The sequence below is a fragment of the Lucilia sericata genome, unplaced genomic scaffold, assembly GCF_015586225.1.
Source record: "Lucilia sericata isolate MDLA Ls3-8-SP2 unplaced genomic scaffold, ASM1558622v1 Contig001563F_arrow, whole genome shotgun sequence".
Lineage (NCBI taxonomy): Eukaryota > Metazoa > Arthropoda > Insecta > Diptera > Calliphoridae > Lucilia > Lucilia sericata.
In genome coordinates, this window is record NW_023995485.1 from 15,296 (window position 1) to 87,384 (window position 72,089).

The window sequence follows — 72,089 nt, forward strand, 5'->3', positions numbered from 1 at the left end:
AATTGGGAACAAGTGAAATTAAGAATTCATTTTAAAGTTTATAAATTTTAAATTAAAAACTGAATAGTTGCTTAAAAAAAAATGTTGCAAATTAATATTTTGCGAAATTTTTTAAACGGAAATTTCTATACTTTTTATCTTAAATCGTTTCCTATCAATTTCATTTCGTTTAGAAATCTCATTAAATCTATAAGATTTTGAAAGTATTTTTTAATAGATTCCATATAATTTCATAAGTTTATTAATAAAAACACATGATTATTTTCACTAATTTCCTTTTCATCTTAAAATTGTATTAATTAATGTTGTTATAGTGAATGAAGTTTTTTTTTTCTTCTTTAAAAGACAAAAATCATGTTTTTAAACACGTTAACACGCAAGCCCTTAAGATACAAATACATCCGAAAAATTAACACACCAAATATAAATATATACATTTATACTCAATCCATTAGACTACTCCTAAATGTTTAAGGGGAAAACTTTACAAGAAATTCCAATAAACAGTTTCTAGTTCAGTTCTAGTTCTGTTCTAGTTCAGTTTCTAGTTCAGTTCTAGATCAGTTCTAGTAGTCAGTTCTAGTTCAGTTCTAGTTCAGTTCTAGTTCAGTTCTAGTGTGCAGTTCTAGTTCAGTTCTAGTTTCAGTTCTAGTTCAGTTCTAGTTCAGTTCTAGTTCAGTTCTAGTTCTAGTTCAGTTCTAGTTCAGTTCTAGTTCAGTTTCTAGTTCAGTTCTAGTTCTAGTTCAGTTCTAGTTCTAGTTCAGTTCTAGTTCAGTTCTAGTTCAGTTCTAGTTCAGTTCTAGTTCAGTTCTAGTTCAGTTCTAGTTCAGTTCTAGTTCAGTTCTAGTTCAGTTCTAGTTCAGTTCTAGTTCAGTTCTAGTTCAGTTCTAGTTCAGTTCTAGTTCAGTTCTAGTTCAGTTCTAGTTCAGTTCTAGTTCAGTTCTAGTTCAGTTCTAGTTCAGTTCTAGTTCAGTTCTAGTTCAGTTCTAGTTCAGTTCTAGTTCAGTTCTAGTTCAGTTCTAGTTCAGTTCTAGTTCAGTTCTAGTTCAGTTCTAGTTCAGTTCTAGTTCAGTTCTAGTTCAGTTCTAGTTCAGTTCTAGTTCAGTTCTAGTTCAGTTCTAGTTTAGTTCTAGTTTAGTTCTAGTTCAGTTCTAGTTCAGTTCTAGTTCAGTTCTAGTTCAGTTCTAGTTCAGTTCTAGTTCAGTTCTAGTTCAATTCTAGTTCAGTTCTAGTTCAGTTCTGGTTCAGTTCTAGTTCAGTTCTAGTTAGTTCAGTTCTAGTTCAGTTCTAGTTCAGTTCTAGTTCAGTTCTAGTTCAGTTCTAGTTCAGTTCTAGTTCAGTTCTAGTTCAGTTCTAGTTCAGTTCTAGTTCAGTTCTAGTTCAGTTCTAGTTCATGTTCTAGTTCAGTTCTAGTTCAGTTCTAGTCAGTTCTAGTTCAGTTCTAGTTCAGTTCTAGTTCAGTTCTATTCTAGGCATTCAGTTCTAGTTCAGTCTAGTTCAGTTCTAGTTCAGTTTCTAGTTCAGTTCTAGTTTAGTTCTAGTTTAGTCTAGTTTCTAGTTCTGTTCAGTTCTAGTTCAGTTCTAGTTCAGTTCTAGTTCAGTTCTAGTTCAGTTCTAGTTCAGTTCTAGTTCAGTTCTAGTTCAGTTCTAGTTCAGTTCTAGTTCAGTTCTAGTTCAGTTCTAGTTCAGTTCTAGTTCAGTTCTAGTTCAGTTCAAGTTCAGTCTAGTTCTAGTTCAGTTCTAGTTCAGTTCTAGTTAGTTTCAGTTCTAGTTCAGTTCAGTTCTAGTTCAGTTCTAGTTCAGTTAGTTCAGTTAGTTTAGTTCTATATCAGACTATAGACCCTTTCATAATCCAGACAACAGACCCTTCTATATTCCAGACTCTATAGTCAATACTACATACTCTTTATAGTCTAGGCTATAGCTTTTAATAGTCCAAACTATATCCCCCTATAAAGGCCAAACTATAAAACTATTCTGTAGTCCAGGCTATAGCCAATTCTATATTCAGCAAAATTGCTTAATTTATATGCAATTTTCTCACTCATAGAAAATTTTCTAAAAATTTTCTTCTATATATAAATTTTTCAAAATTTTCTATTCTTTATAAAAAGTTTTCGAATTTTTCCCTTTTGCATAAATTATCGAAATTTTCTCTTTAGATACAAGTTTTATAGTATCAGTCTAATATTTACACTTTTCTGTACTATATGTGTATAATTATATATTTGCCATTCGTTTCGTTTTTAATACCAATTATTAATGAAACTGTGTGAGACATTTAAAAATTCCCTGCTTTACGTTTCATTTAATTTGTGATTTCTTCTCTTTGTGATCTTTCTTCTTCCTTTCTTTTATTTTAGGGCTTTTATAAATACAAACAAACTCATACATTTATAAATAAATGTATCTGTGTTGTTGCTTTTATTTAATTTTTTCTTTCCGCTGAATCCGCCAATGAATCTCTGTTGATGTTGCTTGATTGGTTGTTTGTTTGAATGCTGTTGATTACTTTTGAACGTAGCAATTTAATTGTAATTAATTTTTTGAAAAACTCAAAAATCTCTATATTTCAAGAGAAAATGCCGCTATTTTAAAGATCTCGGTAAATTTTGTTTAAAATTTCCAAAGTTTAGCTACTGTGTTTTATTTTTTTACGGTAGCGTTTTTGTAATAATTGTATTATATTTCTGCTTTTTTTTCTTTTATTTTCTTGTTGGAAATACGATAAATTTAAGACACCCCCTGAGGCGCGGATAACGTTTCAGATGTCTGTGTTATTTTTATTTATATTTTGATTGCTTTTAAATGTGAGAGTTTTATTGACTGTAAAATAAAGAATATTAAGAAATAATATTATAGTTATAAAACATAATTTTAAATCTGAAAATTTTAGAAAAATCTCATTATTTTGTTTTTCTTTTTCTTACAGATTCCTCAACATGAAAATGGTAAGTCATTCTTATATAATTAGAACACGACCCTTTAATCTATATTTCCCCCCAAAGTACACAAATAGCGTTTAATACAATTGTCAATTTTAACAAATTAAAATATTGATTTGCAAAAAATTACTATAAAATCATATAAACTACATAAACATGCAACATGTGGCAAATATATTACTTACGAACCAACAAAAATAAGCTAATAACAAACATCCATAAACAACAGCAACAAACCAGAGCAAAAAAGGCTAAAAACCAAAGTACAAAAACTTGTTAAAATCAAAAACCAAACTGCAAAAAACTCGACAAACGAACGAACGCAACACCCAACCAACCGACCGACCAGCTGAGTAAATTGAACAACAAAAATACATTTAATTTGTATTTATTGGTGATTTTTAAACATAAAAGAGCAACTAAATGTTGTAAAAATCAAATGCAACAAAGAAAACGGACAACAACAACGATGACGAAAACCAAATCAGAATAGGACGAAAATTGTAAGAGCTAGTTGCGCTAAAATATCAGTACTTTTTCGGTTATATTTACTTCTCCCTGTAATTTTTTCGAAATTTTAATTTCTTATAAAATTTTTTCGAAATTTTCTCGTTTTAAAGAAAAATTTCGGAAAGTTCTCTTTTTATAGAACATTTACGGAAAACTTCTCTTTTTGCAGATTTCTATTTTTATAGAACATTTTTAGAAAATAGAAAATTTTTTAATAAATTTTCGATAATTTCTCTTTTTATAGGCAATTTTCGAAAAACCACTCTTTTTATAGACAATTTTCGAAAATTGCTCTTTTATAGAAATTTCTCTTTTTATATAGAAAATTTTCGGAAATTTCCCTTTTTATAGAAAATTTTCGGAAATTTCTCTTTTTTATAGAAAATTTTGGAATTTTTTTTTTTTTATAGAAAATTTTCAGAAATTACTCTTCTTATAGAACATTTTCGGAAATTTCTCTTTTTATAGAACATTTTCGGAAATTTCGCTTTTTATAGAAAACTTTCAGAAGTTTCTCTTTTTTAAAGAAAATTTTCGGAAATTTCTCTTTTTTATAGAAAATTTTCTGAAATTTCTCTTTTCATTGAAAATTTTCTGAAATTTCTTATTTTATTGAAAATTTTCTGAAATTTCTCATTTTATAGAAAATTTTCGGAAAATTTCTCTTTTTACAGAATATTTTCTGAAATTTCTATTTTTATAGAAAACTTTCGGAAATTTCTCTTTTTATAGAAAATTTTCAAAAATTTCTCTTTTTATATAAAATTTTCGTAAATTTCTCTTTTTATATAAAATTTTCGGAAATTTCTCTTTTTATAGAAAATTTTCTCTTTTTTATAGACAATTTTCGGAAATTTCTCTTTTTATATAGAAAATTTTGGAAATTTCTCTTTTTATATAGAAAATTTTCGGAAATTTCTCTTTTTATATAGAAAATTTTTGGAAATTTCTCTTTTTATGTAGAAAATTTCTCTTTTTATATTGAAAATGTTCGGAAATTTCTCTTTTTATATAGAACATTTTCGGAAATTTCTCATTTCATATAGAACATTTTCGGAAATTTCTCGCTTTATATAGAAAATTTACGAAAATTTCTCTTTATATAAAAAACTTTCGAATATTTCTCTTTATATAGAAAACTTTCGGAAATTTCTCTTTTTATATAGAAAATTTTCGGAAATTTCCCTTTTTATAGAAAATTTTCGGAAATTTCTCTTTTTTATAGAAAATTTTGGAAAATTCTCTTTTTTATAGAAAATTTTCAGAAATTTCTCTTCTTATAGAACATTTTCGGAAATTTCTCTTTTTATAGAACATTTTCGGAAATTTCTCTTTTTATAGAAAACTTCCAGAAGTTTCTCTTTTTTAAAGAAAATTTTCGGAAATTTCTCTTTTTTATAGAAAATTTTCTGAAATTTCTCTTTTCATTGAAAATTTTCTGAAATTTCTTATTTTATTGAAAATTTTCTGAAATTTCTTATTTTATTGAAAATTTTCTGAAATTTCTCATTTTATAGAAAATTTTCGGAAAATTTCTCTTTTTACAGAAAATTTTCTGAAATTTCTATTTTTATAGAAAACTTTCGGAAATTTCTCTTTTTATAGAAAATTTTTGTAAATTTCTCTTTTTATATAAAATTTTCGAAAATTTCTCTTTTTATATAAAATTTTCGGAAATTTCTCTTTTTATAGAAAATTTTCGAAAATTTCTCTTTTTATAGAAAATTTTCGGAAAATTTCTCTTTTTTATAGACAATTTTCGGAAATTTCTCTTTTTATATAGAAAATTTTGGAAATTTCTCTTTTTATATAGAAAATTTTCGGAAACTTCTCTTTTTATGTAGAAAATTTATCTTTTTATATTGAAAATGTTCGGAAATTTCTCTTTTTATATAGAACATTTTCGGAAATTTCTCATTTCATATAGAACATTTTCGGAAATTTCTCTCTTTATATAGAAAATTTACGAAAATTTCTCTTTATATAAAAAACTTTCGAATATTTCTCTTTATATAGAAAACTTTCGGAAATTTCTCTCTTCTTATAGAAAATTTTCGTTAAATTTCTTTTTCTATTAAAAGTGTTCGAAATAATTTCTCTTTTTATAGAAAATTTCTCTTTTTATATAGAACATTTTCGGAAATTTCTCATTTTATATAGAACATTTTCGGAAATTTCTGTTTTTATATAGAATAGTTTCGGAAATTTTTCTTTTTATATAGAACATTTTCGGAAATTTCTCTTTTCATATAGAACATTTTCGGAAATTTCTCTCTTTATATAGAAAATTTTCGAAAATTTCTCTTTATATAGAAAACTTTCGAATATTTCTCTTTATATTGAAAACGTTCGGAAATTTCTCTCTTCTTATAGAAAATTTTCGTTAAATTTCTTTTTCTATTAAAAATTTTCCAAATAATTTTTCTGTTTATAGAAAAAAATTTCTCTTTTTATTAAAATTTTTTTTAAAAAATTTAACTTTTTATTAAAAATTTTCTAAAAAAATTCACTTTTTATAGATATTTTTCGGGAAATTCTCTGGTTTTATGCAAAACTTTCAGAAATTATAGAAAGTTTCTCTTTTTATAGAAAATTTGTATTTTTCATAGACATTTCTTAGAAAAAATCTCTATTGTTAAGAAAAATTTCAGAAAGTTCCAATTTGTTTTTATTAAATTTAAAATAATTTTTTTTATAAAGAGTTTTATATTTTTGATAGAAAATTTTCGAAAATTTTCTATTTTTTAAATAATTATAAAAAAATTCTCTTTATTTTCGAAAAAAAAAAAATTGTAATACAAAAGTACTATTTATATATCTTCCATTTCTAAATGTACCAAGTGCCTTTGTGTTACTCTTCCCTAGTAGAGGAAAAACATTTGTGGGTAAGCATGGGTGTTAAAAATTGCAACACACTCAACTCACATGTTTTAACTGGTGGAGAGCGGGAGACTAGAGACTGTAGGTAAAAAAATATCAAACAATTCTTATCAGAACATTAAATCGAGTTTACGATGCAATTTTGTAGCGAATTAAATGCAATTTGTGAAATTAATTTACGAACATTTGCACTTAAATACCACAACTAATAGATAGGAAATGTAGATAAATGTTTTCCTTTCATGATTGTTGTAGAGCAGCTTGCAAGGACTGATATAACAGGCGCAAACACATTTTCAATATAAACTAGTACTTAAGTTAGGAAAACCTGGTGGTGGTCTTCACACATTTTGGCAGCTTTGTTGTATTGCATAATTGTACCTGACTGCTCGCTTGTCTGCCTTTATTTCATGTCTTTTGGGTCTTATCAATTTACACACATGATTATAGTTTTTGTTGTGGGTTCATATAAAAATAACCCACTAATCTGTTTTATATACATTTTTTTAGATTTGATTTCGTAATTAGAAAAATATTCATAATAAGAATTTCATAGCTCGCGCCTTGTCCGATAATAAGACGATTTATTTTTGTTAACAAGAAAAAAGGTTGCCTTTTTTATATTTAGGATTTGTGGTGTGGACAGCATACAATATTTTCATAATATGTTGCATTAAAATATTTGATTGTCACTTAAGATAATATGAAAATCCATAAAGATGTAGTGAATTAAAGCATATTTTCAACACAATAAAAGTTTACACACATTTACAAATACATGAGATTTTGTTACACTTTAAGAAATAAGTTCGGACTGATCTATATTCCAGACTATAGAGCGATCTTTATTCTGGACTATAACAATCTATAGTCTAGACTGTGTAACGGTCTATAGACCAGATTATAGACTGATATATTGTCCAGCTATAGACGGATCTATAGTTCATAGACTATAGACTGATCTATAGTCCACACTATAGACTGATCTATAGTCCAGACTATAGACTGATCTATAGTCCAGACTATAGACTGATCTATAGTCCAGACTATAGACTGATCTATAGTCCAGACTATAGACTGATCTATAGTCCAGACTATAGACTGATCTATAGTCCAGACTATAGACTGATCTATAGAACAAACAATAGACTGATCTATAGTCCAGATTATAGACTGATCTATAGTCTAGACTATAGACTGATCTATAGTCCAGAATATAAGCTGATCTATAGTCCAGACTACAGATTGATCTATAGTCCAGACTATAGACTGATCTATAATTCTGACAATGGACTGATCTATAGTCCAGACTATAGACTGATCTATAATCCAGACTATAGACTGATCTATACTCCAGACTATAGACTGATCTTTAGTCCAGAAGATAGACTAATCTATAGTGCAGTCTATAGTCCAGACTATAGACTGATCTATAGTCTAGACTATAGACTGATCTATAGCCTAGACTATAGACTGATCTAAAGTCTAGACTATAGACTGATCTATAGTCCAGCCTATAGACTGATCTATAGTCCAGCCTATAGACTGATCTATAGTCCAGACTATAGATTGGTCTATAGTCCAGACTATAGATTGATCTATAGTCCAGACTATAGATTGATCTATAGTCCAGACCATAGACTGATCTATAATCCAGACAATAGACTGATCTATAATCCAGACTATAGACTGATCTATAATCCAGACTAAAGACTGATCTATAGTCCAGACTATAGATTGATCTATAGTCCAGACTATAGACTGATCTATAGTTCAGAATATAGACCAGACTATAGACTGATCTATAGTCCACACTATAGACTGATCTATAATCTAGACTATAGACTGATCTATAGTCCAAACTATAGACTAATCTATAGGCCAAACTATAGACTGATCTACATTCCAGATTATAGACTGACCTTTATTCCAGACTATAGACTGGTCTATTGTCCAGACTATAGCATGGTCTATAATCCAGACTCTAGACAGATCTATAGTCCAGACTATAGAAAGTTCTATGGTCCAGATTACACACTATTTTATAGTTTAAATTTCGTTAAGTGTAATGTCCACATATGTCACATATTTTTGTTGTCAAAAAAACACACCACAAGTATGTATGTTTAATTCTGTATTCTTATACTCATACATATACATATGTACATATGCTCGTAGTTTGTTATAAATCTGATCTTATCGTAAGGTAATATTAAGCCGCCCATCATCCATACATTTGCAGTCAGGCTGGAAAGCAGGCAGGCAAGCAGACCATTCAATATGATCGTTATGTGTTGGTGTCTAAATGCATTAAATAAAAGCCCTGTTATAACGAGCAGATCGATGGATCGATCGACAGACAAACATACTTACATACACGCCAACAACAAACAGACAGAAAATCAACTGGACAGACAGTTAGACTGATATGGATTTTATTTTAACAAATTCAAAAAAAGGTGACAATATCGGTTCTTTTTCTTTACAGTTTCTGTACAATTTCTTAATATGTGTTGTTGTAAATGTTATAAAGTGTGTAATATTTGTGGCACAAGCCTCGAGTATATATTTTATATACATAAGTATGTTTGTTTGTAGAAATTTCCAATTGATTGGCGCTTTTTAGTGATATAGGGTTTTGGTACTCCTCTTAAGTTATATTTTTTTTGTTTCTGTGTTCTTTACAAAAAGACGTCATTCTGTCTGTGCTCGTCTCTGGGTCTCTTTGTGTTAAAATATTTAAATATCTTTTGTTGTTACCTGTATCTTAAAAAGTAAAAAAACAGATGCGTTGCATTACTCTCAGTTATATAACCTGCTTTTTACTTGTTGTTGTTGTTAATGCTGTTCTTTCTTCTCTGTGCATATCTTCACTAATTTCCATATTGTTCCATTTAAAATCTTATAAATAACACAAGTTAATTTCAGATTCAGTCTCTCCATACGAGTAACAATAACAATTTTTTTAAGAGCTGCTTTTAGCCATTTGTTCCTTTGATCTTATACTTTGTGTTGTTGTTTTATATTTTAAGAATAAAATTTATAGCAACAACAAGAAATACATTATTGTTATTATCGTTTAAATATGTATAAATTTGATAAATTTGTTATGATGGCTCATTGTTGTGGAAATGTTATTTGAAATTAATTAAAAGACCCCACACATTTATCACAGATTTTGAATCGAAAACAGCTCGTTTTTGGTCTTTAGTTTGTTGTGTGTCTTAAGTTGTGGTTATTTTTTGATTTGGAAAATTTGTGAAGGAGACAAACAATTATAAAAGGCGACAAATGTCTGATAACCTTAATATTATTTAGACATGAGCTAAATTGATTTGAAAATTATATAAAAAAGAACATTATAAATTTATCAAAAGAACTATTGTCATTATAGTCTGGACTATAGAACAGTCTATAGTCCGGACTATAGAACAGTCTATAGTCTGGACTATATAACAGTCAATAGTCTGGACTATAGAACAGTCTATAGTCTGGACTATAGAACAGTCTATAGTCTGGAATATAGAACAGTCTATAGTCTGGACTATAGAACAGTCTATAGTCTGGACTATAGAACAGTCTATAGTCTGGACTATAGAACAGTCTATAGTCTGGACTATAGAACAGTCTATAGTCTGGACTATAGAACAGTCTATAGTCTGGACTATAGAACAGTCTATAGTCTGGACTATAGAACAGTCTATAGTCAGGACTATAGAACAGCCTATAGTCTGGACTATAGAACAATCTATAGTCTGGAGTATAGAACAGTCTATAGTCTGGAATATAGAACAGTCTATAGTCTGGAATATAGAACAGTCTATAGTCTGGACTATAGAACAGTCTATAGTCTGGACTAAAGAACAATCTATAGTCTGGACTATAGAAAAATCTATAGTCTGGACTATAGAACAGTCTATAGTCTGGACTACAGAACAGTCTATTGTCTGGAATATAGAACAATCTATATTCTGGAATATAGAACAATCTATAGTTTGGACTATAGAACAGTCTACAGTCTGGACTATAGAACAGTCTACAGTCTGGACTATAGAACAGTCTACAGTCTGGACTAAAGAACGATCTATAGTATGGACTAAAGAACAATCTATAGTCTGGACTATAGAACAATCTATAGTCTGGACTATAGAACAATCTATAGTCTGGACTATAGAACAGTCTATAGTCTGGACTATAGAACAGTCTATAGTCTGGACCATAGAACAGTCTATAGTCTGGACTATAGAACAGTCTATAGTCTGGACTATAGAACAGTCTATAGTCTGGACTATAGAACAGTCTATAGTCTGGACTATAGAACAGTCTATAGTCTGGACTATAGAACAGTCTATAGTCTGGACTATAGAACAGTCTATAGTCTGGAATATAGAACAGTCTATAGTCTGGACTATAGAACAGTCTATAGTCTGGACTATAGAACAGTCTGTAGTCTGGACTATAGAACAGTCTATAGTCTGAACTATAGAACTGTCTATAGTCTGGACTATAGAACAGTCTACAGTCTGGACTATAGAACAGTCTACAGTCTGGACTAAAGAACGATCTATAGTATGGACTAAAGAACAATCTATAGTCTGGACTATAGAACAATCTATAGTCTGGACTATAGAACAATCTATAGTCTGGACTATAGAACAGTCTATAGTCTGGACTATAGAACAGTCTATAGTCTGGACCATAGAACAGTCTATAGTCTGGACCATAGAACAGTCTATAGTCTGGACTATAGAACAGTCTATAGTCTGGACTATAGAACAGTCTATAGTCTGGACTATAGAACAGTCTATAGTCTGGACTATAGAACAGTCTATAGTCTGGACTATAGAACAGTCTATAGTCTGGACTATAGAACAGTCTATAGTCTGGACTATAGAACAGTCTATAGTCTGGACTATAGAACAGTCTATAGTCTGGACTATAGAACAGTCTATAGTCTGGAATATAGAACAGTCTATAGTCTGGACTATAGAACAGTCTATAGTCTGGACTATAGAACAGTCTGTAGTCTGGACTATAGAACAGTCTATAGTCTGAACTATAGAACAGTCTATAGTCTGGACTATAGAACAGTCTATAGTCTGGACTAAAGAACAATCTATAGTCTGGACTATAGAAAAATCTATAGTCTGGACTATAGAACAGTCTATAGTCTGGACTACAGAACAGTCTATTGTCTGGAATATAGAACAATCTATATTCCGGATTATAGAACAATCTATAGTTTGGACTATAGAACAGTCTACAGTCTGGACTATAGAACAGTCTACAGTCTGGACTAAAGAACGATCTATAGTATGGACTAAAGAACAATCTATAGTCTGGACTATAGAACAATCTATAGTCTGGACTATAGAACAATCTATAGTCTGGACTATAGAACAATCTATAGTCTGGACTATAGAACAATCTATAGTCTGGACTATAGAACAATCTATAGTCTGGACTATAGAACAGTCTATAGTCTGGACCATAGAACAGTCTATAGTCTGGACTATAGAACAGTCTAGTCTGGACTATAGAACAGTCTATAGTCTGGACTATAGAACAGTCTATAGTCTGGACTATAGAACAGTCTATAGTCTGGACTATAGAACAGTCTATAGTCTGGACTATAGAACAGTCTATAGTCTGGACTATAGAACAGTCTATAGTCTGGACTATAGAACAGTCTATAGTCTGGACTATAGAACAGTCTATAGTCTGGACTATAGAACAGTCTATAGTCTGGACTATAGAACAGTCTATAGTCTGGACTATAGAACAGTCTATAGTCTGGACTATAGAACAGTCTATAGTCTGGACTATAGAACAGTCTATAGTCTGGACTATAGAACAGTCTATAGTCTGGACTATAGAACAGTCTATAGTCTGGACTATAGAACAGTCTATAGTCTGGACTATAGAACAGTCTATAGTCTGGACTATAGAACAGTCTATAGTCTGGACTATAGAACAGTCTATAGTCTGGACTATAGAACAGTCTATAGTCTGGACTCTAGAACAGTCTATAGTCTGGACTATAGAACAGTCTATAGTCTGGACTATAGAACAGTCTATAGTCTGGACTATAGAACAGTCTATAGTCTGGACTATAGAACAGTCTATAGTCTGGACTATAGAACAGTCTATAGTCTGGACTATAGAACAGTCTATAGTCTGGACTATAGACTATATAGTCCTAACTATAGACTGATCTATAGTCCAAACTATAGACTGATCTATAGTCCAAACTAGAACTGATCTATAGTCCTGAACTAGAACAGTCTATAGTCTGGACTATAGAACAGTCTATAGTCTGGACTATAGAACAGTCTATAGTCTGGATTATAGAACAGTCTATAGTCTGGACTATAGAACAGTCTATAGTCTGGACTATAGAACAGTCTATAGTCTGGACTATAGAACAGTCTATAGTCTGGACTATAGAACAGTCTATAGTCTGGACTATAGAACAGTCTATAGTCTGGACTATAGAACAGTCTATAGTCTGGACTATAGAACAGTCTATAGTCTGGACTATAGAACAGTCTATAGTCTGGACTATAGAACAGTCTATAGTCTGGACTATAGAACAGTCTATAGTCTGGACTATAGAACAGTCTATAGTCTGGACTATAGAACAGTCTATAGTCTGGACTATAGAACAGTCTATAGTCTGGACTATAGAACAGTCTATAGTCTGGAGAGTATAAAACGGCTTATAGTTTGGACTTATCTTAGGATTCCAATCAATTTATTTTATAAAATTTCTGTAAACAGTTTCTCTTTATATCGCTTTTATAACGGTAAACAAATTAAACATTTAGTTGAACCATTTCTTTTTTTGAATTAAAAAAAAAAACAAAATCCAATCAGTTTTAAAAAATGGAAGAATACATCATAATATAAAAAATAATGAAAATTCAAATAACAAATAATGAATATTATTGTAATGTAATGGACTTGTAAATTACACAATATTCCATTTAATAACATTCATACAACAAAACATAAATTTACACAGAAGAACATGGAGTAGTAGGATTCAGATAAAGAACATGATTCCATTTGCATATCATTATCCTAGACTAAAATAAATGTAAAAGTGTGTGTGTGTGTGCTTGTGTAGGTGCAGACAGACAGATATGCAGAACCTGGTATATAAGGCAGTATAATAAGTCGTCCATGAAATGCCCTACTATTAAAGTTGGATTTTAAATGCTCCCTTTGTGTAGATTAATCTATAGAAATGGGCAATGCTTTCTGAACCGTATATTGTAAGCAGTAAACTCTCTCCTCACTTTTACGAATCATTTGAATACTTTTTCACTGTTTCATTTTAGTTGTTACAAAAGCCATGACACACTTATTACTTCGTATAGTTCTTGTAATAAAATTGTCATCAGTATACAAATTATTTTCCCCAGTAGACTCAGATATGTCTATACATATGTATATACGAAAAAAATATACAAATATTATTTACATACTGATATTCATACATAGGATATATGTACATGTGTTTGTCACTTACATAGTTACAGTCATATATAGATTTATTTTCATTTAAATTCCTTTACATTTTAATTTGATCACGTTTGTATAAAAATATTATTGTAAAGATGTATAAGTGTGTTTTTAATAGGAATTTTTTCCTTCAACATTAATAATTGAGTCTGAGGAAGCGAAAAGAAGGATAAAATATATATTTTTTTCGTAAGTACTTATGTATGTAGAATCTGATACAAGGATGTATGCAAATTTCCCTACACATGTACATGTGCAGGATCTTTTACAACATTAAGGAAGAGGAAAAGCTGTTAGAGAAAGATATTATTAGTCGTGTAATGAATAAATGAAAGTCTATACATGTTCAGGCATGTTCTGATTAAGGATATTTAAACCTATTAAAGTTATGTATTTGTGTATCTCTGTTTAATTTATTATGTCATTTGAATGACAACGCCTCTCAATCTTTTGCAAAACCATTCCTTAAAGGTCCTTGTTACCATAAACTGCTCTCTTTCACAATTTAATAAGGATTTAAAAATCGCTTAAACCTCTTTATATTCGACGATTGTCTAAGGACTAATTATATGGGAATACAACTATGGATGTAGAGGATATAAATTAATCCGCTCTCGTAGGCTAACAGCAAAGGCGAGACTGCGCTCGGCCAAATTTTGAATCTACGGATGTTAATAGATAATTTCATTTCTCCAGATCTCGTGGACTAGACACCACTTATGAATTTAGGTTATCCGATGGTTCACTAATTGCTTCCAATTGGGGCATGTTATCTTAATGAACTTCTCCCATCTGGGAGAACTACAAAGATCCTATGAGGTAACCCTAAAAAAAGCGGGGCGAGAGCAAGTCTGAGGTTAGTATGATGGGATGTATTCTGAGTGGACTCACAAGATTATGGGCACAACTATACAAAATTGATCGTGCGGATTCGGACGAATTAAGAACATGCAGAGAGGACTGTGAAATTCTGGTGCACTTTCTCTGCCATTGTCAGGTTTTCACCGAAATTCGATTCAAAGATCTTGTTAGTAACATTATTCCGGATATAACATTCCTCACGAACACTGATTGGAAAAATTATTAGGAATTACATGCAAGAAACCGAGATTCTGAAATTTGGACGATAATACATGCAGTGTATACTATATAACGTTTTGTTTTTACCAACAAACATTTTCATTCTACAAGGTGCCATTTATTCTTTTAATTTAGACACCATTACTCTTGATAAAGATCCCTTTATATAAAGACGACCTTTATTTTATTTAAAACAACAATTCATTGAAACGGAAAAGGAAATGACAATTCTCACAAGATATTTATATTATACTTACAACAACATTTTATCAGCTATAAGATGTTATTTAGCATAAACCTGACGACAAAGAAGAAATCATCATCACATGCATCTTACAAAACCCACCCATTCATCCGGACAATAATCACAGATTTCTCTAATTCATTCAAGTGTGCATTAAATCTTCATTATAAACGAACTTCAAACCATTTCATATCATTCTCATCACAATCTAAATTCTTTGCAGCACTCTCTCTTACACACACACACACACACACGCATACTATAATCTATAGAAATCCTAAAGGTGTTGAAGCGTTGAAATGTTTTCGTTCATTTCATTTTAAAATCTAGTTATTCAAAACATTTTCTTTACCCTTTCCCTCTAGCCTTCTCGCCACTACCCATCCAATAACTAGATTTTATTATTAAAGTCCAATATCCCTATTAGCAGTGCTAGGGTTTGGTTGAGTGTGTGTGTGTGTGAGTTTACAACTTGATTTAATTCCCTTTAGAGCTTTAAGTGTAAAATTGTAAAATGTGTTGAATGGAAATTACTCTATCAAATAGCTAGTTGTGTTTGCCTTCCGGCAGTTCGGAAAGTAGTCAATGAATCCTTTTTAAACATAATCATTGCAAACTACTACGATTCGAGTCTTTCCAATGTAGAGAGAAGTGTTCCTAAGTAATCAAGAATGTAGTCACTATAAAGTTTAAACTATTTCTGAAAGTACTACACTTTATGAACCTGTTACTTTTCCCCTCAGAAGTAATCTATTGCAGAGTCAAATGTCCATTTATGTGGAGGTCAAATATGAAGGACATGAAATGTTAAAACAACGTATCGAATAGCTAATTCTATAACCAGAGATAATTTTGAATTGTAGGTAAAGTCACTAGTTCGATACAGTCACTTCTTACTGCTGGACTTATTTTTACAGTTGATAGATTGTCTCCATAACTGTTGTAAGTTTGTATGTGTTTGTGTGAATGTTGTTTGCATGTCGTTGTAATAATAACTGGAAAATTATATTTTGCCTTTTGTACTTCAATCTGCCATACAATATGAAGTGAGACGACTATCATCTATGATTTTGACTGACTGACTGATGTGTGTATGAGTTATATTGTAGCTACCAGTGCGTATGAGTGATTGTGTTTATTTTTTCTCTCTATACTTAGTTTATATTCATGGATTGGGAATTTACAAAACACTACGCAATTTTTGATTGGTTTTTATTTTTTCATTGTGCCTGTCATATTTTACATGAAATGTTTTTTTTTTCGTTCAGGTCTTTTGGGGGGTAAATATGTAAATAATTTATGTATGTGGGAAAATTACAAAAATTTTCCAATTTAAAATACAAACAACATAGAACACTTACATATTTTCCATTTTGTGTAATTCTGTGCAAATTACAAAAATAAAATCATTTTTATCTCTACTTGCTTGTGATTTGTGTGAACTTATGCAGAAATCAAAGTGTGTTGGAAAAGTTAGTAGTAAAGAGGTTTTTAACAAATATATTTAAATTATAAAATTTTACATATTTATTGGCAAAAAACAAAACACTTTGAAAGTAGTATCAACATCTTTCAAATGTTCAATCATTAAAATTACTTAGACACAGATAAGAGATAAGCCACAGATTAGATTAGAAAAACGTCCGCAAAGTTTCAACAAGCTTAAGATTAAGATTGGGTAAAATGTGGTTCGAGGGAGTTATGCACCCTAAGATACAACTCCACTTGGATACCACAGTGGTACATTGCAGTTCCCCTCATCTAGATAAAATGAGATATATGTAGATTATATAGAGTCTGAGCTTTAAGCAATCCGAGAAGTCCAATAAGTACATTATTTGCCTTTGCATCTAGTTTTGGCCATAAGGCTTTTGATACTTCACTATCCAATTAACTATTTTTACACTATTTGATAGTGTTACAACAGAATATATCAGTGATCTTCCTAAAATACTGAGAACTGGGTGGTTTTCCATCTGTCTGTTCTAACTAAATCTATGTTTTCGATCCATGTCTTATGAGTTCGTCGGCTACATCATTTATCTGTACAGAGTAGTGTCCTGGTAACTAATGCAATCTCATTGAGTGCATCATAGATTGTCACAACAGGTCCTAGAGCGATGTAATTGCATATCTATCGCTTTACATATCACCAGGATCTCCGTTTGAATGACACTGACACATGCCTCGAACGTTTTATTGGATCCAAGCTACTCGTGTCTTGTAGTTGTTACCACAAAGTCTACTCTTTTGAGTATTAATCGTGTTGAAGTTTCAACATCCTGTTGACTGCAGGGAGAAGACCATCAAAGAGCAGCACTGATCGGCCTAATGTTATTCCAATTTATGAACGCTTTGTCGGTGCCGTTCTTTCGATGTTAGTCCTTTGCCATTAGTAAATTGATCTTGTATGAGTAGAAAGGGCGGTATATGGTGAATACGTTCAGATGAAGGTTAAAATGTACGACCCTAGGTTAAGTTTAAAATACATTCATTCCATGAACAGGTCACTTTGGTTCATTTAACTGTTTATCCCTATCGATTAAAGGGATCTATACTGTATATTGCTTGCTGCTTCCAATATTGAACCACTCGATTTCATTCTACAGTTGAGAGAATAAGAGTATCGAAGTGACACTCTCTCTGTTCGTGGAAAACTATCATTCTTACTTATCTGTAAGTCGACCACATACAACATTATAAAAATAAAGTTGTCTTCCGCTGTTATAATGCCTGCAAAATGTGCCATAAAAGGCGATTTTTTCAGATTTCAGAACAAATAATCTCAAATTTCATATGTCATGAAGAAAATCTGAGGTCACAGCGCTGTTAAATCCTACTTTGTCTCATGATTTCGAATTTTTTTTCAAAGTTTGTCGGCCTGTGTAATTTAACTCGAAAATATGAAACATTATTATCTATACCCTCTATAACATTAATATTAACACTGCCTTACCGTGATATTTAGCTATTCAACTTTGATTGTTGTCTTCCATAACCCTAACCGTATTTAGCAAAGACAGCAACCGTCGAAATGTAATAAGTGGTGAACTAAAACAGAGTTGAATACAGCTGAGACATGGTCTTACAAACTGCGCCATCTGGCATAGTCAGTGTAAAATTAAACAAATAAAAAGTGTCTTTGATAAGTGTACATTTAATTTTTTAATGAAACATAGATGGCGCAATATAACATATTATTGAGAATTCAAAATCTCGAACAAAAAATAAATTGTTCGTCGAAAATTAATTTTAAATTTGTTTAATTTATATGAAAATACTGTTCTGATTATTTCACTAAAATAAAATATTCTCAAAATCCCCTAATTGTCCCACTCTGTATATGTGATCCCCAAAAAATAGAGCAATAATTATAAAAAATGCCCTAATCATTCCCCACTAAAATCTGTCCCCAAATATAACTTGAAATCCCCAATTTGGAGACAAATCCCTACATATGGCGACACTGCGTTTTAAAAACATTGTCTACCAATGTGGCAGTATAAAAGAAAACACAACCTAGTGGCAACTTATTTATTTTAGCCAAAAGAAGTAAAAGGCCAAAAGAAGAAAAAGAAGTGTAATAAATGTGTGCCACTCTGCACAATTAGTTACTTAAAGTACAAAAGGAGAAGAATAATTAAAATAAAACCTATTTTAGAGAAATTTTGTTGTACAAAAAAAATGAAAATCGTCAGCATACAAATAACTGTGATAGTGATATTATTAAATTTTTTAAATTTATCTAATGGTAAGTACGAAAAAAGAAATTATTGAATATAATCTTGTAAACTAAACAAAAAACAAGTATGTGTCTTGAAGTCTTTTGTTTTTGTTACACACAAATACCCAGTAAGACAAATTGGAAGAAAAATTAAAAATGAAGGTGTTATAATTTATAAGACATAAAATAAATGTATTTTTCTTTTTGCTATGAAACATTTGTTCAAGTATTTTTTTCTTTACTTTGTGATTGGTAAAAGAAACTTCGCTTTGTTAAACTGTGTTAATTTTTATGAATCATTTAATGTTGTTGATTGTTTTTTCTCTTGTTTCTTTAAGTTTCATAATTAATTTCACTTTTCATTTAAACCGTAAAGTAAATATGTAATTAACCACAAGAATTTTAATTTTCAAACTTGTTTGTGTGTGGAAAATCTAAGGTGTGCTTGTTGAGATTTTAACTAAAATGTCACCTTTTTTGAATATTTTTTTTTTTTTGCGAATCATAAATGTCAGGGTTTAATTTTTTAGCAAATATTTGTGCTAAACAAAACGAGCATTACTTGTTTATTTTGTTGTTGTTGTTTTTTTTAAATTTTAATGTTTAATATTATAATTTGCACATTGTTGTTGTTTAACTTATACAGCTTTGTTGAGAAGATGTTATTCTTGTCGTTCACGTGGTGAACTGGGCAGTTGTAAAGATCCTTTTCATTTCAATGCCACCGATGTTGAAAGTGAACCGGGTCTGGCGGCCATACCCTGTGCTTCCGGCTGGTGTGGCAAAGTTATTGAGGGCGGCGGTACCTATGCTACAGATGGTGAGTAATTTTTTTTAGTATAGAAATTTGGGAATAGAACTAAATTAAAACAAAATTAGTACATTTTAGGTTTTAAAGACTAGACTATAGGCTAGACTATAGACTAGACTATAGACTAGACTATAGACTAGACTATAGACTAGACTATAGACTAGACTATAGACTAGACTATAGACTAGACTATAGACTAGACTATAGACTAGACTATAGACTAGACTATAGACTAGACTATAGACTAGACTATAGACTAGACTATAGACTAGACTATAGACTAGACTATAGACTAGACTATAGACTAGACTATATACTAGACTATAGACTAGACTATAGACAAGACTATAGACTAGACTATAGACTAGACTAGACTACAGACTAGACTATAGACTAGACTAGACTACAGACTAGACTATAGACTAGACTATAGACTAGACTATAGACTAGACTATAGACTAGACTATAGACTAGACTATAGACCAGACTATAGACTAGACTATAGACTAGACTATAGACTAGACTATAGACTAGACTATAGACTAGACTATAGACTAGACTATAGACTAGACTATAGACTAGACTATAGACTAGACTATAGACTAGACTATAGACTAGACTATAGACTAGACTATAGACTAGACTATAGACTAGATATAGACTAGACTATAGACTAGACTATAGACTAGACTATAGACTAGACTATAGACTAGACTATAGACTAGACTATAGACTAGACTATAGACTAGACTATAGACTAGACTATAGACTAGACTATAGACTAGACTATAGACTAGACTATAGACTAGACTATAGACTAGACTATAGACTAGACTATAGACTAGACTATAGACTAGACTATAGACTAGACTATAGACTAGACTATAGACTAGACTATAGACTAGACTATAGACTAGACTATAGACTAGACTATAGACTAGACTATATACTAGACTATAGACTAGACTATAGACAAGACTATAGACTAGACTATAGACTAGACTAGACTACAGACTAGACTATAGACTAGACTACAGACTAGACTATAGACTAGACTATAGACTAGACTATAGACTAGACTATAGACTAGACTATAGACCAGACTATAGACTAGACTATAGACCAGACTATAGACTATACTACTATAGACTAGACTATAGACTAGATATAGACTAGACTATAGACTAGACTATAGACTAGACTATAGACTAGACTATAGACTAGACTATAGACTAGACTATAGACTAGACTATAGACTAGACTATAGACTAGACTATAGACTAGACTATAGACTAGACTATAGACTAGACTATAACTAGACTATAGACTAGACTATAGACTAGACTATAGACTAGACTATAGACTAGACTATAGACTAGACTATAGACTAGACTATAGACTAGACTATAGACTAGACTATAGACTAGACTATAGACTAGACTATAGACTAGACTATAGACTAGACTATAGACTAGACTATAGACTAGACTATAGACTAGACTATAGACTAGACTATAGACTAGACTATAGACTAGACTATAGACTAGACTAGACTAGACTATAGACTAGACTATAGACTAGACTATAGACTAGACTATAGACTAGACTATAGACTAGACTATAGACTAGACTATAGACTAGACTATAGACTAGACTATAGACTAGACTATAGACTAGACTATAGACTAGACTATAGACTAGACTATAGACTAGACTATAGACTAGACTATAGACTAGACTATAGACTAGACTATAGACTAGACTATAGACTAGATTATAGACTAGACTATAGACTAGACTATAGACTAGACTATAGACTAGACTATAGACTAGACTATAGACTAGACTATAGACTAGACTATAGACTAGACTATAGACTAGACTATAGACTAGACTATAGACTAGACTATAGACTAGACTATAGACTAGACTATAGACTAGACTATAGACTAGACTATAGACTAGACTATAGACTAGACTATAGACTAGACTATAGACTAGACTATAGACAAGACTATAGACTAGACTATAGACTAGACTATAGACTAGACTATAGACTAGTCTATAGACTAGACTATTGACTAGACTATACTATTGACTAGACTAGACTATTGACTAGACTATACTATTGACTAGACTATACTATAGACTAGACTGTAGACTAGAGTATAGACTAGACTATAGACTAGACTATAGACTAGACTATAAACTAGAGTATAGACTAGACTATAGACTAGACTATAGACTAGACTATAGACTAGACTAGACTAGACTAGACTAGACTAGACTAGACTAAACTAAACTTTGGACTAGACTTTAGACTAGACTAAACTATAGACTAGACTTTAGACTAGACTATATACTAGACTATAGACTAGATTATATACTGGACTATAGACTAGACTGTAGACTAGACTATAGACTGGACTATAGACTCGACTATAGACTCGACTATAGACTCGACTATAGACTAGTCTTACTGCTGTTATGTCACCATTAATTAAATTATCTTAATCCTTTAATGGCAAAAAGTTGTCATTCAGATTTTGAATCCTTTAAAACGTTCAAATATGTTTCAAAGGTACCGGTCAATACTGGTAGCAGCCAATATTGATCTATATTGATATAAAATTATGTAAAATTGAAGTTAATTTTCCTTTCTTAGAGGATGCCATTTGATATCTAACAAGAAATTTAGTACATTAAAGCTCAATTTCTCTATCGACATGAATTTTCAATACGAAAGCTTTTTGATCGCGTATGCGGTAATTCAAATCAGATCCCTACTACTAACCTACTGGAGACACACGATACTAGTTCTAAAACTGGATTTAATTATCTCCTTTAAACTATTTAATGATTTTTTCGAATTTCCCTCATTTTCAGATTACGATCAAGCCATACAACGTATGTGTGTACAACGTGGCCCTGATGACAATCAAGATCGCTGTGCCAATACCGTCTACAATTACAAAAAAGTCTACATGTGCTTCTGTCAAGGTGACTTGTGCAATGGCAGTGAAACAATAAATCAATTACAATTTAAGAAAATCATAACAATTGGTGCAATATTAACAATTTTACATAGATTTTTGTAAATAATGTTAAAATAAAATTTTATAAATAAATGATTAAGTCCCTGAAACCCGTATATTATTCATTAACTTAAAGTAAAGTTTAAGTACCTTAAGAAAATGTTTATAATAATATTTTAAATGAATTATATCAAACAATTTTTGTATTTTTATTAAAATGAAATTTAAATGTTTTATTTAAAAAAGGAAAAAAAAAACACTTTTCATATTTTATTAAAAAACAAAAAAGATTTAGGGCCTTTTATTCATAACAATTTATCAATGGTTTATAATTCTATTTTTTTATATTAAATTTGTTCTATAAACCTTTGATAAATTGTTATGAATAAGGCAGTAATAAGACAACTTAAAATCTAAAAAAAATTAATAAAGATTAGTTGATAAACATGATAAATTAACATTGTTTTTTAAGCATTTAATAGATGAATTTAAAAGAACTTGGGGTTAAACTAAAACTAAGAAAAAACAATATGGTATTAAAGGATTCAAAACTTAATTAACAATCACAATTAAACGTTTTACAGTTTAATGGGTTGTTTCTAGATAAAGTACAAATTTAACTTGTATTTTGTTATTGTAACAAAAACAAAATACAAAATTTTAACTCAATCTACTCACATGGTATCTAGAAACAACATATAAGATTTACATATTTTGTAAATTTTATAATTGATACAATAAAACTATTTAATTCTGAAAGAACTTAACAACTATAAAATAATAGTGTTATTTAAAAAAACTTAATATTCTACAAATTATTATTGTTGCTATAAACCACAAGTTTATAAACAGCAATTTACAATTAGTATGACATCATCATCTTCTACATAATTTCATCGACGTCATAGATCATATTTTCAATGGCAGATGATTGAGAGGTAGATGTTGTTTCAGTTTTAAAAGAATTGACAATTTTAAAAATATTATTCATTTGTATTTTATAGGATTTGCCAGTACGTTGTAAAATTTCATTACGATCTTTCTCTTTAGCCAATTGTAATTCCAAATCTTGGGCACAACTTTGTAATCTACGGTGTATTATAAGTTCTGTAGAGAAAAAAAAAAACGAATTAATAAAATTTATTTTACAATTTTCTTTTACCACTTTCAAAAAACATACCTTCTTTAATGGCCTTATCATGTTTACGTTTACAGCCTGGACATTTTTTCAAATCATTTAAGTTTTCTTTAGGATCTTCTACAATCATAACATCATCGTCTTCACGATGACATTGTGGATGATAATATAATTTACATTCTTCACATTGTTCTAGATTCGTACCGGTTTTTAAGCATTCATTACATGAACGTTTTTCATCGGGTGAACTAGAGGTCGAACGTGAGGGTGGTGCTGAATTTGTTTCAGACACATTATCGGCACTACGTCTTTTAGTACGTTTTGCTGGCAAGGCTTTTTTAACCTGAGGTGATAGAAGAAAGTTTTTGCGTTTCTTTTTATTATCTGGTTCAGTTTGTGTGGTGGCAGGAAGATGCTGTTTGGAAGAGAAAGAAAAAATATTAATGAGACTTGCTGTTAACCACTTATAAAAGTTCAAGAAGTCTTTCTGTATTTCCCATAACTCACCTCAAGTCTGCCATAATGATAACTATTATTCTGTACACAACGTCTGCGTCGCTTTGAACGTCTCTGCTGCAATTGAGCATGTATTTCGGGTGTAAATAAATCGAATAATCTCAAAAACATTTCTTGACCATATTCTTCGGCTTTAGTACGAGTCTCTTCAAATTCATCGGGCCAATAATTATGTGGAGGAGTATGTCCACGTTCCGGGGTACCTTCCTCAGATGAAGAACTTCTTTCGGGTGATTTTTGGGCACCAGATGAAGCTGTATTGACAGCAGCTGCAGCGGCGGCAGCAACAGCAGCACGTGTAGCTCTAGTTCTACCCACATTAGATTTCTTAACAACTTCCGCTGAAGCTGCTACTGCTACTGCTACCGGTGCTACTGGTGGTGGCGGTGGTGGTGGTGCTGGTATAGAGGCAGCAATAGGTCCTCTTACTTGAGCTTGAGCACGCTTTAAAGCTTGTCTCAAATTCATACGACTCATTTTAACATTTGTGGATACTGGCAACTCAATGGTCTTCTCCTTTTCCTCTTTTTTCTGTTGATAAAGATCACCCAAAGTTTTGACCGGCTTAATAATATTAGGCTTAACATCCACCGCCATCAATTCCTGTGCCATTCTTTGATTAATCAATTTCTCCTCCTTTTTTCGCTTATAAAGATCACCCAAAGTTTTTACCGGTTTATTAAGATTGGGCTTAACATCCAAAGTCATCAAATCATTAGTCATTCTTTGATTAAAAGGTTTCAACAATGACGGCTGAGCAGCCATATTGGCCTGTAAATTTTTCAATAAACTTTCACCCATTAAGCCTCCTACTCCTCCTACATTAATCAAATGCTCTTTTCTATTACCAAAACGGCTATGACCATAAGCTTTACTAAATTTCTGCTCCACCATCTTAGACTCCTCATCATCATCTAACTCTATAATTTCCATATTATCATAAACCGGTTCAGGTTTTGTATCCTTTTGAACTTCAAAATATTTCTCTATCAATTTCTCCTCTGTGTTACGTATGATCACAGTTGTCGGTATAATTTCCAAAGTGGGATCATTAATTAAGGGCACAAGTTCTTTGGAGACAAAGGCATTAGTGGTATTGGAATCTGTGGGTATGTCATTTTTCTTTAACATTTTCATAAACTCATCTATAATACGCCTAAGACGTAAGAAGAGAAAATTCTGTTCGGCATTAATTTCATAAATTTCACCTTCCAACTCATCCAGTATACGTTTCTTTTGTTGAGGATCCTGCAAAGAAAGAAAAAAAAGGTTGAATTAAAAAAGTTGTTTAAAATAAAGAAATCATTTTATAGTTTAAGTTAAGTCTCGAAATTTTCGTTTTATCAATAAAAATTTTTGAAATTTTCTGTTTTCAAAAAAAAATTTTGAAATTTTCTGTTTTCAATAGCAAATTTTGAACATTTTCTGTTTTCTATAGAAAATTTTCAAATTTTTTCTGTTTTCAATAGAAAATTTTTAAAATTTTTCTGTTTTCAATAGAAAATTTTTAAAATTTTTCTGTTTTCAATAGAAAATTTTCAAAACTTTTCTGTTTTCAATAGAAAATTTTCAAAATTTTTCTGTTTTCAATAGAAAATTTTCAAAATTTTCTGTTTTCAAAATTTTCTGTTTTCAAAATTTTCTGTTTTCAATAGAAAATTTTCAAAATTTTTCTGTTTTCAATAGAAAATTTTCAAAATTTTCCTGTTTTCAATAGAAAATTTTCAAAATTTTTCTGTTTTCAATAGAAAATTATCAAAATTTTTCTGTTTTCAAAGGAAAATTTTCAAAATTTTTCTGTTTTCAGTAGAAAATTTTCAAAATTTTTCTGTTTTCAGTAGAAAATTTTCAAAATTTTTCTGTTTTCAGTAGAAAATTTTCAAAATTTTTCTGTTTTCAATAGAAAATTTTCAAAATTTTTCTGTTTTCAATAGAAAATTTTCAAAATTTTTCTGTTTTCAGTAGAAAATTTTCAAAATTTTTTTGTTTTCAAAGAAAATTTTCTGTTTTCAATAGAACATTTTTAAATAGAAAATACTGTTTTTAATAGAAAATTTTTAAAATTTTTCAATAGAAAATTTTCAAAATTTTTCTGTTTTCAATAGAAAATTATCAAAATTTTTCTGTTTTCAAAGGAAAATTTTCAAAATTTTTCTGTTTTCAGTAGAAAATTTTCAAAATTTTTCTGTTTTCAATAGAAAATTTTCAAAATTTTTCTGTTTTCAGTAGAAAATTTTCAAAATTTTTTTGTTTTCAAAGAAAATTTTCTGTTTTCAATAGAACATTTTTAAATAGAAAATACTGTTTTTAATAGAAAATTTTTAAAATTTTTCTGTTTTCAATAGAAAATTTTCAAAATTTTTCTGTTTTTAATAGAAAATTTTCAAAATTTTTCTGTTTTCAGTAGAAAATTTTCAAAATTTTTCTGTTTTCAATAGAAAATTTTCAAAATTTTTCTGTTTTCAATAGAACATTTTCTGTTTTCAATAGAAAATTTTCAAAATGTTTCTGTTTTCAATGGAAAATTTTCAAAATTTTTCTGTTTTCAATGGAAAATTTTCAAAATTTTTGAAAATTTCTGTTTTCGATAGAAAATTTCTGTTTTCAACAAAAAAATTTTGAAAATTTCTGTTTTCAATAGAAAGTTTTCTAAATTTTCATAGAAAATTTTTCGAAATTTTCTGTTTTCATTACAAAATTTCGAAAAATTTGTTGTTTTCAATAGAAAATGTTTTGAAATGTGTTCTTTTTTATAGAAAAACCTTTCTTCTTTATAGAAAAAATTCTCTTTTTTATAGAAAATTTTTGACATTTTCTCCTTTTATAGAAAATTTTAAAAGAATTTCCTTTTTTATAGAAAATTTAAATGAAATCTGCGTGGTCCAATCAGGTACATGACAATTTCGGAATTCATATTTCTAATTCCAAGATTAAAAGTTTTATTAGTTACGTGAATTCTAAGAAACATTTGGATTTGTTCAATTCTAAAATCTCAACCGAAGGTATAATTAGATTTTTTGTAATACCAAAACTAAATCTATTGGGTTTCTAATTACCTGCATGTGTGCAGTATAAACAAATAAACAACAACAAAAATCTTCAACATATTTTGTATACACAAATTGTCACATCTGTCCATGGAGATGAGAGACAAATAAATAAATAAAAAACAACAAATATAAATCTATAAAAGTGAAAAAATACAACACTGAGTAGAAATGAGGAAGAGAATACTTTTATAAAGTAAATAAATAAATTTACGTTACAAAAACATAAGTACGTACAAGATACATAATATAAATTATATACATACTATATACATCACCATGTACTAATGTTTATTTATGTTTAAAAGATAACCATTATAAACTTCTTACAATATAAAAGACATTATTAAATTATAAATAATTTGTTTTTTTGATTTACGCATAATTAAACTATATAAAAGGGAATAAACAATTATAATTTATTTCCTTTAAATTAATTAAACACTTTCTTTGTACAAGTAGCAGTATGACAAAAACATTAAAAAAATTGTATATAAAATACAAAACTACCTTCATAAACAATGACTAAAAAATACTGAAATATAAAAATAAATTAAATAAAATGACTACAAAATATATAACGACCTTAAACAATAAACAAAGCAACAATAACAAATAAAACAATCAACTAACCAACAAACCGACCGACCATCATATACTATATAAAACTACATTTAAGAAGAAAATGGCGTTAAAATACAAAAAGTTGTAGCTAAACGTACATAAAGAAATGCAATTGATTTAAAGAAAACTTTATAGATTTTTCAAGTCCAATAACAGTCTTATATGTTATTGATTTTTTAGCTTAAATTATATTGATTTTATAAATTTATTTGGTTTGTATCAAACGGCCATATTGTTAAAATACATAACCTCAAATTACGGTGTTTATGCAAAATCTACATACAAACACATATTTGTACATACAAAATTCCAACCAGTGTGTATGTACATTAACCCAGTGAAATGTTTTAAAGCTAAGTAATTGCAGTTTTTTTTTTAACACTCTCTAGCAAAATGTGGGATTTTCCATTAGGTTTATTATGTTGGAAATTTCTGGAACAAATTTCCCAAGAATTCTCTAATTTTTTGTATATTTCTTCAAAATTTTGAAAATATTCGACAATTTCTGATTTCAATAGAAAATTTTCGAAATTTTTGTGTTTTCAATAGAAAATTTTCGAAATTTTTGTGTTTTCAATAGAAGATTTTCGAAATTTTTCTGTTTTCAGTAGAAAATTTTAGAAATTTTCCGTTTTCAATGGAAAATTTTCGAAATTTTCTGTTTTCAATAGAAATTTTCTGTTTTCAATAGAAAATTTTCGAAATTTTCTGTTTTCAGTAGAAAATTTTCGAAATTTTCTGTTTTCAGTAGAAAATTTTCGAAATTTTCTGTTTTCAGTAGAAAATTTTCGAAATTTTCTGTTTTCAATAGATTTTCGAAATTTTCTGTTTTCAGTAGAAAATTTTCGAAATTTTCTGTTTTCAGTAGAAAATTTTCGAAATTTTCTGTTTTCAGTAGAAAATTTTCGAAATTTTCTGTTTTCAGTAGAAAATTTTCGAAATTTTCTGTTTTCAGTAGAAAATTTTTGAAATTTTCTGTTTTCAGTAGAAAATTTTCGAAATTTTCTGTTTTCAGTAGAAAATTTTCGAAATTTTCTGTTTTCAATAGAAAATTTTCGAAATTTTCTGTTTTCAATAGAAAATTTTCGAAATTTTCTGTTTTCAATAGAAAATTTTCGAAATTTTCTGTTTTCAATAGAAAATTTTCGAAATTTTCTGTTTTCAGTAAAAAATTTTCGAAATTTTCTGTTTTCAAAAGAAAATTTTCGAAATTTTCTGTTTTCAATAAAGAATTTTCGAAATTTTCTGTTTTCAAAACAAAATTTTCGAAATTTTTTGTTTTCAATAGAAAATTTTCGAAATTTTCTGTTTTCAATAGAAAATTTTCGAAATTTTCTTTTTTCAATACCAATTTTCGAAATTTTCTGTTCTGTATACAGAATTCAAAATATCTGTTTCAATAAAAAATTTTGAAAATAGGAATTTCCAATTAAAAATTGTGAAAATTTTTCTTTTTTTTAAAGAAAATTTTTTAAATTTTCTATTTTCATAGAAAACGTTCGAAAATTTTAAAATTTTATATTTTTAATAGAAAATTTCAAAACTGACTAATTAACCAGAAAACTTTCCTTCCATTCAGAAAAAAATTTCGAAGAACCATTTTCTTTATAGCAAATTTTCGTACATTTCTTTATTGATAAAAATAAATATTTCGCTGGGTTATTTCCATAATACAAACTAAGGCAGAGATGTAGAAAAATCATTTGTTTTGTTTAAGTATATACTACTCTGTGTATGTACTATTATTGTTCTGTTTATTTTAGAAAATATTGATAAAATAAATGTTGATTCTTATATTTATATCAAATAAAAGAGAAGTTGCATAGTAATAGAATTTTTGTTCTTTTGCTGTATAATTGAGTGGTATGCATTCATCTACTTTATACTTTTAAAAAAATATTTCAGATTATGATGATGATGACTCAGTGGATATATTAATTAATTTTAAGTTTAATTAATAATGGTTTTTATAAGTATTACTTGCTAATAAAAAAAATTTCAATAGTGAATGTTTGTTATGACATAACTAACATATAATTCTTTCGATCAAGAAATATTCATGTTGAATAATAATAAGGATAAGGATAATAAATATATTATAATCCTTACATCTTTTATCATTAAAATTATCTATTTTGCAGAATACTAACATACATAATTGTCTTCTTTTTGAACAAATTGTTTAGGATCAAGTTTTACAAATCATTATTAATTCCGAGGGCGTATTAAGTTTGGCAGTACTTTATTATACGTGTAACGTAATAAGTTTATATAATCCAACTTATGACGAAAGAACTGTATGTATAACAAAGTAGTAGTACTTTTTATTTCATTAAAATTTGGTATTTTCCCTTAATGCATTTTTGAAAGAATTGCAATTTCAATATCTTGTGAACGCATTTATACAATTGTAGCAAAAAGTATAATTAAATTTTATTATTATGAATATCTTATACTGAGAACCATTTTAAAGACTACAATTTATTTCGTAATACCCTAGATTCAAATTTTAGAGACAGTTGAAATACATAATTGTAAAAGTTCAAAGCTTGTGTTGTGCCAAATATTCCACTTTTATTAAATTAATCTATCAGTTGATCATACATATATCAGTCAAGTTTTTTTGTATACGTCATCGTAATTTTACTTATCATATAAAATTTTAGCCAATTTTGGAACACTTTCAATGTTTTTTTACTTGCAATATTGATTTTATAAGAGCTTACCAACAATTATTAAATTTTCATAAACAAGACTCTGCATAGGAGTCAAATTTAAGGAAGTTTGTTGAATTAGGAAATACAAGGAAACTATTAGTAGTTTTTGTAAGACCACTTTGGTTGGAACAAAAGAATTATAAAGTTGCTTTATCAAATTATAAATGATCCAAGCGTGTCTCTTGGAATTTGTTTTACACGAAACTTAGTTTCATATAAATTTAAAAAAATATTACAGCTGAACAAGAACAGAACTAGAACTGAAATAGAGTTGAACTAGAACTGAACTAGAACTGAAATAGAACTGAACTAGAACTGAACTAGAACTGAACTAGAACTGAACTAGAACTGAACTAGAACTGAACTAGAACTGAACTAGAACTGAACTAGAACTGAACTAGAACTGAACTAGAACTGAACTAGAACTGAACTAGAACTGAACTAGAACTGAACTAGAACTGAACTAGAACTGAACTAGAACTGAACTAGAACTGAACTAGAACCGAACTAGAACTGAACTAGAACTGAACTAGAACTAGAACTGAACTAGAACTGAACTATAACTAAACTAGAACTAAAATAGAACTGAAATAGAACAGAACTGAACTAAAATTGAACTAGAACTGAGCTAGAACTGAACTAGAACTGAACTAGAACTGAACTAGAACTGAACTAGAACTGAACTAGAACTGAACTAGAACTGAACTAGAACTGAACTAGAACTGAACTAGAACTGAACTAGAACTGAACTAGAACTGAACTAGAACTGAACTAGAACTGAACTAGAACTGAACTAGAACTGAACTAGAACTGAACTAGAACTGAACTAGAACTGAACTAGAACTGAACTAGAACTGAACTAGAACTGAACTAGAACTGAACTAGAACTGAACTAGACTGAACTAGAACTGAACTAGAACTGAACTAGAACTGAACTAGAACTGAACTAGAACTGAACTAGAACTGAACTAGAACTGAACTAGAACTGAACTAGAACTGAACTAGAACTGAACTAGAACTGAACTAGAACTGAACTAGAACTGAACTAGAACTGAACTAGAACTGAACTAGAACTGAACTAGAACTGAACTAGAACTGAACTAGAACTGAAATAGAACTGAATAGAACTGAACTAGAACTGAACTAGAACTGAACTAGAACTGAACTAGAACTGAACTAGAACTGAACTAGAACTGAACTAGAACTGAACTAGAACTGAACTAGAACTGAACTAGAACTGAACTGGAACTGAACTAGTACTGAACGAGAACTGAACTATTATTGAACCAATCATTTTCCAAGAACTATACTTTGAAGATAATATTACTGTCTAATAAATAAAGATCACAATGATTCCATAGTATGTCCAATAATAGTATGTATAATAAAAAAAACTTGTAATTTCTGCCTAAAACCTGTTAATCTACATGTGTTTTTAATATTTTTATTAAAATATTAAATAAAGAATTGCAGCTTGCATTTAATTGAAAATTATAAAATTTTATAAAAATCCTTTAATACTTTGAATTTTTCAAAATATTTTTTTAGTTTTAACAAAACGTTAAAGTTATGTTTGTATGTATACAATTTTCAACCTAACCTAAATTTGCTACACACTATTTATTTACATATAACATTTTTATACAAGTAGACAACAACAAGAAATTATTTGTTATTTAATTTGTTAATTTGTTTATGCACAAAGTATTTGTTTTTTTAATTTCAAGAAAAAGAAGAAAATTTATTAAAAAAAATGTTATACAACAACATTTTACTTAAAATTATTAATAAAATGCAACAAAATCATAGCCAACAACAATAAAATATTACTTATAGGTATTCTATGAGTAAACTAATTTTGGAATAAAACAATTAAATCAAATATTTTGTAATCTTGTGTTTTTTCACGAAAACTTATTAACACCTATTTAACTAGCAATTCTAAGGGTTGAAGTCTATAATTAAATTTTTATAGAAAGCGAACGAAATCATAAGCTGCCATTTAAAAAATAAACACACACATTTTGTGCCCATGATGATGATGTGACGTTGTAGGTTTGTTTCTTTTTTTCTACAATACAAGAACAAAGACTTTTTGGAGCAATATTTTAAACTAAAGTCATGTAAGGACATTTTAATTAAGACAAAAACTTTTAACTATATCTTAAACAATAGTTATTTAATAATGAAGATTGTTAATAAATGAAAGTGAAAGTGCTTAAAAAAAGAAATACCTATCTATTAAACAAAAGAAAAAAGTTAAATGTAGCACATGAGGGCTAGAGAAAAAAATCAAACAGAATAGAAAAAAACGTGTAAGAAATTATTTAGATTAGATTTGGAAACCATTAGTTCATAAATATTAAAAAAAATATTAACTATTTAACTTTTCCTAAAAAATAATAGTGTTTTTACTTACTGCATCGGGCTGTTGTTGAAAAACATCCAAAACCATCTGAAAAAGAAAGACAAATATAAAGAAAATATGGTTTTAATATAATATTTAATTAAATTTTATTAAGTTTTAATAACTAAATCTATAGATGACCAATGTACAAATGTTTTACTTTTTTTCATTTCAATTTTATTAACAAGTTTGCAAATTGTTCCATTATCTAGTATTATGTGTATAAATGAGTGTGTCTGTTCAACTAAGGTCACAAGCAAAAACAGACTAAGTCGTGAAAGGTAGGTAATGGTTTAAGTTTATCTATATATTCTTTAAACAATTTCTACTAGACCATTTCTTTAAACAAATTTTTCAAAAAGTTATTGATAGAAATCTATTAAATACTCTGTATCAATTACATCAAATTCTGTTTTAAAATAAGTAATTTCTCTTGGAAAGTTTAATTTTCAATTTAGGTTATTATTGCTTGCCTTCATAGACTAGATGGTCAGCAGGTGTATGTGTGCGTTGGTTTTGTAAGTTTCGATTTCTTATATTATTTCAATTGACTAAATGACTGATTGAATTTGTCTCGGTGACTTATTTCTCTATTCACACTCACCTGATGAACCTTGATGTGAGCCTTCAAAGCTCTTTGGCAATAGATTATATCATGGCTAATGTCTTTGGGTATTTTAAAGAAACTTTCCAAATAAAATTGAAACAAACGATGATTATCAGTCATTTCACGGGATGCCAAACTCATGGTCGTACTAGTAGTAGAACTTGCAATAATGGGAGCCGTTGAAGATGACATGCTGCAATTGTCTTCTTACTAGTGCTGCTGGCTGTTGGCTTTTTTTCGTATTAATTTAGCAAGAAATTAGATTTTAACTATTTCTCCAGTATTTTAGTTGTTATCAGCTTATTTTTAAACTATGCTGTTGTCTAATTTAAGATATTATTTGCTTAAATTAAACACAATTTAAAAAATTGTTTTGTCACTTTAATATTTTTAAAAATGTTGTAATTCCCAATACTTTTCAGGAACTCCTCTAATAAAACGTTGTGTTTCCTCCAAATTTTTTTCAACAAATGTGGAGTAAGTACTAAATTGCAAGTAAGACGATGAAAAAATTGTATGTTCTTTTTGAAATTATGAACAAAAATTACATTCCTCTTGTGGAAAAAATTAGTTGTGCTCTTTTCTCTTTCGCTTATTCTCCCAAAAAACAACAAAAACCCATTCATTCATACAAATTTTTTGACAGTTCACTTATAAAAATAAAACAACAACAAACAGCAACAAAGCGCGCTAGTTTGTAAAAACGTTTGAAAGTAATTTGAATTAAACTTTAAAGTATCTTCTCAACGCTTCCAATGTTCCATTTATAATTACTCCCTCCTTTCTTTATTAATTTTAATATTTTCTTTTAAACAAACTCTTTAAAAATCACTTTATTTTGTTAATTTAAAAATTGCTTGCTGCTTGTTCTTATTTAATGTTTTGTTTTATTTTGTAACGTTGCATTTATTTGACACTTGCTTATTTTTTTCTTTTGTGTTGTTTAATGTCACACTGCCCGCCATTTACTGACAATCCAATAGCAATTTCTCTACCACTTTACTTAACTATTAATTACATCAGGTAATTAATTTGCAAATTTTATTACGGTTAATCCATCAGGTAATGTTTATTTTAAAAATTAAAGGTAATAAGATAGGAAAATATTAAAAATAAATTAGCGTCTGTGAAAATTAGGCAGTTCATAAACTTGGCACCACTTAAGAGATTAGTTAATAGGTAGCGAGCTACCATATCTTATGAAAAATCATATGGTAAGAAATACACTTGAAAAAATAGAATGGCGTCTTACTTGAAAATGTTTTAACTCTCTTTTGTAGTTGTAAATGTATGCAATTAAATAGATAGATATATAGATAGATAGATAGATAGATAGATAGATAGATAGATAGATAGATAGATAGATAGATAGATAGATAGATAGATAGATAGATAGATAGATAGATAGATAGATAGATAGATAGATAGATAGATAGATAGATAGATAGATAGATAGATAGATAGATAGATAGATAGATAGATAGATAGATAGATAGATAGATAGAGATAGATAGATAGATATATAGAAGATAGATAGAAGATAGGATAGATGATAGATGATAGATAGATAGATAGATAGATAGATCGATTAGATAGAAGATAGATAGATAGCTAGATAATAGATAGATATATAGATGATAGATAGATAATAAGTAGAAGATAGATAGATATATGATAGATAGATAATAGATAGTAGATAGATAGATGATAGATAGATAGATAGATGAATAATAGATGTGAAAATAGTTTAGCATTAACATTAAAGGGTAATTTAATGCATTAAATGCATTAACATTAAATATTTTTAATTTATGGCATTTAATTTACGTTAACATTAAATATTTGTTGAAATTAATGCATTAATTTTGCATTAACATTAAATATTTTTGACTTTAATGCATAATTTTCCATTAATATATAAAAAAATTTATAAAAATAAGGAATACAGCGCTAAAGACCTCGGTCTAACTAAATTCAAGTAAAATTGAATGTGTTAAAGTCCTTTCTAATAAGTCCTATACTCGATAATACATATTAGAAGAATATTATCACTTCCCAGATATTCCATTTTTAGTTTATTTTGTTAAAGTCCTTTCTAATAATTCCTTTACTCGATAATACATATTAGAAGAATAGTATCACTTCCCAGATATTCCTTTTTTAGTTTATTTTGTCTGTGGAATCTTATATAAATATCATATTTAAAACACACAAGTTTGAATGGAATATAGGAGTTATTAGAAAGGACTTTAACCTATTTAATTTTAGTTGTATTTAGTTAGATCGAGGTCTTTTGTGCTGTATTTTTATTTATGTTTATCAATTTTTATATATATTAATGTTAATGGAATATTAATGCATTCATTTTATTGCTTATTTAATGTTAATGTAAAATTAATGCACTAAATTCAGATATATTTAATGTTAATGCAAAATTAATGCTTTAATTTCAAAAATATTTAATGTTAATGTAAAATTAATGCATTAAATTCAAAAATATTTAATGTTAATGGAAATTTAATGCATTAAATTTTACAAATTTAATTTTAATGCAATATTTTTTACATTAAATTAATTTTATTTTAATTTAATGTTAATGCAAAATTAATGGAAATCGCCCAGGTTTCAACAAATGAACCCTAGTTTTATATAGAATTCTTTGTTTTTGTTGAGTTTTCAAAAGAAAATCTTGATTTGTATGATTTTTTGGTAAAATCTTTGATGACTCTTAAAAAAGTCGTCTTTGATAACTTTTAATTAATATAAACCATTGTCTACGATTTCACTCAATGTGTCGATGTGTTTAAAGAAATAAATAGAACCATTAAAATCTGAATAATTCACTCGGTAAGTATATTTTATTAATGAAAAAGTGTAAAAATATTTTTCTAATAAGTTTTTGTCTGGCAACACGACACTACACTATCCCAAAAAAAGTGCTACCAATTTTTGCAAATGTCACCTAAACACTGACAGCTGTTAAATTTTCTCACAGGCCGCACTGACATTTCGCATTTTGGAGAACCGTAGCAGCCAAGGGTTTTTCATAGAATTTCCATAGGAATTTAACTGGAAACGCTCCCACAGACTTAAATAAATTAACAGGTAAATAAAAATCCAGCTTAAAAACTCCCGGAAAATCCACAGAATTATTGGCTAAAGAGTTATTTAACTAAAGCAAGTGAACAAATGTATGAAACTGTTATGTTTTGTTGTTTGGTCATAACCTACAAAGTTACATAATGGAAAAAATACGAGGATTTTTTTGGAAAAACTGAAATATTTTTAGTGTTTTTTACATAATAAGCATAATAATAATGTGAAATTTATAATTTTTTAGTTAATCATGTCTTTCGCTAAGAATGCTCGTATGTTGGCTACCCGTGGTGCCCGTTTCGTTCAAACCCGTGGTTATGCTGACGAGATGAAACTTACCTTTGCTGCCGCCAACAAGACTTTCTACGATAATGCCGAAGTACGTCAAGTCGATGTGCCCTCATTCTCTGGCAGCTTTGGTATCTTGGCCAAGCATGTACCAACTTTGGGTAAGTTTTAATCCTCAAAAATTTGGGGGAGCAATAGTTAATATTGTTTTAATCTGTATTGGAGATTAATTAGAGTTTTGTGGTTCATGTAGAGATTTATATAAAAGTTTTTTAAAGAATACTTTCGACTAGATTTATATGGAAAACTTTTGCAAAGAAACAAAACCGCGTCTTTGGTGTTTGTACAACAGTTTTCTATAGATAAATTGTCTTTGGTGAGTTTTTTTTTTAATAGAGAACTTTGTCAACTGGCATTTTTCTATAGAAATCGTTCATTGATTAGAATTCTACAGAAAAATTACCTTTGATGTGTTTTTTTGGAGAAAGCTTTGGCTTCTATGAATTTTCTACAGAAAAATGTTAGTTGATTAGTTTTCTTATAGAAAACTTTGACTTTGATGAGCTTTCTTAAAAAAATCTTTATATCTATTCGATGTGTTTCTATAGAAAACACTGTTTATGATGTTTTTTCTACAGAATACTTTGTCTTCCACGAGTTCTCTGTAATCTTTATCCTTTTTATATAAAACTTGTCCGAGTTTCTCCTAGAAACCATTGTCTTCAATGAGTTTTCTTTATAAAACTTGATCTTGATCTTGAAAACGTTATTTGTATTAAGTTTTCAATAAAAAAAACTTTGCTTTTGAGCAATTTTGTAAAACTATTTCATTTTGTTTCAGTTTACCATGAAAAAGTTATTCTTTAATCTGATTTTTATAGACAACTTTTCTCCAATCAGTTTTCTAAAAAGAAAAGAAAATTTTATTACAAAAACATTAATACTAATTGTGCTTTATTACATTACTAAAGCTGTCTTGAAACCCGGCGTTGTCCAAGTATACGAAGCTGATGGCAAGACCTCCAAATACTTCGTATCCAGCGGTACCATCTCCGTCAATGAAGATTCTTCCGTACAAGTTTTGGCCGAAGAAGCTCACAATGTTGCCGACATCGATGTAGCTGAAGCTCGTCAATTGTTGTCCCAATACCAATCAGCTCTTAGCTCTGCCTCCTCTGATTTGGTAAGTTTTTAATGAAACAAGTTGTAAAACATACATTTAATTATAATTTAAATATTTATTTTATTACAGGCTAAAGCTGAAGCTGCCATTGCCATTGAAGCTTGTGAAGCTCTTGTCAAAGCTGCCGAATAGATTTTCTTTCTAACTTTTGTTTAAGTCTAAAAAACAATCAAACAAAACACAACTCGTATAAATGCAACATCTTTAAAATTCCGTTAAAAACTTAATAAATTATTTAAGTGTAATAAAAATAAAAAAGGTTTTTAAAAAACCTCTTTAAAATTCTATACATCTTTGAATTTATAAAGCTGAAGTAAAGAGAGAATGAACGAGTTGTAAGAGAACTAATTTTAGCTCTTTATTTGTTGTTGAGTAATGAAAAGATGTATGAAATTATTAAACGTTTGGTATGATTATGAAATAATAAAACAAACACAAACCAAAACAAAATATAACATAAATACTAAAAAACAATCTTGGTTTTTAACTATAATTATCATTAGCATATGTTTTATCTACTTTTTGTACATAATTTTTTTGAAACTTGGTATTTTTTTATCAGGTTTAACAGTTTTTAAATATTCATAATGATTGTTGTTTGATTTTGTTTTATCTTCCCCTTTTTATTGATGTTTTTTCTCTTCTACTCTTTGTATAGGCGTATCTTCTCATATGTTTATAATTTATTGTTTTTTTTTTTTTTTAGATTAAAGCTTAACTTGCAACATTTCTCTATCAAATTTTTATTAATTTATTATACAAAAAGTTTATACATATTTCTCAAATACCTGGAAGCATTTTAATTTCTGCATTTATGTTTGTATTGTGTCCAGTCTGACCCCTTAATGAAGGTTATTATGTGTGTGTTATAGATCATAACTTGATGTTGTGATGCTGCGTTTGTTATTATTAAAAACAAGGTGTGTTTAACAATTCCTATATTGTTTTTTTAGAGTTTCACACATATTAATTACCTGGCTTTTTAACTAGTTTATTTATTTTATTGTTTAAAATGTAAAGTAGTACATCATTATTGTTTTGTTTATATTGTTTAAAATAGCAAATGATTTTTGTTTGCATTTTATTTTAATTTGCAAATTAATCAAGGTTTTGTTGTGAATTAGTCAAGGGTCTTCTTTGCATCCATTTAAATATCAAACAAATAACGGTAGACATTTTTTAAAAAATTAAATTGAATTATGCAGTTAATCGCTATACATTTTTGGAATAATTTTTATTGGATTTTTACATAAAAGATTTTTGTAAAAGTATGTATTCGATTAGATGATGAAAGTAGTTTAATGAATTTTCTTTTAAATACTTTATTTTGGATGAGTAATTTATAGAAGACTTGTTTTTTGATGAGTTTTCCATGGAAAACTTGGTTTTTGATAAGTTTTGTATAGATAACTCGATGTGTTTTCAGAAAAACTTGATCTTTGTAAGGTTTTTGAAAATTTCGAAAAGTTTTTATAAAGAAAACTTGATGTTTGATGAGTTTTGCAGAGATCATTTTGATATTAGATGAGTTTTCTATGAAAAACTTGATCTTCTATATGTTTTCTATAAAAAACTTAACATTTGATGAGTTTTCTAAAGAAAACTTGATCTATGAGTTTCCTAAAGAAAACTTTATCTATGAGTTTCCTAAACAAAATTTGATCTATGGTTTTTTTAAAGAAAACTTGATTTATGATTTTTCTAAAGAAAATTTGATCTTTGAAAACTTTTCTAACGAAAATGTGAACTTCGATATGTTTTTGTAAAGAAAACTTGATCTTTAATAAGTTTTGCATAGAAAAATTAGATCTTTGATCAGTTTTTTATAGAATCGATATTATATTTCATGAGGTTTTTATAGAAAACTTGATATTTGATGAGTTTTCTACAGAAAACTTGATCTTTTAAGAGTTTTCTATACAAAACTTGATTTTCAATGACTTTTCTTTAGAAAACTTGAAATTCGATGGGATTTATAAAGAAATCTGATCTTTTAGCAGTATGTTGTTGTTGTTGTAACAGCTAAAACTATACAATAATCTGGTTGGGGTGTTCTACATGAATGTCCAGGCCTAAAAATTGGACTACTTCAACTGGATGCGTCCATAAATCTATTGGACGGAGCGAATTAGGGTTGGCTGGGCAGTTGAATATGAGGTGGGGACCCTGACCACATGCAGGACATTCGTTGGCGACGGCACGATCTATACGTGACCAGTAGGCATTGAGCGTGTTGCTTCATCCCAATCGTAGTTGTGTCAGAACTACTCTTGCTGCAGCCCGTTACAGTCCTTATTTTGGCATTTTGGCAGCTTTGAATGTTTCTCCACTGGGTATCACTGAGCGAAGGTGACCACACTGGAGCAGCATAATTAACAACTGACCGACCAATCGTTTTATATGTAGCTAACAAGGTTTCTTTATTCATACCCCAAGCGCTGCCGGCTAGTGCTTTGAGAACCTTGTTTCTACTTCGCAATATCTGCGTGATTGCAGTGGCGTGAGCTGAGGAAGCAAAGAGGCTATCAAATGTGACCCCCAAAAGTGTAACAACAATACAATAGCAGTATGTTAGGATTGACAGATTAAACTTTCAGATGACATAACAGATTTTAAATAAATTGGTGTCTTCGTAATTTGAAAAATGATTCGGATTCAGTTCAATACTTTAGAAAAGTATACTTGTAGTTCAACTTTGACAAAAGTAAACAATGAGAATTTTTCGTTAATTTTTCTTTCTTCCTGAGTTATTGACATATGTACATAGTACATAGTTGATAACCGACTTAAACGAATATTGGGCAATTTTTATAAAAAAAAACTTCAATAATTTTGTCTTTATTTTAATTTTAAACCTTAATTTAATTTCCTGGATATTTAACATATTTATTAAAAATGGCAATTCCATTGAACTCTTCCACAAAAACTCTTCTCACTTTAAACTCTTTTACAATTTTCTTTCTACTTGTCAGTTCTTTTCGCAAATTCTAAACGTGCGGTTGACAATTGGCAAATTAATTTTACATATTAAATAAATATAATAAGAAAACTAAAATAAAATAAGTTTTATAATAAAAGTAGTAATAATTAAAATCTTAAACTAATAATAGTTTAAATAGTGCAAAAAATCAAAGTACAAATAGTTAAAAAATGTATTTCTATAAAAATACAATGTTTTGCTCTTGTCATTATTGTTGTTTTGTGTGTGTGTTTTTTTCGCGGTTTATTGTTGTTGTTGAGGAATACTGCAATTTGCCGGTATTTAGTAGTGTGTGTGTACGTGTGTTAAAAATCTTTTACAATTTCTTTTTACTTGTCAGTTTCTTTAGTAAATTCTAAACGTACGGTCTTCTCGTGACAAAGTTAATGAATAATTAATTAAATCTTATAAGAAAATTGAAAATAAATTCGTTTTAATAAGTAAATAATATTAATAAAACATTAATTGTTTATTTCGTGCTAAAAATTAAGTGCAAATAGTTTAAATAAAAGTATTTCTATAAAAAATACCATGAATGGTTTTTTCACTTGTCATTGCTGTAGTTCTGTGCTCTTTTCTGTGGCTTTTAGTTGTTGTTGTGGAGTATTGTAACTAGCCGGCTTAGAAAATGGTGTTTGTTTTTAAATCATACTAAAAAGATAATACATAATAAGAAGTTTATTTAGAAATAATAATGCAATTTTTTTTTTCGTATTTGTTGTTGTGACGTTCATATTACAATTTGCCGGTATTCCCATTTTTATTCGGAGTAAATGTACTTACACTGCTTTATAATTGGCTTTATACTTGCCAGTTTTTTAGTAAATTCCAAACGTGCAAGCTATTCGTGATAAAGGAAATTTAAAATTAATAACAAAATATTAAGTGATAAATATAAAAATGTCAATTACAAATAGAATGCAAGATTGTTTTTGCATTTGTTATTGTTGTTTAGTATTGCAATTCGTCGGCGTTTGATGAAAAAATTGGTGCGTATGTGTGTTTATGTAAAATAGAAAAACGTAAACAAAAAATTGTTAAATTGTCATGCTCCTGGAATGATTTCTGAAGTACGTATGTAATTGGTTTCATAACTGCTGTTAAAGGTTAATGCAGAAAAGAAGCCCATAACTACTTTGGTAAGTCAATTTTATAATTTTTTAAATTTAGTAACGTGTATTATGATAAAATTAAATCATTTATCAGTTTTTAAATGCGGATCGAATCTAAAGTCTAGTCTATAGTCTAGTCTATAGTCTAGTCTATAGTCTAGTCTATAGTCTAGTCTATAGTCTAGTCTATAGTCTAGTCTATAGTCTAGTCTATAGTCTAGTCTATAGTCTAGTCTATAGTCTAGTCTATAGTCTAGTCTATAGTCTAGTCTATAGTCTAGTCTATAGTCTAGTCTATAGTCTAGTCTATAGTCTAGTCTATAGTCTAGTCTATAGTCTAGTCTATAGTCTAGTCTATAGTCTAGTCTATAGTCTATAGTCTAGTCTATAGTCTAGTCTATAGTCTAGTCTATAGTCTAGTCTATAGTAGTCTATAGTCTATAGTCTAGTCTATAGTCTAGTCTATAGTCTAGTCTAGTTCTAGTCTATAGTCTAGTCTATAGTCTAGTCTATAGTCTAGTCTATAGTCTATAGTCTAGTCTATAGTCTAGTCTATAGTCTAGTCTATAGTCTAGTCTATAGTCTAGTCTATAGTCTAGTCTATAGTCTAGTCTATAGTCTAGTCTATAGTCTAGTCTATAGTCTAGTCTATAGTCTAGTCTATAGTCTAGTCTATAGTCTAGTCTATAGTCTAGTCTATAGTCTAGTCTATAGTCTAGTCTATAGTCTAGTCTATAGTCTAGTCTATAGTCTAGTCTATAGTCTAGTCTATAGTCTAGTCTATAGTCTAGTCTATAGTCTAGTCTATAGTCTAGTCTATAGTCTAGTCTATAGTCTAGTCTATAGTCTAGTCTATAGTCTAGTCTATAGTCTAGTCTATAGTCTAGTCTATAGTCTATCTATGTCTGTCTATAGTATAGTTCTATAGTCTAGTTTAGTCTAGTCTATAGGTCTGTATATAGTCTAGTCTATAGTCTAGTCTCTATAGTCTAGTCTTTAGTCTAGTCTATAGTATAGTCTATAGTCTAGTCTATAGTAGTCTATAGTCTAGCTATAGTCAGAGTTAGTCATAGTCTATAGTCTATAGTCTAGTCTATTAGTCTATAGTTTAGTCTATAGTCTAGTCTATGTCTAAGTCTATAGTCTATGTCTAGTCTATAGTCTAGTCTATAGTCTAGTCTCTATAGTTAGTCATAGTCTAGTCTATAGTCTAGTCTAAGTCTAGTCTATAGCTAGTCTATAGTCTAGTCATAGTCTAGTCTATAGTCTAGTCTATCGTCTAGTCTATAGTCTAGTCTATAGTCTAGTCATAGTTAGTCCTAGTTAGTCTATAGTCTAGTCTATAGCTCTAGTCTATAGTCTAGTCTATAGTCTAGTCTATAGTCTAGTCTATAGTCTAGTCTATAGTCTAGTCTATAGTCTAGTCTATAGTCTAGTCTATAGTCTAGTCTATAGTCTAGTCTATAGTCTAGTCTATAGTCTAGTCTATAGTCTAGTCTATAGTCTAGTCTATAGTCTAGTCTATAGTCTAGTCTATAGTCTAGTCTATAGTCTAGTCTATAGTCTAGTCTATAGTCTAGTCTATAGTCTAGTCTATAGTCTAGTCTAGTCTAGTCTATAGTCTAGTCTATAGTCTAGTCTATAGTCTAGTCTATAGTCTAGTCTATAGTCTAGTCTATAGTCTAGTCTATAGTCTAGTCTATAGTCTAGTCTATAGTCTAGTCTATAGTCTAGTCTATAGTCTAGTCTATAGTCTAGTCTATAGTCTAGTCTATAGTCTAGTCTATAGTCTAGTCTATAGTCTAGTCTATAGTCTAGTCTATAGTCTAGTCTATAGTCTAGTCTATAGTCTAGTCTATAGTCTAGTCTATAGTCTAGTCTATAGTCTAGTCTATAGTCTAGTCTATAGTCTAGTCTATAGTCTAGTCATAGTCTACTCTATAGTCTAATCTATAGTCTAATCTATAGTCTAGTATATGGTTAGTCTATAGTCTTGTCTATAGTCTATAGTCTAGTCTATAGTCTAGTCTATAGTCTAGTCTATAGTCTAGTCTATAGTCTAGTCTATAGTCTAGTCTATAGTCTAGTCTATAGTCTAGTCTATAGTATAGTCTATAGTTCTAGTCTATAGTCTAGTCTATAGTCTAGTCTATAGTCTAGTCTATAGTCTAGTCTATAGTCTACTCTATAGTCTACTCTATAGTCTAATCTATAGTCTAGTATATGGTTTAGTCTATAGCCTAGTCTGTAGTCTTGTCTATAGTCTATAGTCTAGTCTATAGTCTAGTCTATAGTCTAGTCTATAGTCTCATAGTCTAGTCTATAGTCTAGTCTATAGTCTAGTCTATAGTCTAGTCTATAGTCTAGTCTATAGTCTAGTCTATAGTCTAGTCTATAGTCTAGTCTATACTAGTCTATAGTCTAGTCTATAGTCTAGTCTATAGTCTAGTCTATAGTCTAGTCTATAGTCTAGTCTATAGTCTAGTCTAGTCTATAGTCTAGTCTATAGTCTAGTCTATAGTCTAGTCTATAGTCTAGTCTATAGTCTAGTCTATAGTCTAGTCTATAGTCTAGTCTATAGTCTAGTCTATAGTCTAGTCTATAGTCTAGTCTATAGTCTAGTCTATAGTCTATAGTCTAGTCTAGTCTAGTCTTACTCTATAGTCTAGTCTATAGTCTTGTCTATAGTCTAGTCCAGTCTAGTCTAGTCTAGTCTATAGTCTACTCTATAGTCTACTCTATATTCTACTCTATAGTCTAGTCTATAGTCTACTCTATAGTCTAGTCTATAGTCTTGTCTATAGTCTAGTCCAGTCTAGTCTAGCCTAGTCTATAATCTAGTGTAGTCTATAGTCTAGTCTATAGTCTAGTTTATAGCCTATATATCTATAGTATAGTCTATAGCCTAGTCTACAGTCTATTCTATAATCTACTTTCTTACAATTAAAGAGAGAGTTAAAAAAAAACGTTTGAGAATTAAAATTACGATACGGCAACTCTATAATTGTCTAATTGCAGAGAGCAAAATTAAATGTTTACAGTTATTGCACAATTTTACAAATTTCTTGTCACACAGTTCTATTTGTAATTTCATACGGTACGCAGTCGTGTTGGCAATTTGCAAAAGTTTTATATAAATAAAAGTACAAATGTTTTGTAAATTTTATAAAAAATAATACATACATGAATATGTAAATTGTTGTATTAGAAGTTCCGGTGAAAATAATTTAATATTAATCAAAAGTTATTAAAATATGTAAATACTATCAAAATGCTGCAGTCGACAGAGAAGTTTCTTCAGCAACGTTTTTCTAACGGGTTTTTTTCATTTGTTTGTTGTTTTGCATGAAGTGTTTTTGTAATAAATGCACATGTTTTGAAAAGAGTGTTAAAAGAAGAGAGATCAAACATGTTTAAATTTGTTTAAAAATGATTAAAGAAAAATATGTAAATTAATTTTCGTCATTAATTATGCGTGCGACCTTTAAAAATCTAATAAGGTGTGTGTATTGTGATAAAAAATATTTAAAAAATGTATCATTGTTTAGGAAATGAATAAAATAAATTAACCTGAATAAAACAGAAAGATCTGCAGCAAACTAAAGGTAAGTTTATAAACAAATTTCAATTCACATTTTAGACATATTTTTTAAAATGCAATTTAAAGTTTTGTTTTTGAAATAAATAAATATTTTGGATTTTTTTTCTAAAAAATTTTTATTAAACTATTACTTAAAAACTAAAGTACACAAAATGAATTTATGGTGTAACAAGACAGGTACAAAATGAGGTAGTACGTTTGTGTGTATGCGTGGGTGTATGTATGGCAATGTTTCAAATTTCCTCTTAGAGGATAAATATGTTTTCAATGCTTAATAATGGGGAGGTCCATAAGATTGAGCGGGAACATGAACGCTTGGAACAGGCTCAGGAGCGGTGAAGGTGGGGGCTGGTGCACTATATTGTGGTGCGGGAGGAAGATATTGAGCAGTAGGAGCACTGTATTGAGGAGCTGGGGCACTGTGTTGTGGAGCAGCGGGAGCTGTGTATTGGGGTGCTGGAGCAGTGTATTGTGGCACAGGGTTGAAAGCAGGAGCTGGAGCTTGTACGGGAGGCAAGTAAGTGTTTTCGGGGGCAGCTACAGAGGCACTTGGGAAAGAACCGGAGGCTTGAGCTGAAGATTGAGTTTGCACTTGCTCATGAATCACACGAATAACTTTAGCTGGAGCACTGGCTTGTTGTTGAACAGCAGCACCGCTAGAAACAGCATTTTGATGGATGACCTTAATGATTTTAGCAGGAGCCGAAACAGGTCCGGGTGCAGAACCCAAGGAACCAGAAGAAGATCCAGCATGGTGTTGTTCATGATGATGAACAACATTAATTACTTGAGGAGCAGGAGCAGCAGGTGCAGGGGCTGGGCCATAATTGTAACCACCAGCTGAGGAAGCAGCAGAGGATTCAGCTTGTTGGTGAATAACATTAATGACTTGAGGAGCGGCAGCATGAGCACCATGACCACCATGACTGTGAGAAGCAGCAGATTCTTGATGAATTACTTTAATAACCTGAGGAGCAGAAGCATGACCATGACCACCGTGACCTACTGCTGGAGCAGCTTCTTGGTGAATAACCTTAACGACTTGGGGAGCAGGAGCTGGACCATGACCATGACCATAACCACCATGACTAGATGATTCTTGGTGGATGACTTTAATAATTTGAGGAGCAGCAGCTGGACCAGGGCCATAACTATCACCACCATGTCCATGTTCTTCATTGACAAATTTCACTTTTATAATTTTGTCGGGAGCGCTGTGGCCATGATCGTGTTCATAATGACTGTGATAAGATTCGCTAATATAACCGCCACCATGACCATGATCGTGTCCATGATCATGTCCGTGACCATGGCTAATGGAGGCACCACCACCACCGCCGCCGCCACCTCCTAAGATTCCCAAAAAGCCAGCATTAGCCACAGCAAACAAAGCACACATACATACGAACAACTGTAAAAGATTAAAAGAAAAATGTTCATTAGCTTTCTGATTCCTTTATTTGTATTTCCTCTCCCTTATTTCTTACCTTCATTTTGTTATTTCCTCCGCTTGAATGTTACAAAATTTGTTAATGTGTCTATCTCAGAATATGACTCTCAGATGAATGTTGTCATTTGATTACATTTCAAGAGTTTTTATACTCGATCATCTTGATCTTTTTCTAACACAACATTTATGATAATAGTCTAATAAACTTGCATCAAACAATAGATTTTATTTCTTTAAAATAACTTGTACTCAAATATTTTCTTTAACTTGGTACTCAGCAATAGAGCTAGTTAAACGTCATTCAGCAGCAGGCATTCATTGATCATGCCCAGCAATCATCTTCAGCAAACATTATTTTTTTTTATCTTTTTCTTTTGTATTAATGAGATATTGTTACTTGAGAGATTTGTCTTTTATGAATTTAATGTGACCGACATGTTTGAGTTTGGGTCGTTCTAGTGCCTATTAGAGTTGTACTTTAAAATACCGAAACTACAATATAAACTAGACTATAGATTACGATATAGACTAGATTATATACTAGACTATAAACTAAACTATAGAATAGACTACCTATACTAAACTATATACTAGACTGTAGGCTAGACTATAGATTAGACTATGGATTATAAATTAGAATATATACTTGACTCTAGATTAGAATAAGACTATCCTATAGACCAGACTATACTAGACTATAGATTAGAATATATACCAGAGTAAATAAAAAAGGTCATTATCGACTGGACTATAAACGATGCTATAAACTGGAATATAATCTAGAATTTGGTATAAACAATATACTAGACTAATTGATCCAATCCCACACTCTAACGTTTATATTAATCCAATGATCAAAGTCCATATATAGGACCAACTTGCAAAATTTATTCGGCATAGCCGAATATAACAATCTTACTTTATAATTTAAATCATACCAAAATTACCGCTAAAATATATTTTTAGCGCACTACCGTTACCGCTAAAATACCATTATTGAAATAAGTCAAAATACCGATAACGCTAAGATACCATTACCGAATTAAGCCAAAATATAGATTCCGCTAAAATATCAATACCGAAATAAGTTATAATACCGATACCGCTACCTTATCACCGTTTTGAACCCTTGCTCAAAAGTGATCCTCTAAGATTAGTCTTAAGTTTTTTCTAGAGAATTCGCACGTCTATATTGTAGATTAAATTTTGATAAGTTACAGATCTTTTCCCGTTCCCACGATAATTCATTTCTTTTTTAATTTTTTATAAATTTTCTTTTTATAAAAAATTTTCTATAAATTTTCTTTTTTTATATCGATAAATTTCTTCTTTATAGAAAATTGTCTCTTTTTATATGTACATTTTTTAGCTTTTATAGAAAAAATGTTTGGTAAAAAAAGAAAAGAAGAAAGAAAATTTTCTATAAATTTTTTGATAATTTTTCTTTTTATACAAAATTTTCTCTTTTACTGCAAATTGTAGATAAATGTTCAATAAATTTTCTCTTTTTATATAAAAATTTCTCATTTTATAGACATTCTTCGATAAATTTTCTTTTTTTAAAAAATTTTTTCTATAAATTTTGAAAATTTTCAATAAAAAAGTATAGAAAATGTTCACTAAATTTTCTTTTTCGATAAAGTTTTAATTATCTCTTTTTATATAAAATTTTCCATAAATTTTCGCATATTATACAAAATTGTAGACATAAAAATTTCCATAAATTTTCTCATTTTATAGAAAATTGTCGACATATTTTCTCTTTTTTCCATAAATTTTCTCTTTTTATAAAATTGTTTGTTAAATTGTTTCCTAAAATTTTCCATTTTTAAGAAAATTATCTAAAAATTTTATCATTTTATACACATTCTTCGATAAATCTTTTCTTTTTAAAAACAATTTGTGATAAATTTTATCTTTTGATAGAAAACTTACTTTTTTTAAAGAAAATTGTCCATAAATTTTTTAATTTTATAGAAAATTGTCGACATATTTTCTCTCTTTATAGATCAAATTTTCTCATTTTATAGAAATTTTTTGTTAAATTCTTTCATTAAATTTTTCTTTTTTATAAAAACTTCCCGATAAATTTTCTCTTTTTTATATAAATTTTCCGATTTTTCTTTTTTTTAGAAAAATTTCGATAAATTTTTATTTTTATAAAAGTTTTCAATAAATTTTATTTTTATAAAAAATTTTCGATAAATTTACATTTTTCGATAAAAATTTATGTTTTTATCGCAAAAAAATCCGATATATTTTCTCTTTTTATATAAAACTTTTGCAAATATTTTAAATTTTATAGAAAATTTTCGATAAATCTTCTTTATTATAAATATTTTTCATAAATTCACTTTTTTAAAGAAAATTTTCTATTAATTCGGTTTTTTTTTCGATAAATTAACTGCTTTAGAAAATTTTCGATAAACTTTTTCTTTTTAAAGAAAATGTTATAGAAAATTATCAATAATTTTTTATAGTACATTTTTGGTCAAAATTTTGGATATATTTATAGAATTTTTAATAAATTTATGTGATAAATTTAAATTTTAAAAAATATTTCTATCAATTCTTTATTTTAAAATGATTTTGTTTTAAAAATGTCTTTAGGTTAGGTTAGGTTGATAGGAGGATGTATACTACATCAAATCCGAAGAAATACACCTAGGCCACTATCGGGCCTGTTGTGCGCTCCAATTCAAGAAAAAAAAAAATTGTTCACTGAATGTATTATTTTTCCATGTTCAGAAACTCAGTTTCCTGGACGTAATTCCTAAGAATCTTCCAATCGGTGTTGGTTAAGAATGTTATTTCCGGAATAACATCACTTCCAAGATACTTGGATCTAACTTCGACCAATGCCTGGCAATGGCAAAGAAAGTACTCCAGAGTTTCACTGTCCTCTCCACATGCTCTACATTCGTCTGAATCCGCACGTCCAATTTTGTATAGATGTGCTCGTAATCCTGTGTGTCCACTCAGAATACGTACCATCATACTAACCTCAGACTTGCTCATTTTGAGAAGATTTCTCGTCTTGCTCTCATCAGGGTCACCCCATAGAATCTTTGTGGTTCTACCCACCGTTTCATTATTCCAAGAGGCCTTATGGGATTCTCTCATCCATATTTTTAATTCAGCTTTTGTTGCGTCGAATGGTTTTGCATTTGTCAGGTTAACTACATCGAGCTCCCTTCCCTTTAAAGCTATTACATTCACCCTTTCGTTGCCGACTACTCCCGAGTGGCCAGGTACCCATATGATGTGAACCTTACCATAAAAATGTCTTTAAATAAAATACAAAAATAGTTGGTCCCATTCTTCAACACATCACGCTTAATAACGCTTAAAAATTCGTATGCAACATTACCTGTTTTTTTTTTTTCATTAAATAAAACTGGATGCCTATCATTATGATTTTTTTTAATAATTCCCAATTTTATTTTTTGGACAAAAGAAATTTAATACGACACCGACATCAAACAAACTTTAAAAATCAAAAACGAATTGATTTTCTAACAACGCCTATGTACGAAATTTTGCATATTTTTAACATAAAAGTGGTTAAAGTTACACATTTTTATGATTAATAACAATAATCAAAGGTGGTCGATCAGGTTTACTTTAAAATGACATTCAAATGATTTTTTACAGCATCAACAACAAACAATAAACTATGTAATATTAACATACCAACAAAAACCACATTTAAAGATGTTTTGCATCATCTTTTTTTTTAAATTTAATTTCTAGTTATTACAATTCGTTACAATTTGAAATTTGAATGCAATGTTGTTTATTATTATGTTGTTCGTTATAGTAAATTTGAAAAATGTTTATCGATGTCGATTGTTTTTGTGTGCATGCTTCTGGTCAACCTTGTAATAAACTCTTGTTACAAATATGTAAAACATGCATTTTACATAATTTTTTGTGCAGCATTTTTAGTTGTGTTTCAATTAAGTTTTTAGATATATTCATTGCCAGTTAATTTGTGTTATGTGCAGGTTAAGTTATTAGAGACATTAGATACTCGTTCTTCAAATGTTTTTTTTAACGGAAATTTTTCTCATCTAATTAGTTAATAATGGACCGATCTCTATATGTGGGCCTAGGTGAAATCATGAAGCTATATTTATTTTTTTCAATACCAAATAAACACTATCAATGGAGAATAATTGTAGAAATGTTTAGACCTGAAACCCTCCCGTTTGGACGGCCAGACAGACTTATGGACGGACACAATTAACTAGATAGTCTTAAAAACGAATAAGAACCCAGAATATATACATATGTGGGCTATATACTAATAATTTGGAATAACAAGATCAATACACTCCGACCTTTTTTTTTGATGCTGGGTATAAAATAAACTTCTTATTTCCTATAAAAAAACACTAGTTTAAGAAATGGATCGATCAATACATTTTATTAATCAAAGCCTCCTCTCAAGCATCAAATTTAGAATAATCTTCTATGATCTCGATTTTTTCTGAAATAAAATCAAAAAATCTCTATCAACTAATTGAGAAAAGGAACTTGTTTTGTGATCACTTATAATTCCGACCGGACTGGACTTTATCTTTAGTTTTCTACAGAACTTTGTTTCAAATCATTTAAAATATCCAAACATATATTATGATGATCGCGCTGGACTCAATAAAAAATGTTTTTGGTAAATATACGATTCATAGGGAATAGAAACATTTGTTACAAGATCTTCAATTTAGCTTCTAATGAAAATAAGAAAAAAGATTGATCAGTGATCTTCAATAAATAAAATGAATGAATGGTGATAGCATTTGTTAAAATTATAATTTTTTAACACGTTGTAGGGTTAAAACCAATAATATTTGTAAAAAAAAGTATACTTTTAGGATGAGCCCCAAAAAACGATCTTTATTCAAAGTGTGAACGTATACTTGTTTGTTATTCATGGTGTAATATTCAACAGGGAATATAATATAAACTGTCAATGAATATTTTTAAAAAAAGATTTTAAAATACATATTGCTTAACATTTGTTTATAAGTTTAAATAACTTATTTTAAAACTAGTTTCAAAAAACAAAATAATATACGATTTATTATCTCGTCATTAGATACAAAAACTAATAATGAAACAAAATTGTCATATTTGTATGGGAGCTATGATCGATTTTAAATCGATCTTCAAAAATGGGTCACTCTTTAAATTAAACCTCTTTTTGTTTGCGGAGTAATTTTACATTTGAATAACGAAATTATTTTCAACTTTAATCCAAAGTGAGTCTGGTGTTATTCCACAAATTGTTCCACAATTCTAGCGTTTCCTAACTTATCGCAATTGTGCTTGCCATTGAATATCACCTATAATCCCCATTATCGTACAAATATGGATGCTGTATAGATGCAAAAGCCAAAAGAGCAATACAGACTTTATTGGCTTAAATAAAAGATCATTCTTGGATTCAGCACCCTATCAAACAATTAATATTTGGCTTATTAAGTTCGGCGATCGTGTTATCAACATTCTTGACGATATCAATTATAGGGATTAGAGCTGTGACTTGACCCCTCTACGCTTCTAATATCATCCGATGCATTCGTTTGATACAACCTCTTGGAAATTTGGATAAGCTATTGTAAAACATGTTACTTTGGATTGGTGATCAAAATTCTGCTAATATGAGAAATATAATGTCGGATATTATTCGAATTTGTTAACTTAAGTAAATTTTTATTCTACCTCAACCAGAGTTTACTAAATGCGATGTTAACTACATAATTAATTCATATTTTTGACTCACCCATTTTGATAATCAAGATCTTATCACAATTATGTTTGATATTCGATCAGAACGATCGTTTAAAGACCTTTTTAAAAACAGTTTAAAACTGTTTGTTCAACTATTTAGTTACTTAAACTCTGATTAAAACTATAGCAAAGTAAAATATTTGATTTTTTCTTTTATTTTTTTTTAAATACAAATCAATAAATAAACAATTTATTTATTTTTCTTATAAATTAAGAAGTAATACATTATCAATGAATCAATAAAATGATTCACAGACATGATTACCAAAACTATAAATATATAATTTACTAAAAATTTAAATAAAATGACCTTAACTAAGAGCCTACATATGAAATGACACACTAATGACTTTGGGATGTAAAAATTACCAGCCATGGCCGTGGGAAGGAGGACCATGTGGTGGTGGTCCATGGACTGGAGGACCATGTGAGGAATGGCCATGAGCTGGAGCTGGATGAGCAGCAGCAGGAGTTTCTTCAACACGCATTACTTTAAGAACTCCCTTTTGGATAACATGACCACCAGAGTAGAGGCTATTGGTTTTGCCATTGCTGCGGGTAATAACAGCCTTACCCTTTTGTCCAAAGTGGGCAATCAATTGAGAGTTGACATCATCACCGCCACCAGAGATAAAACCACCACCGGAACCATGATGAGCATCATCTTGTAAGATAACTTGTAAAATTTGTGGCAAAATAGCATTCAATTGAGAGTTCACGCCATGAGAACCGCCATGAGCATAACCAGAGGCATAAGAAGAACCAGAGGACCAACCATGAGAGCCGCCAGCAGAGTAGCCATGATCTACATGAGCAGGACCAGAACTTTCGGTGATAACTTTGAAAATTTGGGCATCACCACCAGCAGAGGAACCGCCGTGATAACTGTGATCACCACCAGCATAACTATGATCAGAAGAGCCATAACTATGACCACTGGCATAACCACCGCCATAGGAGTGACCACCACCATGACCTTGATCCAAAATGACTTTAATAACTTGAGGAGAACCACCATGACTATGGCCATGATCGTGACCGTGATCATGACCGTGATCGTGACCATGATCGTGAGAATAACTGTAACCATGAGCATAAGATCCACCATGGCTACTGCCATGACCGCTGGAGTAGATAACATCATGACCACCACCGTGACCGTGACCATGACCATGATCTCCATGACCACCGCCATGAGTTGGTGTTGCTACAACATTATAGGTTACATGACTGCCACTTGATCCACCACTACCACCGCCTTTGCCTCCCAAAAGACTCAAAAATGTGGCATTGCAGACACATACTGTGGCCAATAAGCAAACGAAAATCTAAAATCGCAAAAGAAAATTGATTATAATTTAAAAAAAAACTATTCACCCAATAATATAAAACCAAAGTACACACCTTCATTTTAGTTCAGTCTGTGTTTAAAGTTTGTTGGATAATCCAGATAATAGGTCGAACTGAACCTGTAAACAGTAAATGTATGAATGATATGACTTTCTAGCATTTCCCTTGGTTTTATACTTATCCCATATATGGCTGGTCGGTCGGTCGGTCGTTCGTTCTCCCAATCAAACGATTAACCCAAAATCAATGTCATTTAGCTGGTTTGGACATCAGCATTTACATCCGCAGCAACAGCAGAGCACAATATTAACAAAAACAAAAAATATATATTTAAAACATGATTATTTCTTCATCGCCCTAACAAACAGCAATGGCAATATGTAGCAAAAGCAGCAGCAATAGCCACTGAACTCTGGCAGAAAGAGGAGCTCAACAAAAACTTTTTTTTGTATGGATTTCAAAATTTCTTTTCAAACCGAAATAAAACTCATCAATTGACTTGTTGATTGTTGGTGTATAGTAGATATAATCATTAACGAAATAAAATTTTACAAAAAATAAAAAAGATGAAAAAAAAGTCTAACTATAAATATTTTTAAACATTTTTGCATAAATTTCAAACAAATTATATTCACACACGTTCAACATCATAATATTGCTCTCTTGAAGAAAAAAAATAAATTTTCAAAATAATAAAAACAAAAAAAAAAAACTATTAACAAATTCATCGAGCATCATTATCATATCAACCTAAGACGTAGTGAAAAAAGTGGCAAAAGCAGCTAAATGAAATTTGTTGTAACTCTTCCACTGGTAACACTAACCTTGGTCAATACATTTGTTATTGCGTGTATTTGTGTCTTTCTATTTACATTAATTTGATCGTTATCTGGTTAAAATTTTCTTCTTTTTGATTTTAATTTACTTTTGATTGTTTTTTTTTTCTCCCTTTCTCGCTCTTGGTATTTTTCTGCTCTCTCAAATATGTATATGATCATTTTATAGACTATTTATTTAAAACTTGTCTCAGTAATTTTTCGGGTCAAATTTTGTGGTCATCAATCGAAAAAATATTTTATAATTAATTAATCATTTGATTTGTAATCACTTGATTATTTTTTATTCATTCATTGTTTTTTTCTAGTTACCATAATGGATCTTTTTAGACGTTCAGTCTAGAGTTCAGTGTGTGTTAAATTGATTTTGTTTACTATTTTTAATATGAATAATTACAAATTATTCCGTTAAAAATAAATTTATTCTTTAGAGAAGAATTTTTGATAAATGTGTTTTTCCCCTACATATTGATATTGTTGGTTTGAGCGGGATGTTTGTAACATCAAAATAAAGACCAAAAATCTCAACTTCAAATGAACTAAATAACTCAGATTCAGTTTTGAATCGGTGCTGTTTTGAATCGTAGCAGGGAGTTGATGACATTCTATGAGTCCTTCGTTATTTTACAGTACAGAAGTAGAGTTTGGGAGGCGTTACTTAAACACACCTCCCAAACGTCATATATCACAGTGGTACTTTTTCAACCTCAAGGTAAGCTAGAGACGATTCAGCTTCATCCGTTTGTGCCTTGCAAAGAACACGCAGGTGGAAACTTGGTTCCGCCTTTACAAGCACTTTGTTTGAATACCTGTAATCTCTGACCCTTGCTGTCCCGTTGCGTAATTTCCGAGATGTAAAACATCTCTTTCGTTTACAACCATGCAAATGGGATAGTCTCTGTTGATTCGGAAACATCACCTAAAGATTACGAAACCATTAAATAATGCCTCTAACATACCCTAACAAGGAAGAGAATTTCAATGGTGTCACTTGTATAAGATACCGTATATTCATCCCCATTCAACCCAGAACTATTCTCATTAATTAACACATTCATGTAGACAAACATCCGATACCCCGAAGGGACCTATCCAATGACCAGGCCAGTATAATCATTTATCCATTCCGCATCTCATTCAATTGACACTAGCCACTTGTATAAGATACCGTATATTCATCCCCATTCAACCCAGAACTATTGTCATTAATTGATACATTTATTGAGACAAACATCCGATACCCCGAAGGGACCTATCCAATGACTATGCCAGTATAATCATTCAACCATTCCACATCTTATTCAATTGACACTAGCCAATTCCCAATGCTTAGTATTTGTTGCCAACCAACCAACTTTCTCTTCCCCCGATTTTGGGTTTAAACTACAGCTAATACGTGCACTCCGAAGGGACCTATCCAATTAACAGGGACCTAACTAATGACCTGCAGTATACCGGTTCCCGAGGCACCATAGATCAAATCATTCTAAGGAAAAGCGGAGGTTATATTTGACACCACCAATCTTTAGTTCCGGCAGTCTATAGGTACTTTTAGCACCACTTTTCTCTCAGATTTCAACAACTTCAAGATTGAGAAGGTCATCGAGGGGGAATTTTACAGTACAATGCAATGTTTGTACTATTCGATATCCCTTTTTTCACTGTCACCAATTTGGTTAGCAACATCTTTGAGAGAAAAATTGGTGGAAGTGAAAAGCGTCCAATTAAGATCCGTTAGGATCTTGTCTACAAATTGTCCAAAAACTGTTCTGTTACGATCTCAGTTGTACCAAAATTGATATTGATTTGATTGTTTCTTTCCAAATGATCTTTTGGCGTGGGTTAAAACAAATCAGTTGTATTGAAATCGCCATAATTGTTTAATATGTCTCTTTGTGGCCTTCCTCTGCGCTTCTAGACAGTCGACGGAGTGGACTGTCAGATAATATAACTGATCTTACAAACAAATATGCCTTCCGACTATTATAAGATCTCAAATAGCTTAAAAATCTGATGTAATGGTGAAATTATGAGGTCATATTTAATGCGCGCAGATCAATCAATGAATGGTCTCTGGGTTTCAGTAGAATATTACACGATGTCACACTACTCATTAAACGATTGATCGTTTCCCCACTAAAATATTTGCATTCGATTAAGATATCGATGTATCTAATGCCGATAATAGGCCATCCAATTGCTCTCATTTCAATATAGCATTTATAAAAATGAGCTATTAATGAATGGCGATATATATCGGTGCCTGAAAATCCTTCCTAGTACCCTTTGTTGGCCCCAAAGGTTTATGTTTCGGCAGAATGCCCATATAGGGAAATTGTATACATATGATACGAACACAAGCGATGAGGCATAACATTATAGTGAATCAACTATTCCTATCAATATGATATACCAATGTACACTTGCGCGTGTAAACCCCCTGGGGAAATAATAATAAAATATTTTTATTAACCACAATTACACTCAAATTTTACAAACAACAAACCCCTTCCAAATCAACAATAACTAAAAGGCCTAACAATTTTCATAAAAATATACTCAAATTTCATTACATACTAATTATTAAATTAGACATCGTTTTAGGAAACATTAATCATAAAAAGTAATATTTGTAATAATTGTATCAATAAAAATAAAAACTGTGATTCGATACATGTGTAAAAGTATGTATTGAAGTATGTGTCTAAGCTGTCTTAACCTAAATATAGGTCTTCAACACACTCTATTGGTGGCAGTCAATAATGTAAAGTTTTATTTTTGGCAATACTAACGCTGCTGCTGCAGCAGCGCTCATGTGTTTATGTTGCCTAAGCTTTAAACTTTTTTTTTTTACCTTTACACACGACCGTTAACAAATATTCAATCATAATAACAAAAACAAAAAAAATTCAAGTTTAACAGCAACATAATTTTAACAAGTGTTCGGTCACAATCATGTTTAATGATCATCATTATCATCATCTGCAAAACTAGAGATGCCATCCATGTGTAGAAATGTAACGATCGTAGATTTGAAAGTGTGTTGGATTTGTGTAATAAATAGTGTTTAAAAGTTATAGTTAAAAACTAGTTTAATGGGCCTATATATGAGTGTTGTCAATTGTCGCAATTGTTTATTATAGGTTTGTATGGCAATAAAGAACGATCGTGGGAATTATTTGTTTGTAGTTTGTAAACTTGAGCAAAAATTGTTTAAACTGTTTTAATTCGAATACTAATTAGTTAATGTACAGGGTAAAGGCGTAATCTTATGCTAGAAACTAAAATGAAAATACTATAAGGAGGAAAAACGAAGTGCGGTGATATTGGGCACTATGTATAAGAACCATAGGTCCGAGACGGGACCTTAGTTCAACTGTAATCCTCTGAATTTATAAGGTGTTTTGGACAGGAAGTGCAAAATGATAACACAACAGAGAGTTCAGCGTACATAAGTGAAGGCATGAGCAATACGGATATTTTCACATTGAAAACAGTCGAGGGACTCTCAACTCTGGGAAAATTTACAAAAGCGTATATAGATGACGTTATCATTGTATGCTGGAAGGTCAGAAAAAGAATATCAGAGAAATTGTCGGAAATTGCACAACATTTATCCCAAATAGAGGAACAATGGAAATAATCTCTGTAGCCAAACGGACGGTCCTACGATGACAAATAGATCTTCCATAGAGAATGTGTAAATGTTGTTTTAGGTCATGTCATTAGTGTATACTGTAAGGTTCCTACACAAACATCAAATTACAAAATATTTATCCCAGATAGAGGATCATGGTCAAGTATCACAGTAGAGCTGGTCCCCAAGGAAATCTGCTGCTACACGAATGGCTCTGAGGTGGCAGATAGATCGTCCATAGGAAATGTGTAAACGTTGGATTAAAAATGACACAGGTAGATGGCAATAGGGGTGTTATCAACCGATAAGGTTACAGTGGAATGGTCTGGATCATGTGGGCATCAGGCTACTCGAGGATTATAGGTAGCAAATACCTGACAAATAAAAAACCATTCGAGGCAAAGAGAGAGGATTTGAAATCATGAACAAGAGGATGTCATAAGGAATTATAAATTTACTCAGTGGATGCAAGTCCCGGGTACGTTTGATGGTATGTATTCTTGCGGGTAACACCGGGCAAATGTCGGACCACGGGCACAACTACACCAACTTGGACCAGGGGAATCTAATGAATGTAGCGAGGATAGTGAAGCTTTGGAACACTTTTTCTGCAATTGACATCATCATCATCATCCGAAATCGAATCCAGCGAAGTTATATCTACCAGGAAAATTGACTGGGTTTCCGAATCTTTTGACGGTAATTCCTTTTTAAATGGGAATTGATAGGCTCGGTAGCGGACTAGGTGTATATTCTCCAATAGAATCCGCAAATTAACATTTATTTATAAGTCCGTGTTTACAATCAAATTATAGTTGCATTTAAAATCAATTTTCCGAATTTTCTTATTTTCATTGATTTTAATAATTTACGATAAAGTTTACGATTTTAAGTTTTTTTATTTAAAACAATAAAACTGGTAAATTTGGCGCTTTAAGCTAAAATTTACCATAACTATTTATAATTTATTGATATCTGCTCTCAGCAACAACAAAACATAATAAATTTGCATTTTATATATTTTAATCATTTTTATCTCTGAATATTTCGTGTTTGCTCAATCAGTATGAATGAATATTTTCTTAAATATTTTAATTATGTATTTTTTTTTTATATAATAACCCGCTAGTTTTTGTACCCTATTTTCGGAAATGTTTATTTATTTATTTGAAATATATATTTTTTTATGGAAAAAATATATTTTAAAAATTAAACGAAAATTTTCTGCAAATGGAAAAAATTTCGTCGTCAGGTATTTTATTAAAGTGAAATTGCAATAAAATGTTTGTTTTTGTTTATAAACAAATTATCTCATTGTAATACATTAACATTTGTTGGTATACGCTGAAGTGTGGTTGAAATCAGTAGTTAAGATAAGAAATACTTTCTTTAGGTACTTAAACATAACTACTATTAAATGATATTTAATATTGCATCATATTTTAGGAGTATAGAGTTCAACCTGTAGCCCAAATAAAAACAAGGAGATAAAACTCTTATCAAATTGTGTTCATATGTTAATATTTCTATTTTAATACCCTACACCAGGGGTCGGCAAACTACGGCTCGCGAGCCAAATGCGGCTCTTTGGATGTGGAGCTGTGGCTCTTTAGTTTCATAAACACTTTCTTATTTTAGAAACAAATATTTATATATTTTAAAATCTTTCTGAATCGATTAACGAGCAGTGTTTGTTAAAACTAACAAAACAATTCGCAAACGTTTCTACAATATACACAACTTTTCATCTTTGTTTAATCGTTTTGTACGTAAGCAAATAAAGCAAATTCTTTTTGGGCGAGAAAGAACGAAAACAAAACAATTAGTTTTCAGTCATTTCCTTGCTTTTATTTACCATTGTGCCATTTGGAATTGGTCCTGGATTTCTAGAAATTCAGTTGATCAATTTAAAAAGTAAAGCTTTGGTTATGGAAAGTTGTCAAAGTTTAAAAGCCAGTTGATAGAGTTAGGTAAAAAGCCAACTAACAAATGAATGTTTAGAGTCGTTTGTGAAACTTTCTAAAGCCATACAAACCTATCTCTCCCACTGAATTTGTTCCATGTATAAGTTAGTATTGTAAGAAAATGTTTAATTCTTTAAATTTTTAATTGAAAAGTTCACTATAAACGAATGGGGCATCATGAGCTCTCCTACGAAGTGCCATTAGATAAGATGTAACTCATGATCGTACATTTCGAAATGTTTTTCGAATATTTTTTGGAAATTGAAAGTATCGTAATTAATTAATTAATTAATAATGTGGAGAGTTTGGATACAGTTAAATACTAAAAACTTGGTCTATTTGAAAACTTCAATATTGGGTGTTGGTTGGTAGTATCAATTCGGAGCCCATCTTATTAAATTTGGTACAGATATTTTTGTTTTTATAAATTTGTTTATGACGAATTTCACAACTATGCTTGTATTATTAAGCCTGTTATGAGCGTTAAAGTAATTTTCTGAAGAAGAATTTATATGCGGGTATGGTCAACAATGAACTGATCATTAAAAAATTTTGGAGAGCGATTTTTCTTCCTGTAATACTTGTTTGTGTCGAATTGCGTCGCTATACTAATATGTATTATTAAATCAGTTATGAGCGTTAGAGTCATTTTCCGATGTAGACCTCATAAAAGGGGATTGGTCAATTATGTTCGGATCCTCTTAAAATTTGGTCGAGAAATTTTGTTCTTATAAAACTTGTTTGTGTCAAATTTCGTCGCTTACTGCTATTATTAAGTCACTTAAGAGCGATAGGGGTAATTTTCTAGTGGTGATCTTATATGGTGGTAGGATCAATTATGAGTCGATAGACACCAAATTTGGTAAAGAGATTTTTGTTCTTGTTTGTGTTCAATTTCGTCATAATACAGCTATTATTAAGACAGTTATGAACGTTAAAATCAAATTTGGAAGATAGATATTGGTTCTTATTAAAGTTGTTTATTTTCAATTTCGTTGAAATATTGCTACTGTTAAGTCAATTATGATCGTTAGTCATTTTCTGAAAAGGACCTTATATTGGGGTTGGTAAAATATGGTTCGATGTCCGCAATACATCACAATATAATTTCTGTATGCATAAAAAACTTTATCTTGATTGCCGCCAAATTAATATATTATTTATGCTGTATTAGCTGCGTCATCAATTTTCGTTATTTTTACATTTCCTGATATACTTTGAAAAGCCTTTTAAATTATAACACTGTCGCCCTACTCTAATAAACTTCTATATTATTAAAAAATGTATTCGAATGACACATAAAAATTCAAAAAGTATTTGTAGTCAAAAATCTATAAGAAAGATTCCTTGCAGAATGTCCTGTAGATAATTAAATAAAAAATTATGTTTTTGAAGTGAATTCATAAAGTATTTCGTCTTATGAAATCCAAAAAGTCCTAAGTTACATTGAACAAATTTTTTAGGAGAAACAAAAAACCGTTGTTTTGCTTACGGAGATATGAAACTTACGCCCTTGAGAATTTTTTTCTGAAACCCAAAAGGGCGTAAGTTACATTAAAAATAATAAGTTTTAACATTTTCTACTAAATTCAAATCGGGGTTTTGTTGGTCAAATAGTCCGAAACATGGAAGTCATAAGGCTTCTTTGTTTTCATAAAGATTTTCGGAAATTGGAATTTTTCATTGAAAAAATTCTAAAACTGTTAAAATAATCTCTATATTACAAGGATTCGCTAAAAGTGCCATTTTTGTTTTATTTGATGCCAATTTAAAACATTTCACAGTTTCGAAGTTAAAAATTTAAAATTTTCATGAAATTTAAGGTAATTTTAGAACATAACCTTTTAGAATTTCTTTGATAGGGACACTGATTTTAATTGTAGGAGTGTAAAATTTAGCAGGAACATGTATTTTGATACGGTGCGTCATAATCAATAAAAAAGTCGATTTTGATTTTTTTGTAACTTATGGCTTTTTGGATTTCATATGAAGATTTGTAACGTTTTAATAAACAAAAATGTTGTGGCTCTTTTAAAACATATGTTTTGTAAACTGTAAATTTTGGCTCTTCCGACTCAAAAGTTTGCCGACCCCTGCCCTACACTACTAGCGTAGGTATTGTACGATTGTGCTTATTTTTGTAACACAAAAAAAATACTGGCTAGCTACTCTTAAGCATACCAATCGACTCAGAATTACTTCGAGGATCATATTTGTTAGTCTGATCCTTACTTTCCCAAAAATTCACACAGACTGTAAAGTTCTTGTTAAAAATATGAAGATTGTTCTTGTTATGGTAGCCCTAATATAAGACATTTTCCACATTTTTCTCATTATGGGAAGAACCACTTTCATTACTTCTTGAAAAATTTGAGGAATCTAGCTCTAATAGTTTTCCAAATATGCCAATTTTAGTATTTTAGAAGGGGCCACGCTCACTATTGTTTGTCTGTTCTATTTTGACATAAAGATTTGACTTTTGAAAACTTTATCTGCTTTAGTTTCCAAGTTGTATTATAGGCGCCACGCCCACTATTGATAGTTCCTCAACTTTTCTTCATATTCATAGTGATAGATCACAAAATTTGAGTTCTTATGGTTTCCAAATGGACCATTACAAAGGGACCTAATTGGACCTAAGTAAAGCTATACTCGTAATAGCATACATTCTGTTGATGATACTATCGGCTAGGCCCTGGACTAGTCTAATGACTATACAGTCTAATGTATAGTCTATTGATTACTCTATTGGTATTGATTACTCTAATGGAATAGTGTATTGACTTGTTTTTAGAATATACTATTATGTCGGCTATTGACTAGGCTACTGACCAGTCTACTGACTAATATTTTTATAATATTATTGGGTGGTCTAGTCTATTGATTATTCTTATTCTCCATAGACTAATAAGTAGACTAGCCAACTTATTAGTATATGGAGTAGTCTATTATGGGCTACTCTATTGATTAGTTTACTATCTAGTCTCTTATACTATTAAACTAGTTTATTTTTGTATTAACTTTATATGGAAGTGCCACGCCAGGAATTGGAGGCATGAATGTTATTGGGAGCGACTTTAGATGAAATTTCAAAATGTTTGCGAGCAGTAGGATTCATTAAAAAGAGGGACATTAGATACCTTACGAATTAGAGCTTAGAGACCTTGAAAGATGAATTAGCATGTTCAAAATGTTGTTTGAACTTTATATTATTTGCTAGAAAAAATTGATCCATAACGACTATACGATGCGAATATCGTATGTGAAGTCCAACCAATCGACATCTAAGCAAATAAAAATGCTCTGCATTTGGTGGGACTAAAAGGATTCTGTCTATTATGAGCTGCTGAAATCTGGACAGACCATAATAGGGAACCTTTATGGAATGAAAGCAATTCATTTGAAGCGAGAAGTTTTGCCTCACACTCTGTCAAGATCTTTCGTCTTGGACTTAAAAGGTGAATAATAGTTCTTATGGGGTGAATGTTACCGGAATGAATGAAAGAGATCATAACTAATACATATTGAAATTAGAGAGGTACGTTACATGTTGCAAATATTTTAGAACGACCATATGTATAATGATCCACATTCTGATAAATACTACAAATATATTCACAGTTGGGGTAGGGTTTCCTAATGCCTAACATTTCCGTCTAAACTTTCCTAATTGCTTTTTAATATTAATAATTTTGTTGGCTGCAATTTAAATTTCACAACTAAATATAATTGAACTGCCAGGCTAAATGTTACCTTATTTAGACGATAAGAAAGCTTCAATGTTGTACAAAAAAAAAAAAAATAATAATAAAAAGACAACACATTTAATAATAAAAAATTATAATATTTATTATGATGAAAGAGAACAGATAATGTTAATATTTCTTTACTACAAACCAACATTTATAAAATTTTTGCATTAGTTAAATTTAGAATTTATTGAGGATTATTTTATATATATATAATTTTAATGGATCTTTTCAAAATTTAACCATATACCACCATCTAATATCAAGGCAAAATATGTAGGATTCAATTTATTGTTTTTTGGGGTTTTAGGATTTACGGTGATCTTGTAGTTGCGTAAAATTTCCACCAAAGCGCCTTTGATTTGGGTTAAAGCAAAACGCATGCCTAGAAAATAGATTTAATAATTTAAATAAAATACTAAAATTTTGTTAAAGTTGTGCCAACCTAAACAAGCTCTTGGACCATCACCGAAACCGAAAAAGAGACCCTTGTCCTTTAGGGTTTTCAAACCACCATCCATAAAACGTTCGGGTTCGAAAGAATCAGCATTTTTATAATAATCTTCATCATTCATCACAGCATATACGGGCAAAATGACACGGGTGCCCACAGGAACATGTAGAGTGCGACCATTTTTATTCACCAAATCAATAGGTTGAGTACACATTTTTGATGAATGTGAACCGGGAGGGAACATACGTACGGTTTCTGTGGAAAAGTAAAAAGTATAATTTTAAATGGAAATCAATTATTTCCGCTTATTGAGTATATTTTACCATGTATACAAGCATCTAAATATTCCAGACCCATAATTGTTTCATAATCATTAATCTTTTGGTCCAAGTTTTCTAAAATTTCTTTACGTAACTTTTCCTGTTTCTCAGGGTAACGAGCAAGCTATAAAAATAATAAAATTATTAAAATATCGTTGTGAATGACCCTTAAAACTTACCAAAAATAAACAATGTGACAAGGCATTGGCCGTAGTATCGAAACCATCTAATAGAAATGTCATAGTATGACTTGTCAATTCTGGCAAAGTTAGATTCTTCTTCTCTTGCAAATGTAACATGTAATTTATGAAATCAACACGATCTTCATTAACACCCTGCTCACGCTGAGATTTTCTCAAACTCAAAGAGCTTTCCATTAAACCAATGAAAAATGTTTCTATGGGTTTGGGTACAAAACGTAATTTCTTAATTTTGGCTAGAGAAGGTATTAAACCCACTAAAGTCATGTAGAGAATTAAAATAAATGATTGATCGAACAATTTTTTGGTGTTATCAAAAATGGGTGTGGGGTCATCGGTAAAAGTATTGGCTTGAAGTCCCAAAACACAATCGGTAACCACTTCGCAGGTATAACGCAAACTTAACTGTAAATGGTACATCAAATTTTTGGTTTAAAATGTTGGATTTATTCATTCTAATTACTTACATCTTTGGCCTCGATTCCATCACCCATTTTGCTTTGTTTAGCTATATAATCCAACATAGTTTTGCAGACTTTATTAGTAACGGGAAATACGGTTTTAATCTGAAATTTTAAAAATTGATAATTAATTCGTCAAATCGTTATAAAAATCTTTTGAAAACCTCACCCTATTGTGTGTTAATCCGGGCGTTACTTCAGCTCTTCTTTCCTTCCATTGTTCGCCACTTAAAACGAATGGATTGTTGGATAAAATTTTATCAGATTTTTCATCAATCTAAAAAAGAAAGTGTAAAAATACTTTAAATAAAATGCGTTCTGCTAATTTATGAAAGTTTCCACTTAAAATATTAATGGGCCTTGACCTTCATCACGATTAGAGCAAATGGAAAAATTGCCTGAGTATAGTTTCACTATACAATATGTATTTTTTTGCTTTCCATTAAAATGTTTTTAAATAAATTTCAAGTGCATAATATTTTTTATATCACTTTTAATAGAAGACTAAAATTAACTTTTTTTAATATAAAATTATAAGCAATTTATATCATTGATGGGCTGCTGTAATCACCAGGGAACGAGAGAAATCAAACTTTAAAATAGAGTCAATCAATAAGAGATAAGATTTTAAAGGTTTATAAAGTATTGGCAAAGGTTTGGAAGAATTTAACGATATTTAAACGGTAACATTATTTAGGCCTATTATAGTAACGGTATTTAAGCGGTTACGATATCATAGAAGTAACACTAGCCAGATCAGAGTTATATTGGCGTTCGTTTTGTCTGTATTTATAACCGATTAATATTCGGTGCACTGCAAGTAGTGGTGAAAAAAATTACTACAGACTAGTATACCTGCCAGTCTATTGAGTTATCTATTGACTGGCAGTATGTAGCAGTATATTTACTAGTATGTTCACTAGTATATAGACTTCTATAGATTCTATTGGCTAGTATGTCTAGTCTATGGACTATCCTATTGACTAGTCTATGGTCTAGTCTATGGACTAGTCTATTGACTAATTTATTCGCTACTATTTCCTAGTATATTGACTAGTCCACTTTTTGCACTACCCTATTGTTTGTTGACTAATCTATTGAGTTTTTTGGCTACTATTTTCTAGTCTATGAACCAGTCTATCTTCTAGTCTGTTGACTAGTCTTTAGATTACTATAGACTCTACTGGCTAGTATGTTGACCAGTCTATGATCTAGTCTATGGAGTAGCCTATTGACTACTAGTGTTTTGATTGAAAACATATAAGTCCATTTTCTGGCTAAACTAGGGGCACTAGGGCAAAAAGAAAGAAAATCTGTGATCACTATAATTTACCACCAAAAATCGATTTTTTGAGTGAAAACATAGAAGTCCATTTTCTGGCCAAACTAGAGGCAAAAAACCGATTTTTTGAGTGAAAACATAAAAGTCCATTTTCTGACTAAACTAGAGGCGCAGCGGCAAGAAGAAAGAAAATCTGTGATCATTTTACTTTCCTACCAAAAATCGATTTTTTGAGTGAAAACATAAAAGTCCATTTTCTGGCTAAACTAGAGGCGCAGCGGCAAGAAGAAAGAAAATCTGTGATCATTTTACTTTACCATCAAAAACCGATTTTTTGAGTGAAAACATAAAAGTCAATTTTCTGGCTAAACTAGAGGCGCTAGAGCAAAAAGAAAGAAAATCTGTGATCACTATCATTTACCACCAAATATCAATTTTTTTAGTGAAAACATAAAAGTCCATTTTCTGGCTAACTAGAGGCGCTAAGGCAAAAAGAAAGAAAATCTGTGATCATTTTAATTTCCCACCAAAAATCGATTTTTTGAGTGAAAACATAAAAGTCCATTTTCTGGCTAAACTAGAGGCGATAGGGCAAAAAGAAAGAAAATCTGTGATCATTTTAATTTCCCACCAAATATCGATTTTTTGAGTGAAAACATAAAAGTCCATTTTCTGGCTAAACTAGAGGCTCTAAGGCAAAAAGAAAGAAAATCTGTGATCATTTTAATTTCCCACCAAATATCGATTTTTTGAGTGAAAACATAAAAGTCCATTTTCTGGCTAAACTGGAGGCGCTAGGGCAAAAAGAAAGAAAATCTATGATCACAATCATTTATCACCAAAAATCGATTTTTTAGTGAAAACATAAAAGTCCATTTTCTAGCTAAACTAGGGGCACTAGGGCAAAAGGAAAGAAAATCTGTGATCACTATAATTTACCATCAAAAACCGATTTTTTGAGTGAAAACATAAAAGTCAATTTTCTGGCTAAACTAGAGGCGCTAGAGCAAAAAGAAAGAAAATCTTTGATCACTATCCTTTACCAACAAAAACCAATTTTTTGAGTGAAAACATAAAAGTCCATTTTCTGGCTAAACTAGAGGCACTAGGGCAAAAAGAAAGAAAATCTTTGATCACTATCCTTTATTATCAAAAACCGATTTTTTGAGTGAAAACATAAAAGTCAATTTTCTGGCTAAACTAGAGGCGCTAGAGCAAAAAGAAAGAAAATCTGTGATCACTATCATATACCACCAAATATCAATTTTTTTAGTGAAAACATAAAAGTCCATTTTCTGGCTAAACTAGAGGCGCTAAGGCAAAAAGAAAGAAAATCTGTGATCATTTTAATTTCCCACCAAAAATCGATTTTTTGAGTGAAAACATAAAAGTCCATTTTCTGGCTAAACTAGAGGCGATAGGGCAAAAATAAAGAAAATCTGTGATCATTTTAATTTCCTACCAAATATTGATTTTTTGAGTGAAAACATAAAAGTCCATTTTCTGGCTAAACTAGAGCCGCTAGGTCAAACAGAAAGAAAATCTGTGATCACAATCATTTACCACCAAAAATCGATTTTTTAAGAGAAAACATAAAAGTCCATTTTCTAGCTAAACTCGAGGCGCTAGAGCAAAAACAATGAAAATCTGTGATCACTTTAATTTCCTACCAAAATTTGATATTTTGGGTGAAAACTTAAAAGTCCAGAAGAACATATCTAATATGAAGGCTATACTTCTAAAATTAGACTTTTGTGGTACCAGAATGTACTAAATGTGACACTGTGCATTGTAGAAAGTAAAAGGTCATTGTTCTCTGTGTGCCGATCACTGATTTAGACACAAGCCAAATATGTAAATGTATGTTTATCCGTCTATAATAACAATAGGTTTGTTTTCAAGTGTATAATTTTCTTAAATGAAAATTTCTAATAACCGGTTAAAAATTGTTTATAATAAGAAACAAAACACAACGTGATTGTAAAACTTAAAAAAAGATTTATTGAAATCGATCACAATTTATAAACCTCAGTCAAGCCGAATAGGCTAACATCGTTTAGAAATTTGTTACTATCAATAGCTATTATCTGACAAGACTTAATTTTTAAACAAGATTACAATTTAAAAAAAAATACTTTTTAATGTTTCAGAATTGATAAGAAAATTAAAATTGTCATCTTAATAATTTCCCATTTTGTATACAGATTTCCCAAAAACCCATTTAAGAATCACTACTCCAAACTATTAGATCATTAATAATTGTTTGTTTTCTTTTATATTATAAGTTTTGTTTTAAATAATTAATATTCTACTGTATAATAAAATTAAATGAATTTTTAATTTGTTATACAAAGTAAGAAAACTACGTTGTTACAAAATGATAATATTTTATTTGATTTAAGAATAGATGTTTTAATAAATAAATAAACGCCGGTCTTTATAAAGCAACAGTGTTATAGTGTTTTTGGTAAATTTAATAAACAAATACCCAGCAAAAACATGATAATGAACTATGACTAATACATACCGCCTACATTACTTAGAAGCAGTCTATTAATGACGTACAAATAACTATATACTTAAGTATATAGTTATTGAATGTAGTTTTTTACAAAAACTAAACAATTTACATAATTTAACTACTTATTTGCAGTCGTTCGCAATAAGTACTTACCTAACTCCATATTCGTAAGCGAGCGTGGTAAGTACTTTGCCTCCAATGTCATCACAGTGTTAAAATAATGATTTAAAAATATATTTTCTAAGTTTTTGCTGGGTATAGAAACAAACATCAACGAAAATGTATTTGATTACTATAATGATTATAATTTGGTTTTTAGACTTAAATAATGTCTGTCCAAAAAAGGGGGAAAATTTGACTACACGAAGTAATTTTTTCAAAATTATTTCAAAATTTGTCTTTGTGTTTAAATATATAAATAAATACTTACAAATGTTGAAACTTCATTATCATGAAAATGTTTAAAATCTGTCACATAAACTCGACGCATCATTACGGGACTAAGAATCATTAATTGAGGGCAGCGGCTATTAAAGACTCCAATAAAATAATCTGTATTTTTGTAGGCTCTAAAGTAAAATATTAACATTTACATTAATACTAATTGTTAATTAATTTCAACACTATCAGAAAAACACCTACTCGTAAGCATTTTTAACGACAAGTTTGAATTTTAAAATATTAGTGAAAAAAATTATAAAAGTTCTAAATAAGAAATGTTTGCCACAAACGATGTTTTGTTGTTAATAAAAAGAAAAGCTTTTTAAATTATTATTTAATGATAAAAGCACAAACATTAGAATTCTTATTGAAATCATAAAACTAACCTAGGGTATCTGGAATATATAGTAAGCATACGTTGACAGATAAGTCAATGTACGTATATTCCATATAAAATTGATGAATATATGAACTACTAGTATACCCTGGGTGCTTCGCTACCCTAACCAAAATTAAATACATTAAAATTTTGTTTACTTTTATAGAAAATTAAAATTGATTAAAATTAAAATTAGTTTTGTTTTAGTTTTTTACGTTCAATTCAAAAAATATAATTTGATGAATGCAAAAGTACCAAAAGTCCCTTTCAGTAGATTCTCATGCACTAAGGTCCCTACATTTAAAATTTTTTATTTCTATGTTCAATATCGTAAAAATATCGGAAAAACGAAAAAGTACAAAAATCTCTCTCAATAAATTAACATTTAATAAGGACCGTGTATCATGTGTTCCGGTTAACCATTATAGAGAAACCAAAAGGTACTAAAAAGTTCTCTCTTAAAGAATCTTATTCAATGAGGACCGTGTATCTTTAATAATCATGTGTTTTGAATTCATATTATAAAACATACAGAGTATCATTTGAAGAAAGAAAAAGTACCAAAGGTGAAATAAATTCCACCCTAATTGAAAGTACTAATCAAAATAGTACAATTTTTCCTCTTTTATCTTAGAAATATACTTTTTTGAGAATTAAGTTTACAAAATGTTCCGTTCCGTTTGCTTTCAAAAAGGTACCAAACAATTTACTCGAATCTGGTCCTATATAGGCCTTAGTACTCGAATTCCAAAACCATATACCAATAGCTTATTTTATGTGAGAATAAAATTAAATTTGTCGTTTTTCCCCTTTTTGGGAAACAACCATTTTGTTTCAATAAATATTACAGAGTTAGTCCGTAATCTAATAGGAATACTTCAATAAATCAAAAAGTTTTCTTAATGTGATAAAAAAAAAGTACCAAAAATACAGTTTTCTCCCTTACACCCAAAAAGGACTAAATTTTAAAAAGTACGAAACAGGAGTCTCCTTTTTTTAACCCTAAATGTACAAATTTCCAAAAATCCCTCCATAGTGGATCTACATAACCAAAAAACACGTCTACTGTCAAAATTTCATGATTCTAGGTTCAGTCGTTTGGGCTGTGCGAATGAATCAGTCAGTCAGTAACGCTACTCTTTTATATACATAGATTCCATGTCGATAGATAGTTAGT

The 72,089-nt window shown here is 29.9% G+C and overlaps 6 protein-coding genes across 6 annotated transcripts in view; 2 read left to right on the forward strand and 4 right to left on the reverse strand.

The window, feature by feature from the left end:
- The first annotated feature begins 18,701 nt into the window (after positions 1-18,701).
- Positions 18,702-22,866, forward strand: LOC119611952. The gene is made up of 3 exons (XM_037967645.1): positions 18,702-18,937; positions 19,557-19,730; positions 22,608-22,866. The coding sequence occupies exons 1-3, from the start codon at positions 18,871-18,873 to the stop codon at positions 22,817-22,819; spliced, it is 453 nt and encodes a 150-aa protein (XP_037823573.1). The 5' UTR covers positions 18,702-18,870; the 3' UTR covers positions 22,820-22,866.
- Positions 22,867-22,995: 129 nt separating this feature from the next.
- LOC119611950 lies at positions 22,996-34,944 on the reverse strand. Its single transcript, XM_037967643.1, has 5 exons — positions 33,810-34,944; positions 33,218-33,253; positions 24,402-25,658; positions 23,937-24,309; positions 22,996-23,863 (listed from the first exon to the last, which is right to left on the reverse strand). Exons 1-5 carry the CDS (start codon positions 34,002-34,004, stop codon positions 23,640-23,642), a joined length of 2,085 nt encoding a protein of 694 aa, XP_037823571.1. The 5' UTR covers positions 34,005-34,944; the 3' UTR covers positions 22,996-23,639.
- A 1,811-nt stretch (positions 34,945-36,755) lies between these two features.
- LOC119611951 (ATP synthase subunit delta, mitochondrial) lies at positions 36,756-38,831 on the forward strand. Its single transcript, XM_037967644.1, has 4 exons — positions 36,756-36,917; positions 37,153-37,357; positions 38,168-38,379; positions 38,449-38,831. The coding sequence occupies exons 2-4, from the start codon at positions 37,159-37,161 to the stop codon at positions 38,509-38,511; spliced, it is 474 nt and encodes a 157-aa protein (XP_037823572.1). The 5' UTR covers positions 36,756-36,917; positions 37,153-37,158; the 3' UTR covers positions 38,512-38,831.
- Positions 38,832-46,343: 7,512 nt separating this feature from the next.
- On the reverse strand, positions 46,344-47,642 carry LOC119611949 (skin secretory protein xP2). Its single transcript, XM_037967642.1, has 2 exons — positions 47,560-47,642; positions 46,344-47,483 (listed from the first exon to the last, which is right to left on the reverse strand). The coding sequence occupies exons 1-2, from the start codon at positions 47,563-47,565 to the stop codon at positions 46,344-46,346; spliced, it is 1,146 nt and encodes a 381-aa protein (XP_037823570.1). The 5' UTR covers positions 47,566-47,642.
- A 5,915-nt stretch (positions 47,643-53,557) lies between these two features.
- LOC119611955 (keratin, type I cytoskeletal 9) lies at positions 53,558-54,818 on the reverse strand. Its single transcript, XM_037967648.1, has 2 exons — positions 54,723-54,818; positions 53,558-54,646 (listed from the first exon to the last, which is right to left on the reverse strand). Exons 1-2 carry the CDS (start codon positions 54,726-54,728, stop codon positions 53,684-53,686), a joined length of 969 nt encoding a protein of 322 aa, XP_037823576.1. The 5' UTR covers positions 54,729-54,818; the 3' UTR covers positions 53,558-53,683.
- A 10,110-nt stretch (positions 54,819-64,928) lies between these two features.
- Positions 64,929-72,089, reverse strand: part of LOC119611954 (probable cytochrome P450 28d1) — a 12,335-nt gene continuing 5,174 nt past the window's right edge. The window contains exons 10-17 of the mRNA XM_037967647.1: positions 70,735-70,797; positions 70,523-70,661; positions 66,459-66,566; positions 66,296-66,394; positions 65,808-66,233; positions 65,632-65,752; positions 65,300-65,563; positions 64,929-65,239 (exon numbers count right to left, since the gene is read on the reverse strand). Coding sequence (XP_037823575.1) covers positions 65,073-65,239; positions 65,300-65,563; positions 65,632-65,752; positions 65,808-66,233; positions 66,296-66,394; positions 66,459-66,566; positions 70,523-70,661; positions 70,735-70,797 — 1,387 coding nt within the window. The 3' untranslated portion in view covers positions 64,929-65,072. The remainder of the gene's footprint in view (positions 65,240-65,299; positions 65,564-65,631; positions 65,753-65,807; positions 66,234-66,295; positions 66,395-66,458; positions 66,567-70,522; positions 70,662-70,734; positions 70,798-72,089) is intronic.

Excerpts from the sequence above, each read along its gene's own strand:
- LOC119611950 (XM_037967643.1), bottom strand. The coding sequence starts at position 34,004 with ATGTCATCTTCAACGGCTCCCATTATTGCAAGTTCTACTACTAGTACG. Across the intron at positions 33,254-33,809 it reads CTCACATCAAGGTTCATCAG|ATGGTTTTGGATGTTTTTCA; the intron begins GTGAGTGTGAAT and ends TTTCTTTTTCAG. Across the intron at positions 23,864-23,936 it reads TGATAAGGCCATTAAAGAAG|AACTTATAATACACCGTAGA; the intron begins GTATGTTTTTTG and ends TTTTCTCTACAG.
- LOC119611951 (XM_037967644.1), top strand. The coding sequence starts at position 37,159 with ATGTCTTTCGCTAAGAATGCTCGTATGTTGGCTACCCGTGGTGCCCGT. Across the intron at positions 37,358-38,167 it reads CAAGCATGTACCAACTTTGG|CTGTCTTGAAACCCGGCGTT; the intron begins GTAAGTTTTAAT and ends ACATTACTAAAG. Across the intron at positions 38,380-38,448 it reads GCTCTGCCTCCTCTGATTTG|GCTAAAGCTGAAGCTGCCAT; the intron begins GTAAGTTTTTAA and ends ATTTTATTACAG.
- LOC119611952 (XM_037967645.1), top strand. The coding sequence starts at position 18,871 with ATGAAAATCGTCAGCATACAAATAACTGTGATAGTGATATTATTAAAT. Across the intron at positions 18,938-19,556 it reads TTTTTTAAATTTATCTAATG|CTTTGTTGAGAAGATGTTAT; the intron begins GTAAGTACGAAA and ends TAACTTATACAG. Across the intron at positions 19,731-22,607 it reads CGGTACCTATGCTACAGATG|ATTACGATCAAGCCATACAA; the intron begins GTGAGTAATTTT and ends CCTCATTTTCAG.